This window comes from Pinus tabuliformis, chromosome 1_1 (genome assembly GCF_031772625.1).
Source record: "Pinus tabuliformis cultivar Carrire ecotype Pingquan chromosome 1_1, CPIR1, whole genome shotgun sequence".
Lineage (NCBI taxonomy): Eukaryota > Viridiplantae > Streptophyta > Pinopsida > Pinales > Pinaceae > Pinus > Pinus tabuliformis.
This window is the reverse complement of record NC_142297.1, coordinates 475,842,031-475,914,119: the sequence shown is the minus strand read 5'-3', so window position 1 is coordinate 475,914,119 and position 72,089 is coordinate 475,842,031.

The window sequence follows — 72,089 nt, the reverse complement described above, 5'->3', positions numbered from 1 at the left end:
AGAACCTAGTGTCCATCTTGGCAATGGAAGACAAAGGCTACAAGGTAACCTTCAGCGATGGCAAGGTACGTATATGGAAAAATAATGTTAAAAATTCCTTTACTCTTGGGTTTCATGTTGATTCATTATATCAGGTCGATGGAAGTCCACTAGGTGTCATGCCTTATGACACATCTCTTCAGTCCGAACGTTGGCATCGGAGGTTTTGCCCCCTTCGTTATAAATCTCTACTCAATGTAAGACAAATGGTGACAGGATTGCCTGAATTCTGAGTAGAGAAAGAAGGTGTATGTCTAGGATGTGCCGAAGGAAAGCTCAAAAGGGGACCATTCCTCTCAAGCCAAAGAAAGACCTTCGATATATTACAACTAGTTCACTCAGACATATTTGGTCTGATCCCTGTGAACTCCTTGGGAGGATACTCATATTATCTTACTTTTATAGATGACTATTCTTGAAACAGCTAGATATACTTCTTGAAAAAAAAATAAGGATGAAGTGTTCTCTTGGTTTCGAAACTTCAAAGCCTCGATCAAGAATCAAACCGAAAAGAAGATCAAGATCTTAAGAACTGATAATGGGACTAAATATGAATCTAATGAGTTCCATGATTTTTGTAAAGAGGTTGGCATCAAGAGGGAGACTACTACACCATATACTCCTGAACAGATTGGTGTGGCAGAAAGGAAGAACCACACGATTATGGAAGCTGTCCGGGCCATGCTACATAATCAAAGACTTCTGAAGTTTCTATGGGTTGAAGTTGAAAACACAGCCGTATATGTACAAAATCAATGCCCTCATCAAGCATTGGGTTCCAAGAATCCTGAAGAAAAGTTCACTCGTAAGAAACCTAATGTTTCTCATTTTAGAATTTTTGGAATCCCTCTATATTTTCATGTGCCGAAAGAGAAAAGAAATATATTGGGTGCATCTGGAAAGAAGGGAATTTTCGTGGGCTTTGGTGAAAATACTAAAGGCTATAGAATCTATGTAGCCAGTCAAAGGGAAGTCGTAATTAGTCATGATGTCACCTTTGACGAAGATATGGCTCTCAGCAAGGTGAACAATCTTCCGACTTTGAGGAGCTCTCAAGAAGCCGACACTAGGGAACTGAAAGAAAAGGATGATGAATCAATGCCTGATGTAGAAGAACCCATGGATTCGATTGATCCTCCTCCACATGAACCTTCCTATTCTAGGAAGATGCCTTCGTGGCTTAGGGTGCTACTTGATGATGCTGAAGGACATGCTTCACTCTGAGGAACCTTTCGTGAAAGTAAGAAACCTAACGGGTATCAGGGATACTTGACCATCATGAGCACAATCATACAAAATGAGCCTCCATCATTCTCAGATGCCGTCAAGCATCAAGTATGGAAGGATGATATGACAAATGAATATGAGTCTATTATGGAGAATGATGTCTAGAAAGTAGTTCCCAGACCCTAGGATAAGACAATTGTCACTTCTAAATGGCTTTATAGAATAAAGCATGCAACAGATGAAAGTACGAAAAAGTATAAGGCTCGTTCTGTTGCTCGTGGTTTCTCCTAGAATGAAGGTATAGACTATAATGTGATATTTGCACCTGTTTCCAGATATACGACCATCTGCTTGATCATAGCCCTTGCGGCTTCACAAGGATGGAACCTACATCAAATGGATGTCAAGACCGCGTTCTTGCATGGTTTGATCAAATAAGAGGTCTACGTGGAGCAACTCGAAGGATTTGAGATTTATGATCGAAAATATCATGTATGCAGGTTGAAGAAGGCTCTCTATGGGTTGAAGCAAGCACCCTGAGCATGGTACGAGAGGATCAATATCTACTTGATGAAGTTGGGATTCAGTAGGATTGAAGATGATCCTAACCTTTACTTTAAGGTTGAAGATGACAAGTCTCTCATATTGGTGCTGTATGTGGATGACCTCTTTCTAACATGTGCAGACCCTCTCATTCACAAATGTAAGAGGGAGTTTGCTTCTGAATTTGAAATGAAGGACCAAGGACTTGAAGTGTGGTAGAAGCCAAGGGAAATTTTCCTATCTCAAGGAAAATATGTGGTAAAGATATTGGAAAGATTCGGTATGATGGACAGCAAGCCTGTGACTACCTCGAGGATCTTAACTTTTAGAAGTTATATGGTAATGATTTCGGACCAGATTTGGGAAATGCCTTTGAGTTTCATAAACTCATTCACATTGATTTTCTTAGTGAACCTCCGTCCGAACATATGTTTTGCAGTTAGCATTGTGAGCTCATATTTGGTTGAGCCTCACTAGATTAATGCCAAGAATATTCCAAGATATCTTCATGGCACAATGACTAATGGGTTAAGATACATTGCCGGAGATGTGAGACTACTTGGATATACTAATGTTGACTGGGTAGGCAGTGTGGTGGGCCGTAAGAGCACTTCCAAGTGCTATTTCACCTTGGGATCTCCTTCAATATCTTGGATGAGCAGGATGCAGAAGTTGATGGCTTTAAGCACTGCCGAACTAGAATATATTGCTGCTAGCTTGGCCTCCTGTGAGGCAGTCTGGTTGTGAAAGCTCTTTAGTGAGCTATTTGGATTTACATTGGATACCATTGTGATTCTATATAACAACCCGAGGTGGGATTCGATTATTGAGGAATCCCATATTCGTCGATTGCTCCAGTAGATAGACATCATCTGGGATATGGTAAGTTGATGAGCAAGGTGTCTCCATCACATTAAGATGATGTACAGGTCGATACACCTTGTCAAAGCCCTGAGGAAACATCTAATCTGTGATTTTCCCAAATGACTTGGAGTCATCAAGAAACCCTTGTACAAGGGTCCTGCATGTTGCCTACATTGAGCTCTGGGAGCTTTGAGGGCTTGCGTTTCTTACTGGAGCAACATACGGCCATAGTGTGACTCACCCTCCCCTACTAGTGTGCACCGGAACAAGATGATTCACTCTCTTGTGGGACAAGATGATTCGCTCTCTTGTGGAACAGGAATATTCACTCTCCTGTGTAGCAGGATGACTAGTTCTCCTGTATTGATGTGCTCTCCTGTGAGGCCTAGATTGATGTGCTCTCCATGGCGATTGTAGCAGGATTGATGTGTTCTCCTGTGAGGCCTGGATTGATGTGTTCTCCATGGCAGCCTGGATTGATGTGTTCTCCATGGCAGCCTGGATTGATGTGTTCTCCATGGTGATTGTAGTAGGATTGATGTGTTCTACTCTGAGGACAGGATTGATTAGTTCTCATGTCGAGGCATCCTACCCATGCAGTCTGGCACTCATTGGAAGTACCTCTCATCTGATCAATGAGTAGGGAAATGAAGTTAGGTACCATAGTAGTACCGATGGACATATTGTTGTATCTACCGTACTCCCTACGCTAGGATGACCTCCATTGATCTGGGATCAATGATACTGGTCTGGGACCAGTGGTAGGAATTGTACCATACTATGACGCTGACTTCGGGTCGGTTGAGACTGGTCTAGGACACAGCGTGGGGGTCTAGGGAAGTTCATCGAGAAATTTTTTTTTGGACCCTATATTAGGTGGGAGTACCTACCTATGGTTTTTTTCATGGATTTCACACATTGTTTTGGGCATGATGGTTTTCTGCCTATGGTATTTGGTAGATCTGGTAAAGGGAACTATGGTTATGTTCTAATCCAGGGTTATGGATTGGGGTTTATGGATGCTTCGACATGTATATATATATATATATATATATATATATATATATATATATATATATATATATATATATATATATATATACATATACATATATATATATATGTATGTATGTATGTATGTATGTATGTATGCATGTATGTATGTATGTATGTATGTATGTATTGTAACATTGAAAGGAATATAATGAAAAATCAATCTAGTAGTCCTATTTTTTTGATCTAGGGAAATTTTTGTGTATTTGTTTTGTGCTTCTCCCCATTGTTTATTTTGTATTCTTTAGAATTTGTATGTAGGTAATTTATGTATAGGGTTAAAACCTATAGTCTAGAATTGGGTAAGACCTTGTTATAAACTTCTGTTAACAGTCCAAAAATAGGTGATAATTTTATTCGCAACCTTGTTGGGAGAGATCTGTTTTCATAGTATACATCTATTCGACGTGATTTATGTTGGTAATTGACTACACAACCTGTTATGTTAGGAGATACCTTATTGGAAACCTATGTTCACAGGCCAAAAATATGTGAGATCTCCATTCACAATATTTTTTGGGTGAGACCTATATTGGTAGTATACAGTGCACCTTTATTGGGAGATACCTTGTTCGCAACCTCTGTTCGCAGGCCAAAAATAGGCAAGTGCTCTATTTGTAACTCTATTGGGTAAGACTTGTGTTCCTAGTGTATATATATATATATATATATATATATATATATATATATATATATATATATATATATTTGGTGATACCTTTGTTGGTGATTGACAACAAAACCTATTATGTTGGGCGAGAACTCTATTGACGGGCACAAAACAAGAAGGATAATGGAAGGAGCATCCCATGTTTGTTTTTGTTATTAAGTGAGACAAGGCAAATTGTGTTAGTGGCTTTGCGAAGGAATGTTGAGAACGAAATGTGAAGGCTTTCTGAATATTTATTTTCTTGGACAAGAATTTCTATTGAATCTCTAGGCTAGTTACCAGAGTTTGGGAGTTAATAAGCCTATCACTTGAGCTCGGGTTCAAGATGAATTGCACTAGCAGCTACCATCACTGGGGAGTAGTTTAAAATCCATAGACTGTGATCATAGTGTTTCTCATTCATCTAGAATTATGGTTTATCTCAAGTATTTAGAGCTACTGAAGTAGTCAAGGTGAGCCTAGCATATAGTACATAAGGGTTTGTTTACCAGAGTCGAATGTGGACAAGCATCATAGGTATTTTACTAGTTTTCATTTTGGGGTTAAAGAAATTTATTCCTATGCTTTAGAGAATGATTAGGCTTTGTTGTTTTTGGTCGAGTATGGATTTTTTGATGACAATTATGGCATATGGTGGAGAAGGTTTTGTTTACTCTTTTCCTTTGTGAATTACTAGTAAGATTTTATGAATCCATCAATTGGTGTTTCACAAGTAGAAAAATGGGACCTTTCATTCCCTTCCCGGGATTGGATTCTAAATATAGAATTTCATTTGGCATCAAGCACTTGACTAGAGTGTCCTACCAAATATCCATGAATCTTATCTTTCGAGACGAACTACCGCTTACAAAATGGTTGAGCACCTCTTCCATCAGATCCAAAACTTGACCATTATTGTTAGCTTTAGCCATGGAAAATTCAACTAAGGTATGATCCACTAAGTTTCTTGTGTTAAGCATAATGTTATTTTCTTGTCAAACATATACTCTTTTAATATCAAGAATTCTCACCCTAAATTAGGGATCTTCTTTGTTCCATATCAAGAAAATGATCGAATTATCAGGTAAGTCACATTTGTAGAGTACACATAATCACCTTTAGAGAGAGCTCCCTAGCTCTTCCAAGAGGCATGGTGGCAACAAAAGGATCTTGTGGTCAAACAATCCCTAGGTTCATGTAATATCTACATCTACCAGTGTCATGAACCTTTCAATTGTTGATATTACATTAGTGTTTCTTTTGAGCCTGCCCGTCACCCCTTCCTTCTGGAAACCAATATTCTTCTAGCTTGGCTTTATGCCAATCATCATTAGTATTCTTCGACCAGCTTAATGGTGACAGGATTGGGAGGGGAAGTCTGTAGGGTGTTGTTTTCCTTCATTCTTTAAGGCAGGAAGGTGCATTTCCATTTATCTTGTTGTTTGGAAGCGATTTGAAACTGCTTCAAAGGTCATAGTAGTGGAACAAGATTTCAATGGTTCCAAGTGTCTAACTAAAGCCTCAAGGCGTACTAATCTAAAGAAGTTTTGTGAAACAAGTTGGGACTCAACAAGAGTGATTTTCTTCCTTAATGCCCATACTTCATAATTAAGACTATCAAAATTCGTTCATAAATGGTGTCTTCTCAGTGGGGAATTTGGATTTCAGGGGAATCACTATGAAGGATAATCGACCCTCCCTTCTAGCTATTTGAGGGTTTAGAAAATATTTGTGGGGAAGAAATATAACTAGTAATTACACCAGATATTGCAAAGGAAACACCCTAAGTCGATAACATATGGAGAAAGAGCATAGATGAAGATAGATGTTATATGTTACAATTTGAGTGAGAGAAATCTTAATATTATTCAATAAGGTATTCAAATTCGATGTTAAACAACAAAGATTGGATGCAATGTTTAAGTCATAATCTTATATAGAGACATTAAGTATGAGTAGTGTAACTACATTAAGTAAGTGTCATACTTCTTATGAGAAGTATGAATGGGATAATAAAACCTATATAACCAACATTTTCTACACAGATTGGAAAAACTCTTCTTAGACCATAGTTGCACAATTACATGGGATATTTCTTACAACTATACCTAATGACCTTTTAAAGTCATCTGAAAAATCCCTTTTTGAACGACAATTGTGCAATTCATTGATATGAACACTAGTGGATTATCTTATTTTAGGAAATATCTACTCCAAATACAAGAATAATTTCACGAGGAAATTTATACCGACAATTTATCTTCATTGAGTCCGAAGAAACAAAATATATTTTTAGGCATCAAATTTGTGTGGGCTCTGGTATGCCTATCTCTACATCAATTCCCACTATAATTGAATGCATAGTTTTATGCATGAAAGGATGTACATTATGTTGGTAGTTTATTTTAGTAAACATCAATTTTGATCACTATGATGCAGGAGGTGGATGTTGATAATGTTTATCAAGCATTTTAACTGTATTAATTGTTAGATAGTGTTAGTTCCTGGTGATGCAATTTTTAAAGCGATTAAATTTTATGATATGGTTTACAATTTTTTTCAAGTTGCGTTTATAGCTATGTGTATGGGAGATTTTTCCTTGTAAATTAGATGGAATTCTATGTTGAATATGTTCTTTGATTTTAGTTTTCCTAAATAAACTTTACAAAACATTTGTTTCATAGCAATGTTACTTGATTTGGAATCGGAAAAACAATGGTGAGTTAAAAAAACAAAGGGTTTGAATTGGATTGGGAAGAAATCAAGGAAAACATGGCAAGTACAAGAAAAAAACATATACACATAGATGTCCAACATAGTTGGTGGATTTCCTTGCTTCATTCTCCTGTAGCTTTGTTTGTTACTTCTAGTCAACAGGTTGAGAAGAAAGGATAAACAAGACTAAATATGAAAAGAAAGGAAAAAAGGATGAGAATGTTCCAAAGGGATAGATATCACAAACAAAGGGTAACATACCAAAGGCTAGCATTCCAAAAGGTCCCAAACTTGGGGGTGTAGGTGGAAAATAATGAAGACGAAGACACAATTTCTAGTTTTAATATACCTATAATGGAAGTTGTTATGGACATAATGGTTTTGAAATATGTTATAGGATTGGTGTTTTTAATGATGTTAAGGAATTTATTTCTATAGTATTATACTAGTCTGATTGATTTCTATGTTTGTGTTCTTCGTTGATTCATATAGTAAGAGGAATGTTAACTCTTAAAATCTAGTTTTATTTTCCTTTAAAACTAATATGAATTTAAGGATTCACATCTAAAGCAATGTTATTGTGAACCTAACATTTTATCTATTACTAGGCACTAGTAAGGGAAATTACAATACTACTTAGGAGGCACAGGTGGATGCATCTTTAATAATACCTAGGGACATTGGTAGCTATAATTACAATAGGATTGAGTAGCCCATTGTAGGTACCCTACTGCAAGAGAATCCTATGAAACAACAAGAAGTTCGAATCTTTGTTTACAAGTCCATAGGGGCACTTCACTTGCACTTCACTTTTCTTTCGAGGAAGTAAATCTAGAGCTTGGGTTTTGAATTCTATAAATTCCCAAGTTTTAATTGTGATCCCATATTCCATAAGGCATTTACTATAAGTAAACAGAAGTTCAAATCTTGTGAATATCTTGTCGACCTAAATAAACATTATCATTATATTCATTCAATTGATTCACTCCCTACTGCAAGGATGCAACACATACAATTTCATGTTATCTAATGAACACAACAATCATAGTCCAATTTGTTGTTTAAATTTTGTCGAGCACCTGGCTTACATGAGAGAAAGGATTCTATGGGAATAACTGACATAATGGAAATCAATATTATTGAAGAATGTAATAGAGGACACCATGTTGAGAGAAGGACTTCTCAAGTTATATGCCTAGACATACTTGATCCGAGTGAAGATATAAGCAATGCCTGTAGCGGCATAAAAATGGTCATATGGGTCGTGCCATGACAAATTTTCTATCATCTCAATTGTGTCCATAGGAAGAGCTATACTAAGACTGGACACTCGTGTTGATTTTTTCTTTCATTTCTTTAAAGTAATAAAATTGATTGATTTGGAGTCTATTCAAATAATGCCTACCTAGATACATGGAAGAATAGGAAAAATGGTGGGCTCCAGTATTGCAGCAATAATGTTGCAACTCTTGGGGCTTCCTTCTTTACTTTTATCAACCCGGTAGTTCGTAACAAACTTGGGAGCGACGATGCTCTATGCACAAGTATTAGCTCTTACTGCAGGTTGTCATTTGATTAGCTGGCGCAAGTTCGCTAGGATCTTAGGCCAACTTCTATGAGTTCTCAGAAGAAGCTTTTAACTATGATGGAAGAAAGCTAACTCTATAGAGGCTATTCTATGTGCAGAAAGAGAATGAAAACTGGAATGAAACGCAAACCCTAGCGAACCCTAGTTTACCCACTAACCCTACTTTTGAAAGAAAAGATATGGGGACTAATGAAATGAGTGCAATTTACTATTGAAAAGGTGAATTGCACTTATTTAAGCTACTTCTTAAAAGAAATGAGAAGAAATCATCTTTTTGTACTTTTAAGTGTTTTATGTGGAATTATAATGCTTGTGATTTATCTGGTTATGACTGTGTAGAGGTTTGGTGGCAGAGGAAGATGGAGTTGGCTTTTGTAGATGGTGAGGAAGGTTTGGAGGGGTTCTAAGAAGCCCCTAGTACCCTTCTGAAGACTTCCATTGTGATTATACTTTGAAAAATCACTCACAGGAAATTCTACAGGAGGCTGGTGGAGACCTACAGGAGATTCTACATGAGGATCTATAGGAGGAGGTCGAACTCTGTTTTTGGAGTTTTGAAGGTGGGAAAATGACGGAAAAATGGAAATGAAGGTTGGATGGAGGTGTTGAGGTGTCTAGAACTTTTCAACGAAGATCACGAACGAATGAGATGGTTGGATTTGTTCAAATGGAAAGAAAACAACTTTATGGAAAAAACGCAGAAATTAAGGTAGATTGGCAAAATATTGCGAATGAGCTGGGGAATCTATGAGAAGTGAGCTGGTGCTAGATGTTTTATGGAGGGATGGTGAGCTGAGATGTCCTGCAAGAGATCTGCACATTTACTTTAGCAAAACTGACCAAAGAAAGAACTAAAAATAGAATTTTGTCTAGCTTGACCTAATTTCTGACCTACAAACAGAAAATGTTGAACAATACCTTATGAACAAAAAAGCATGCAAGATAAATATGATAAATGAATAGGAAATGATATAAGCAAGTGAATCTCGACTAATATCAACCTTTCCAAATCAAGTTATCATAGCAGTTGCATGGAAGCGCAAAAACTGTGTTTTTGGTGGCAGCAGTAGTGCGTTGACCTCAAATCATAGTCCCAGGAAGGGAGAAAGGAGATCAAGGCCTGCTACAGACTTTTTGAATCTTATGTTGTCACTGCAGCAACCTACTTGAGCAACTAAAACAAAAACAACTATAATAACCATCAAAAGCAACCTAATCTATCAAAGCCAAATGAATCTATGCAACATAAATTAACTCATGAATGGAAGAAAAAACATATAAATACACAAAGGAGGTGTTTGGAAGCTTGGGTTGGGCCCTAAACAAATAGCTATATCCCTATGAAAGATATCAGTGCTGTCTCAAAAACTGTTTCATCTTCATTTATCAAAAATAGCAGTTACATCTCATAAACTATTCTAAAAAAGAACTCGAAAATGAGCTGTCAGGCGGAAAGAGTCGATAGTGCGGACACAACAAACCTCCCTAGGAGCCTAAGACTCTCTAGTGACAAACAAGACAAACAAGAGCAATCCTTCTCTAAACATGCATTTACTATACGAGAAATCAAGTGTTTAGATCCTACCTGTAGTCCCACGCTGTTGTAGCAGTCCAGCCTCGCTGATCCGGATGAGCTCCTCCTTCACTTTGAAACCTGCATCGACTAACAATCAAACGATTACATAGCACTTGATAATCTCATAGAATAAAACATATTTAACACATAGACCAAGGAGTACATGAAACAACTCATAAATAACAAGTTATTGAGAAGAATGGACTCATTTGCATTAATAGGAAACAAAAGGAACAATTACAACCTGAGCCTTGGTGTTGTGCAAGTCCCTCCCAAGGTCCATCAAGAGTTCTCCTTTACTTTGACAAAGCTCACCCACTTCCAAATAGAACAAGCAAAGATGGCAATCTCTCCTCACAAGCTTCTAAATGGGAGTCCTAATTCCTGCAGCATCTACCCTTAGAAATGTTTAGCTTCCAACCTCCTCTCCTTCTGGCCCAATGCCTGTATTTATAGTGGTCTAGAGGAAGTTATTCAGGTCCACCATCAATGGGATAATCCCCTCTTTGGATGGGATAACTCCCTTATTGATGGGATAAGTTCCTCTTTGATAGGGGTACATGAACCATCTGGAGGCGCTCAATACACGTCGAACAAGCTTCTAGAATACTCTAGAAATGACCACAAGTAACTTTTTGAAGATGAAACTTGCGCATTTTGACCTTTACAGGGGGACGCACCTGCCCCTTTTCATACAGAGCTTACAAGTACGCAGCTTTTGTGAACATTGGGTGCGTACCCGCAGGTAAGGTTGAGAGAACCTGCGTACCCAGAGATAAATACATTTATAAAGACTTTCTCTCTTTTTGGAGTTTGACATGGAGAGCAGAGGCATAAGACTTGCCTAAGAGGATAGTATGACTGTTGATAGAGCCATACTAACTGTAAATAGCCATGGTGACATTTTTTAGTGTAACAGATTGCCCCCTAAAGTGCGAAGCCTGTAATAGATTAGGGTTTTGTATTATCTAGGAAGGGTGAAGCACTTTATCATTTCAAGGATTATCTCGTGGAGAGCCTAGTCAGAACCTGCAATTTTCAACACAAAATACATGTATAATATTATATCATCACTGAGGTAGGCATTCCCATACTCAGATCAAAACTTTAACTAACTGACTAACTACTCTGATACAAGAATTATCTTGGAGTACATCATAATCATAGACTTTTGTAGACACAGTATGGGCGCAGCCATCTGTTTATGATTAGTCTACTTAGATAATGAATACAAAACTCCTCGCAGCCTGGATGGTGGAAACTAGATCCAGGGTCTTCATTTCTGCTTCCCGAATTGGTATGATTCTAGCCATGCGAATAAATGAGTTGATGTCGAACATGGTAGAAACCACTTGATTACTAGTCGATGATGTAAACTGTTAACAAGTGTGAGAGAGACCACCAGTAATGTCAATGGTTCTCAAAGTACCCAGTACAATCCATGAGATGTGAATGAATGAATTGATGTCGAACATTTCACGGAATCCTTCGATCGAGAGTCAATGATGTAAACTGACGTCAAAGGCGAGAAACCTGCCATTGATGCATGCAGACTTCAAGGTACTGACGATTTCTAAGTCATCTCTCTAGATAATGTGTTGATGTCGATAGAAAGCGACCCGTTGCAGGCAAGCCCACAACACGAAATCATTGTTCAAGTTGAAGAAATGTTGCTGTAAGGACTGACTCAGGGATGGTCAAAATGGATGACAAGGTATTTTGCAGATGAAAGTTTTGTTTGCAGACCTCTTGAACACATAACGACACAATAGATGGCTTGGTGATAAATGACTCAAATTTAATCCCCGGAACCCGGCTGAAGACTTTCAAAATGGTTTGATCAACTGTGAGGTAAAGGATTTCCCAACCCAGGTGAATGAAAAGTGTCATGTCCAAGAGTGGTAATAAAGTTTCTTCTGAGACAAAAGATAACAAATAGGCTCATTCTTCTCTCTTTTCCCCCACCATTTCTGGCAAGTACCTCTTTATTTTTAACAAGCTTGAGGAGGATAACATATGCTTGATTATAAGCTCATCCTTCGGATGAGTCCAACCTAGTTTTGATTTGAACCCTAGGAAGGAGTGGTTCGTTCTTGTTTGTAATTGAACAGGTCCTTTACTGTGAAATTTTAACGAGTCCAGTATAGGAGAAACTCGGCGTTTTTCAATTTTAGAGAGTCTGAAAAACTTAAGAAGACTCCAAGTTGAACTTTTTCGTAGATTTGTGTCCCTCAAGCCCGAAAAAGTATAAAATAATACCTGGGGGAACCGCTTGATCTTGCGACCAAGGAGTACTTTCATAATTAGTGTCACTGACCTGAAAAGTATAAAGTGATCAAGGACACGTCGTTTTATTTCCAGTATCGAGTTTGAAACGACAAAAACCCGGCAACCTTTTCCTGTTTTTACGGTCAGAAAAGGGCTATAAGGGGACCGTCTTTTGATTCCGTTTTAACGAGTGTAAAAGAAATGCTCGGCAATATTTTCATATTTTAGGAGTCAGAAAAGGGCTTAAAAGATGACTCTGATATTTTGGTTTGTGAAAAATGACAATTTTCCCTCTAAATCCCTTTGTCCTGCACAAAAACGACACATTACTCATACCTGTTTAAGATAGGAAAAAATACATTGAAAAATATCCTTCCATGGTTAAAAATGAACAAACCTAGCATTCATTCATCCAGAAAACCTATAAAAAGACTTTTTACCATGTTATTTTTACCATTTTGCTGTTGAGGTTGAAAAAAGAGCTTTTGGCAAGAAACTTCCCGTGGTCGTTGCGGAGAATCCGACCGTCAGAATCGAACGCCGTCTCTTCCAGGTATTTCACAACATCCTCCTTTTCAATTTCATCCGATTAAAATTTTGTTTTAGGTTTTAGTTTTGGTTTTTGGGGGGTTTTAGGATTTAAAATCCACTCTACAGGGTACGCAGGTGCCCTAAGGGTGACCTGCGTCCCCCGACCTTTTCCCACACAGGAAAAAGGTCAGGGTACGCAGCCCACCTTCAGGCCAGCTCCGTCCCGGTGCTCTGTGTCCTAAACGTGGGGTGCGTCCCCCACGAAGGGCAGAATTTGAAACCCCAAACCCCAAAAATAACCATTTGAATTTTCCCAAACTAATTCTAATCTTTATTTCTTGGTGTGTAGGGCACTCACCATGTTGGATTGGAGAGAAAGAGAGTAGGAAGACATTGATTTAGCCGCAATTAATCACCAACCTTCCATTGATGCCCTAAAAGCATGCGGACTATATAAATACTGGGCCATACCTGGCATGAGGGCTCAGGTGAGATTCTTGGAGTGGCTGGTTGAGAGATGGAACATTCATGAGCAATGCTTTTACATCAGAGGGCACCAGCTCGAGATAGAGCCCTCTGACATATACTTTCTCACTGGCTTGCCAAATAGGGGCGAGCAACTCAATCTAGCCGGGACTAGGCCGGGTGGCCAATCCCTTGCTAGTCTCCGGGCAGACTGGTGCATACCCAATCAAAACCATGCGAAAGGCGTAGAAATCAAATACATCTCTCGGCGTGAACTCAAGGTTATAGCTTTCACGGTTACCAAAATTTGTGGTGCAGCCGCTTTACATATTGCCACCGGGTCCCAAATGCGGATGGTGATTGACTGTTTCTGAGGCACCATCTTCAACTGGTGCGATGCTGTGTCGGCCAATATGAAGGGCCAACTGACTAGGGCAAAGAACGGACAACTAAAAACCTTTGGATATGGGCCTCTAGTTGTAAGCTTTGACTTAGAGAGAGTTCTGATGCTGATCCATCAGCAACTCACTGTTGATATCTTGGGTCCTCGGGAGCCAAAGCTGATATGATGGGTTACGGTGACGGCCCGGCATCCTGACGAGGGCGCGGCAGTTGTTCGATTCCCTGATGGTTATTTTCACTGGTTAGAGGACCAAGTTTTTGCGATCCAAGACTTTCCGTATGCCGGAGTAGATTTTCGAGGTGATCCGGACATGGTTCTTCCACAGGGAGAACAATGGGACGACAGAGGTACTTTATTTTTCACAAGTTTTCAAATTATATATATATTTTTTGTTTTTTATATATATATCGTCTCAAAACTGACAGTAAAAATTTTCAAAATGCAGATGTTGGTCCATAGTTCTCAGCCAACCTCCGGCCTTTTGAGAGGAGAGTACCAGCTGTACCAGCACCACCCCCACAGGATGCGGCCGCAGAGACCTTAGCCGAGCTGGAACAGGATCTAGAGCGTCTGACGGTGGATATACTAGAGACCACCATAGATGACATTCCCATTCCACTTCAGCGCTATGTGGTCGCAGTCCCAGGACCTTTTAGGAGGTTCTTGTGTAGGGTAGCGCGGGCAGTGGTTTCGTATAGAGAGCACCACCAGTGATTGGCTAGTCACTTTTGTAGACACATATGACATTTTTGGCTTTTTGTACTTATCTTTTTTGCCGATCATAAGGTGTTTTTCAACCTATGATCGAAGACGATGTATATTTTTTGACACACTCCTATTTATATATATATATATATCACTATTACCGGCTTATCTTGTTTAACATATGTGATGAAATGTTTTTAAATTTACTTGCATGATTATCGTAAATGTTTGTCCAACATTCAAGAAGCAATTGCATCTGCTAATGTATTTAAAGACCTTGGAATATGCTGATATTCAATGTAATCAAATTCACGTTCCAAGAGACGCACTCTCAAAAACAACCTTAATAACACAGGATTTCTAATGGCATATACTCTATTAAGCTGTAATACAACAAGTTCAGAATCTAACCTCACTATCAAACGTCGAATTCTAAATGAAATAGATTCAGATAATAATTCAACCACTACACTTTATTCTGCAATGTTGTTCGTCGTTTGACCGAGGCTTACCCCATGCATAGAAACTAACTCGTCAGAGGGCGAATAGATAACCCAAGCTGCGGAAGAGATATTCCGTGTACTACGAGAAGAACCATCAGCAAATCCAATGTATGTTTGGAGAGGCGTCGACATCTGCAATATCAAGAGTAAAACCAAGATAAGCCAGAATAACGACGAAAAACACACCTTCTAAGCTAAGCACACTAACTAAACTAACAAACATACTAGCTAGAAAGAAAACCTAACCTAACTAAAAATTCTCCATACCCAGCATTTAAGCATAATACCTCTTTAGGTAAAGTCCATTTCTGGGTTTACCCAAAGAGTCCCCATCAAAATCTACCAGCTCATAAGCCCCTTTTGCTAGCTTTCGCTTACAATGTAGGGTCCATGCCACATAGGAACGAATTTTCCAGCACCTAGCTTATCGTTAGCTTGATCATATAATAGCACTAGGTCTCCCTCCGAAAAACTTCGAGGGGTCACATTTCTATCATACTGAGCTTTCATTCACTTCGCGTGAGTCTCGATTGCCAATGCAGCGTCACGTCGAGTCTCATCTAATTTAGCTAAGTATAATAAACGCTTCTCCTCTTCGGAAGTAGCTGGAAGTAATTCGACAGCCATTTGAAGTGATGGGATTTTGCATTCAATGGGTAACACAGCTTCCAAGCCATAAACTAGCTGGAAAGGAGTGAACCCTATTGAAGTTTTCACTGAGGTTCAGTATGCCCATAGCGCTAAAAATAACATGTTGTGGCAATTCGACCGATGAATACCAATGGTTCGTCGGATCATGATAACCAGAACTTTTTTGATAGACTCAACCAAACCGTTGGCTTGCGGATAATAAGGAGTAGAGCTATTGTGGCGCAAACCAAGCTGGCTTGTAAGCTCAGTGATCATGATGTTTCGAAAATGGCTCCCATGGTCAGTGATGATTGCTTGTGGCACACCAAACCTAGTTATAATATGATTGAATATGAAAACTGCAGCTGTTTTGTCGCTTGCGTCGAATGTAGGCATCGCCTCGGCCCATTTAGTAAAATAATCAACCGCGAGGATGATATACGCATGCCCCCCGACTGAGTGAGGGTTACAAGTAATAAAATCGATACCCCATTTGGCGAAGGGACCAACGGCAATTATGGGATGGAGGGGAGCAGGTGGTGCGCGCATCTTGCGATCAAACACTTGACAGTTGTGGCACTTCCGGACTGCAATGATACAATCTTTAAACATAGACGGCCAGAAATAGCTAGCGCGCAACACCTTCTGAGCTGTGGCATACCCAGACATATGACCGCCACATGCTCCAGAGTGACAATCATTCAAAACCCTCTCAGCCTCTTCGTGAGTTAAACAACGTCGAAAAACTAAGTCTGCCCCCCGGCGATAAAGTGTATCTCCAATAATCTTGTATTGCTGGGATTGAAACCGAATTTTTCGACGTTCCGACTTTGAAGCTTCAGGCCGAAAGGTTTGGGTTTGGAGATAGATGATTATATCCCCATACCACGGATCTAAAGTACTGATAAGAAACAAAGATTCATCCGCAATGGACTCCTCTGCCACAGTTTCTGTGTCAGCATGCGGGAAATCACACATCAATTCCGCAAAAACTAAGGATTTCTTAGACTTGGACTTCTCAAACTCCAAGTCGAACTCTTGTAGGATAACGATCCATTTAGAGTACTTGCCCCCTAGCAGTTGTTTTGTCAAAATATAAATCATAGGGTTGCAATCCGAAATAACTGTAGTTTTACGGAGAAGAATGTAGTGATGAAAACGCTGGACAACTTGAACGGCTGCCAGGGCCAATTTCTCCACATGCGAATATTTTAGCTCAGTGGGGTTTAATGTCCTACTAAGATAATATATCACATGTTCCGCTCCGAATTCATCTTCTTGAACTAACACCATTCCAATGGTGGAATGCGAAGCTGCGAGGTATAAGAAGTAGTCCTGGTTGTAGTTGGGAGGATGCAACAACGGTGCATGGGTCAACGTGTGTTTAAGTGCATCAAAAGATTGTTGGGCAATCTCGTCCCAAAAGAATTGAGCATTCTGTTTCAACAACCGTGTAAAATATTTAGTGACCTCGGCGTAGTTTGGAATGAATCGGCGTAAAAAGTTCGCTTTCCTTTGCAAACTTTGGAGTTGGCGCAAACTCGAAGGAGGAGGCAATTTGATGATAGCTTCGACCTTCGAGGGATCGACGCGAATGTCGTCTTTTGAAACAACAAATCCCAGCAATCGACCCGACTCTATACAGAACACACACTTGTGGGGATTCAACCGAATTCGATAATGCCGACACGTCATAAAGATTTCTCGTAAGTGGACAAGGTGATCAGCTCGATGTAAAGAATGAGCAGGAAAATCATCAAGGTACAGTTGCACAATGTGCTTGATGTCATGAAATGCATAAGACATCGCCCGTTGAAAAGTGGCCCCGGCATTCTTAAGCCCAAAAGGTAATTTGCAATAAGCAAATGTCCCCCATGGACAAATGAATGCCGTTTTTGGTTGGTCGGCAAGTAGAATATTGATTTGATTATAGCCCGAAAAACCATCCATGAAGGAAAACATTTCACTTCCGGCACAATCATCAATAATTTGATCGATATAATGCGTAGAATAGTTGTCTTTTGGACAAGCTCGATTTATATCCCTATAGTCGATACAGATTCTTATTGTTCCTTGTTTCTTGTTGACCGGAACAATATTCGATACCCAATCCGTTAACGGGATTGGATAAATGAAACCTGCTTTCAACAGCTTCTCAACTTCTGCTTTAATCGCAGCCGCTTTCCGAGGGTGAATGTGACGCAACCGTTGCCGGACGGGTTTAGCATCCGGATAGGTCTTTATTTCATGAACAACAATGGCAGGGTCGATTCCTGGCATTTCCTCGTAAGACCAGGCAAACACATCGCGGAATTCTTGGAATAGGGCCTTGTAAGTTTGGATTTCATCTTCTGTACATAAGGCACCTATATGAATGTTTTCCTCAATTCCGGGCTTCACTGAAATATCAATGGGAATAGTGCGAGAAATATTCCCTAAATTCAACTCTGAATCAGAATGTTTCGTTGGATTCTGAGCGTCTTTGACATATTCAGCGGTAAAGATAGATGAAAATTCATTTTCAAAAGCATCATCCTTAGGTAAAAACGAAGATCTGTGATGGAGATCTTCCCATGGTAGATCGTCTACACTTAGGATTTCGCGAAGTTGTTCGTCAGATGACACGACTTCGGGAAACACTATCCGTTCAAAGGTTGATGTGAAAAGTGATTCTTCATAGACCACATTCATTTGGTCGATCTCGGTTGAACGCGAGTTAGTAAAAGACATGACGGCTTCATAAGCAATTTCATATGGACTCAAAGGCATAGCATCACCGAATGAGTCTATCTCAGATTCAGATGGGACGATCCAAGGATCATCATAAATAATGTTTTCTGATGTAATCATATGAATTGATGCAAATGAAGGGTCTGCGTTGATTGGAGGGAAAGGAAAAGTTCCCAGTAAACTGGAATCTTTAACTAAACCTACGCCAACGTCCCTATAAGGGATTGTCGTCTTACCGACATGCTGGATACTCTCTGAAGAGGCTGGGTCGGATGAAAAGTATGTCAGCTGATCAATCGTCACGATCTTACCGTTATGTGGAAACTTAATTACTCTGAAGACCGATGAAACGACCGCTGTCATAGCATATGACCAACTTCGACCCAAAAGAAGGTTGTAGTCTAGAGGGGCATCAACCACCTCCACATCCAGACTAACGGTTTTACCTTCTACCCCTATAGGTAATTCCTGTAGAATACCAAACGGACGGAACCCACGACCATCAAAGGCCTTAAGGATGGTCGGGGATTGGTTCAACGAAGGAGAACCAAGCGATCTCCAACATTGAATCGACATAATACACGTAGAAGCTCCCTCATCAATCACAGTCCGATGAATAGGCCTGTTTTTTACTATCACTGGAATTTGGAAAGCCATTTGATGGGGTAGACGCGGTGTACTATTTTCTAGATCGAAGATTATCAGGTTCGGGTCCTGAACATCAACAGCTCCGATAGCCGACAAAAGTAATTTTCGTTGTGCTGGGCATGATTGCAGCACTTCTAACGCCGACATGGCTGAGGGTGAAACAGCTAAGTCCTCAACAATGTTGTAATTCTGGGCTGCTCTCGCATGTGGATTGAAAGCAGACCTTCGAAGTACACCCTTGGCGGGCGGTTTAATTACTATGTCTGGGTTAGGTTTTTCGATCTGTAGTGGATCAGAACCAGGAGCTGAGGTTGATGGATTAGAATGAGAAGATTCTGTTTCTTTACCATCAACAGGATTCTTACTACCATAATCTTGCGATCGAGTCGCAATCCTCACATGAGACATCATCAAAATGGGTTCTTCACTGGCAGTCGAGGAAGAACCTATCATCTTATTCTCCTGCTCTGGAAATGGATTTTTCAACACAACAGGAGTGGGAGAACCTTTGACTATTTTCACAACCTCGGCCCGATGAGGGCAATCTCTTGTAAAATGATCCTCTTCACAAATAAGACAAGGATATCGAGTTTTGCGCTTTTTGTCATTGGTTTCCGACTTTTCTGTTTTCTCCTTCGGAGCCTTGTTTGCTTTAGCCTTCTTCTTTCCTTTCTTCTTCCCACCATTTTTTGATTTGACCGTAGATGACTCTACAGCGTGAATATCGGCGGAAAGTTCAGGAGAAGACTCTCCTGTCGGGGAATCAGGCAAAGTGATTATAGGAGTAGTAGAAGTCTTGGAGGATTTCTTCTTACTCTTTGTATTCACGATACCAATCATACCATCAGCGGCATGAGATCCCGAAGGAGCAGCAGCGATTTGATTCGATTTTGGAAGATCTGGAATCTTCTCGTGTAACGTACCCGACTGAGTGTAAACTAAGTCAAGGTACTACGCCTGAGCAATGACTTGCTCCTCAGTAACTACTCCGGCCTTAGCTACATCTTCAGTAATCTTCGGTAATAATGATTTAACAAACCATTCAGCTAAGATTTGGTCCGGAATAAAAACTTTCACTAGCCTTCTTCGACATCTCCACTCATGAATGTGATCAGAAATATACGTGGACGTCGATTGTTTTAGTGAAGTTAATAACTCCGTGCCGTTATCGTATCTGACCGGCAACTGAAAGTGAGTTAGGAACGAGGTAGCTAACTGGCTGAAATTGTAAAAAGAGGCCCGTGGTAACTCGATGTACCACTTGGCCGCGAGACCAATGAGTGTACGCTGGAAAAGACGTAAGCGGATCGAATCATCCGAGATAGAATTTGAAGCACACCAGAGGTGGTAAGTCATCACATGATTGGACGGATCCTCTCCAGACTTACCTTCGAACTTGGGTATATCACTGGGCAACTTATTTGGCATTGGCGGCCAGAACGGAAGATATTGAATTGGATCGTTCGTTAGGCGCGTCAAGTCTGGTAAATCCAAAGTTGCGATAAACGGTAACTGCCGGTTAGGATCTCTAAAACTCTGGGTCACAAGACCAGTCCCAGGCGGAGGATATCCAGGATAACTAGGAACAGGAGTCGCATTAGGTATATTATATCCTCCTGGAAAACCAGGATTAACCGGACCGTACTAGGGTTGTTGAGGTTGTTGATAAGTGTACCCAGGATACGGTTGATACTGGTAAACCGGCTGTTGGACAGCTTGCCCATGTTGGTACTGTCCCTGGTACGGTTGATGAACAAATTGAGGTTGAGTAGTAACAACCGTACTTATACCAGGCTGACCTGTAGGCATCTGGGCCATGGTTTGAATCGTAGATCCAGACAACGGTAAGGACGTCTGAGGAGTGGTTGCAGAGACAGTAGAAACCGGAGCTGTCGATACTCCAGAAGTAAGTGTGGCAGATGTAGCGGTAGTTGCAGCAGCCATTTGAGATGGAGTACTAGGTGCAATTGGCGGCTGAGTAACTATTGAAGTTACAGAAGTTTGAACATTTGACTGGACAGGTTGCGGTTGCTGGGGTGGACCAGAAACTATGGGTTGTCCAGCTTGAGGTACCAACTGTATACTTGGCTGCAACACCTGTTGACCCTGTGATGGATCCCATACTAACATTCTGGGGTATTGACCCGTAACAGGTTGAGGATACTGAGATCCATAACCGGATTGAGGATAGGATTGATAATTGAAAGGTGTAGTTCCCATACCTTGAACATATGACTGACCTTGAGGTGGTTGATAACCTTGACTTGAGTATTGACCTTAAGGTTGATAACCTTGAGGTTGATACCCTTGGGGTTGATACCCTTGAGGTTGCCATCCTTGGGGTTGATACCCTTGAGGTTGATACTAAGGTTGACCCTGGGGTACATATTGAGGCTGGGGTTGACCTTGAGGCATGTATTGCACCATAGGTACATACTGACCTTGAGGTTGCCCCCCAGACACGATTTGTGTACCTTGAGGTTGTCCCCCAGGCGTTAACTGAGGCTGCCCCCCAGGCGATAATTGGCCACCTTGAGGTTGGGAAACGGGAACTGAACCTGACATCATGTAAATGTCTCCTACACCCAATGGTATATTACCATTGTTTCTAGCTAATAACCCATGATCAATGGGTTGAGGAGATGCTCCCACAAAGGTACCAGAAAGTGATTGATACCCGGTGGGAACAGAAGGACCGCCGTGTAAGAAAGATTCAGGAGTTTGAGTAAACACGGACGACTGACCAGACATATTTACAGGAGTATAAATACCTCTAGGTGGGAAAGGAGTACGAGGTGTAGAAAAACCTACCTCTGAGTTGTCTAAATAATTGGTTAACGAAAGGTACCAAGTAGTACTTCTAGGAGGACTGTAAAAGATAGATTCACGCTCCCTGAGCTCAATAGTAAGTTGATCTTCAAGGTTAGAGACGCCTATTTCTTCCTCTGGAACAAGTTCTTCGATAGCAATCAGACCAGTAGGAAGATCTTCGGTGATAACTCGTTCTACTCTTGGTGAATCTGGAACACTAGAAGTTGGAGTAACAGGTTCAGATATTTCAGGTTCTTCGCCAGTATCACTAGTAGACGAAAAACTACCAACAAGCTCAGAAACTGTAACAGCTTCGGGATTATAACCTGTCTCTAGACCTTGGTAATCTGAATGGACTACCAAGGAAGATTCTCCTTCTTCAGGTGAACCTACTCTACTGCCACTAGGAGGAGTTATAAGGACCTTCAAACCTTCTAGATTACTAGGGTCGTCTCGAGGAGGTTCACCCCTAAGTCTACGGGATCTTCTCAACAATTCGGCCACAGAAACAACTTCAAGAGACTGGCCCCGAAGTCTACGGGACTGTCTCGGTAATTCCGCCACAGCTAAAAACTTTTAACTACTACACACGAAAATAAAGTAAAATCTCAAATCAAACCACCTAAAGTCTCTAAAGAACCAAACAAATTTGAATCACACGCCTAAAGAATCTAGGGTGTCAAACCAAGCACAAACAGTAGCCTTCCAGACCAAAAACGCTAGTTGGAGATGAAACCCAACATCGCCGGATTCAGTACAAAAGTGGCGGGTGGAACAGTTACCCTGGCAACCTGCTTCATGAATAGACTGGCACAAGTTCCTCCACTTTAACCGTCTCGAGTGAAGTGAACCCCCCGGAAAATCCAAGTGAGTCTAGCCGACGTCTGCTCCAGGTACAGTGGGATCTTCCCTCCACCGTCACCTCTGTAGAATCCTAAAGATAATGGTCACTAAGGTTACCAACCGCAACAAATGAACCTGGGGGAACAGTCTACACTCCGACAACACACAAGGGCAGAGTATCAAGCTCAATCCCCTTGCCGGTTCCTTGACAATAATCCAAGGTTTACCGACAAGTGACCCCTGGCTCCTCGACAATGGTTAATCCGAGGTTTACAGTTTGTAATACGTGCGTGTCTGACGTCGTTCCCAACAAGGGGGGATTGATCCCCTCACTGGTTCGGACACGAGCTCGTGCTTATCCTTTAAGAGGAGCTTTCCCAGAGTACAAATGAGATAATTGGATTTATTCTATCACAAGATAAGCTACTTGTTTGGTTTTGTTGTCTTGGAGAGTTAATTACTCTCCTACTCCAAGACACTAGCCTGATCTAAATTGGTGTTTCAGAGCCCTAGTAAATAAAAGTTACTACGTTGATTTTACTTTAAGCGTTAATTTTATGGTTTTTCTTAAAGACAAAGGGTAGCGGAAGTGAAACCAATGGTGTGTAGACTCGACTTAAACCACTACAAAGATGCACCTAGGATGATTTACGCTACTTTTCTCTTTCAATGAAATTCCTAACTAAGAGAGTTGAGAAATGCAAATTTTATAGAAAACAACTTTCTTAGTAAAGACAATCAAAGAAACAATTCTCTTTATCTTTCCAAGCATACAAACATGACCACTCCCTACGTGCACGAAAAACTCTTTTTCTTTCAAAATTCTTCAAAGCTACTTGAAACAAAACTTTTCAAAGGAGATGTTTTTGTATTTTCTCTTATTTAATAAAGCATATAAAATCTATTTTAACGAAAATCAATCTTCTATGAAAACTTGACTCACAAGCAAATCAAAAAGAAATGTACTCTAAGCAAACCTAACGAGGCAAAAGCCTACAAGGATGATTCTAGGTTGTTTTACTTGACCACAATCAAGTCAAGGACCAGCTAATGCAAAAGCAAAATACCAGTCAAAAAAAAACTCAAATCTTTTTGTTCTTTTTGTAAAATGGAATTCAATACTCAATCAACAAGCACTTCGAAATTTGCCAAAGAGATAACTCAAAGGTAAGTTACTCTCACAGGTAGACTTTATGACATGTCTGACTTCTAAGAAGGCTGACAAAACCAGAGAGATCTAAGGCTTGACAACTTCTACCGCCAAAGTCACTACAAGACCTACTCAAAAATCAAACACTAGGGCTTAAACTTCTATGAAATCTACTAAAACACTCAATGCTATCGAAACAAGTTCAGGTGAAAATCTTTGACAAGAGACTAATGGATCTGGGCAGTAAAAACTAATAAAAAGAAAAATCCAAGAGAAAAAATGAAAAAAATGGAAATTTCTTAATTTTTAGCAGGGGACGCAGGCAACCAGTTAAGCCAGGTGCGGGCCCGCTCTGTGCACACAGCAACAGTGCGTACAAGTATGCACTGTGCAATACTCAGAGGGTGCGTCCTACTGAAAAAACCAAGAAAAGCTAAATTCAAACTAATCCTAAGCTAACCCACCCAAAAAAAAGTCACAGAGCCAAAAACCAAAAAATAAATGACTTTTCTCAGATCAAAGTTGCATACAAAGGAAAAGACTTTCACATCAATGGATTCCCCAGCGGAGTCGCCATTTTGTCAGGCGGAAAGAGTCGATAGTGCGGACACAACCAACCTCCCTAGGAGCCTAAGACTCTCTAGTGACAAACAAGACAAACAAGAGCAATCCTTCTCTAAACATGCATTTACTATACGAGAAATCAAGTGTTTAGATCCTACCTATAGTCCCACGTTGTTGTAGCAGTCCAGCCTCGCTGATCCGGATGAGCTCCTCCTTCACTTTGAAACCTGCATCCACTAACAATCAAACGATTACATAGCACTTGATAATCTCATAGAATAAAACATATTTAACACATAGACCAAGGAGTACATGAAACAACTCATAAATAACAAGTTATTGAGAAGAATGGACTCATTTGCATTAATAGGAAACAAAAGGAACAATTACAACCTGAGCCTTGGTGTTGTGTAAGTCCCTCCTAGGGTCCATCAAGAGTTCTCCTTTACTTTGACAAAGCTCACCCACTTCCAAATAGAACAAGCAAAGATGGCAATCTCTCCTCACAAGCTTCTAAATGGGAGTCCTAATTCCTGCAGCATCTACCCTTAGAAATGTTTAGCTTCCAACCTCCTCTCCTTCTGGCCCAATGCCTGTATTTATAGTGGTCTAGAGGAATTTATTCAGGTCCACCATCAATGGGATAATCCCCTCTTTGGATGGCTTAGCTCCCTTATTGATGGGATAAGTTCCTCTTTGATAGGGGTACATGAACCATCTGGAGGCGCTCAATACACGTCGAACAAGCTTCTAGAATGCTCTAGAAATGACCACAAGTAACTTTATAAAGATGAAACTTGTGCATTTTGACCTTTACAGGGGGACACACCTGCCCCTTTTCATACAGAGCGTATAAGTACGCAACTTTTGTGAACATTGGGTGCGTACCCGCAAGTAAGGCTGAGAGAACCTGCATACCCAGAGATAAATACATTTATAAAGACTTTCTCTCTTTTTGGAGTTTGACATGGAGAGCAGAGGCATAAGACTTGCCTAAGAGGATAGTATGACTGTTGATAGAGCCATACTAACTGTAAATAGCCATGGTGACATTTTTTAGTGTAACATGAGCTGAACACAATGTTGCACAAAAGTGAAAAAATCTACTAATAACTGGCTAACCTACTGAGAATCGAAGCCTTCTTATTTATACAAATGGTGACTTCCAAAAGTCCTCCTAAAATCAAGGAACTCAGCTTCTTAGAACTGAAGATAAACAGTAGTCCTACTTGACTTGCTCGGCTGCCCCTTGGAATCATAAATGTGGGCCTTTGTTCTCCGAGTTGCTGATGGAGGATTTGAGGAAAGGTGTCATTAATGAAGGAGACATCCCCCCTACAAGTCCTCCTTCTTGTTTCCCTCGATTTCTAGCTGCCATTTTCTCATAAATTCCTTGTCTTTGTCCAAAATTGTCCAAAAAAACTGCATAAAACACTCATTAGATTACATGGCAAAGTGACTAACCCAATTCACTCTATTAGCATAAATATATTCAAAAAAATGCAACAAACCAATGAGAATGGTGTATTAAGTCAAAATAAGAGGCAGAATGAGCCCATATAGTTACCCATTTATGGGGCTCATTATCACCCCCCTGCTGAATGGGTTGCTCATCCTCTGAGAAACTAATCTAACTCTTCATCTTTAATGGCTCTGACAGATTCCTTGACATCCCAAGCCTTTGATGTGATGTCTTCCTCTATATCATGGAAACCTGCTTTCCTATCCACTTCTTCCCATTGTTTCTGTTCTTCCTCCTCCTTAACTCCTTCCAACAGTCCTAGCAATAGTGAAGGACTAAATTTAAGACTAATCCAGTTGGCTTTCAAGTTTTTCATTGAGTGCTTATATAGGGACACTCTCCTCATGGCTTCTCTCATCCTGTTTTGGGAGTGATACTCCATTATCCTTAGGCTATGTGGCAATGTATTCCACCTTCTCATGTAGGCATGAAGGTAGTCATCACCAAACAATCTCTCCATATCCTCAAAATGAGCAATAGCCTGTGCTTGCTTGCCAACATAGTCAGGGAGAACTTGAGGATTGGCTACAAGGTGTTGGTGGGAATTGATGAGAGCCAAGGGTTCTGCTGGTTCTGCTCTAATCATCAGGGGCTCACTTAGCTCTTTTTCCATTATTTCCTAAATTTCCACTGCTCTCTTTTCTTCATGGCTCATTCACGATGCCCTAGCCATTAGCTCCAAGTCTCCCAATGTAGCATTTGGATCCCATAAATTCATGTCAGTAAGTGCCATGTTGTGTAGGTAAAATTCTGCTAGCTTTGCTTTATCCTCAGCTGAGCTATGATCACATAAATGCATAAATTCGCAATAATCTTGAAATGGTATTCTACCCCTCAGGGCCAGTGTCTTAATCTAGAATTGGAGCCACTAATATTTGAGGTATAGTGCATATGATTTGGTTGGATTTTTTCACTGCGATGCCTCGATTGTCCATCTGGAAATGCAGGCTAATTGGGCTTCCTTTTTCTGTAGCTGTCTTTTCAAAATCAACACTTCAGTTTCTGCGTGGGATTCTTTTCCTTGCTGTTGTTTTATAAGTGTCTCATTATTTGTCTGTGGTTCCTCTTCTTATTGTTGTCTCTATGCTGCCTCACTATCTACTTGGGGTCCCTCTTTTTGTTGCTGTCCTTCCAAGATTGACAACTTATTTCCTCCTTGAGGTTCCCTTTCTTGTAGCTTCATTTTCAACAATTCATTTCCTTCCTGCAGTTGAGCTCTTCTGATGCTCTCTGTATGCCTTACCATGCTTAATTCTCTACTCATATCTCACAACTTGTTTTCCATGTGCCCTATATCCTCAACCCCTTTGGATTTTGCAATCTGCATCCAGGTGTGGGTCCTGACTCTTTCATTTTCCAGTTCGAAGAAAATAGGCATTGCAAATTTTTGTGGGATGATCTTCCTACCTTCCAGAAGGTTGTACTAGGAGCCTAAGATAGGCTTAGGTCTAGGCTCTAGTATCTCTTTTGCCTTACCTTCCTCTTGGGACTGTTCTCCTGTCTTCTTTTCTAGTTTTTTAGTTTCTTTGAGCATAGCCAATGTCTCGTGTAGAGAGGTTTGTGCCTCCTGTAGGACTGCTTTAGAGTCCATTAATTTTATCCTTTCCTTCTAGGTGGAGGTCTTAGGACTCCCTCTCTCGTAGGTGATGGAGATTTTGGAGGGAGATTCCTCCTTTGTTACAGTAGGTGCATCCTCAATGATAATGGGTTATTTCGAAGGTGGCTGGGGCTTGCTCACCTTGATTCTAGAGCTCCTCCGAGCTTTGAAATACACATATGTCTTTCTTTTTCTTTTCCCTTTTTGCTTAGCTGGAGTGCTAAGTGCATCAAGAACAACTGCTGCTTTTCTTGCTAATGTCTTAGGAGACACTTCTTCTTGTTGTTTTTCTTCTTCATCCTCTGAAGTTTTCCCTATTCTCAACCGGATGAGTCGTTCTTGCGGACAAGACTGACCTCCCTAGTATCTAATGATATCTAGCGACAAACAAACCAATCAACTTCTATCTTTCTCTAAATATGAAATTTATAAATAAAGGCAAACAAGTGTTTTAGGCCTACCTTGGGTCCAATGCAAGTTTGTGGAAGCCTTGCTCCGTTGATCCAAATGAGCTCCCTTGTAGAGAATCTGCAAACAGAAACAAGCACACAAATTAAATAGCACCTGAAAAGCCAATATAATAAAGCATACTTATCATGATGATCAAGGAATTCATGAAACAAATCACATAAGACAATTTGTTGAGAAAAATGAATCTCATTGTATTAACTTAAATCAAAGAAGAACTTTACAACCTGTGCCTTGATGTTGTACAAGCTCCTCCCAGGGTCCAGCAAGAAGTCTCCTCTACTTTGACAAGTTTCACTCTCTTCGCAATGAAGCCAAAAGGTATGTGATCTCTCCTCTCAAGCTTAACTAGGAAGTCTCAATTCCAACATCATTTACCCTAAAAAATGTTCAAGTTCTAACCTCCCTAGCAACCAGCACAATGCCTTAATTTATAGTGCAATGGAGGGAAGTTACTAGGTCCTCCTTCAAAGGGATAAAACCCTCCTTCAAAGGGATTAGCTCCTTCACTTTTGGGATGCATGAACCACCTAGGAGCGAAACATCCACGTCAAGATTCCTTCTAGAATCATCTAGAATTAACCCAAAGTGAGTTTTTAAGAATAAACTTGCACCATTTTGACTTTCAGAGGGGTCCACACCCACTCCTTTAGAGGCAGAGTGGGCAGGTCCGCAGGTAACATGAAGAGGGGGTACGGGACCGCAGGCAATAGTGAGAGAAAGTGCAGAACCAGAGCTTTATTGATTTTTAAGGTATTTCTCTCATTTTCAAAGCTTGACATGAAGAGCTAAGGTTTGATACTTGCTTAGGAGGATAGTATGAATGATGATAGATCCATACTGACTGCAAATAGTCATGGTGACAATATTTTTTGTAACAGATTGCCCCCTAAAGTACAAAGTCTATAGTAGATGAGGATTTCATTTATCATCTAAGAAGAGTGAAGTACTTTATCATTTCGAGGATCATCTTGTGGAGAGCCCGGTTGGAACCTGTAAAAAACATTCAATGCAAAATATATATATGAGATCATATCATCAATGAGGTAGGCATTCCCATACTCAGACCAAAACTGACTAGAAAACTAACTACTGCTCTGATATAGGAATGATATTGTAATACATCACAAGTATAGACACATGTAGACACAGTATGGACGCAGCCATATGTTTACGAATAGTCCATTGTATAATGAATACAAAATTCCTCACAGCCTGGATGGTGGAAACTAGATCCAAGGTCTTGATTTCTACTTCCCGGAATAGTACGATTCTAACCATGTGAATGAATGTGTCGAAGTCGAACATGGTAGAAACCACTTGATTACCAGTCAATGATGTAAACTGTTAACAAGGGTGAGAGAAACCACCAGTAATGTCAATGGCTCTCAAAGTACTCAGTGTAGTCCATGAAATGTGAATAGATGTGTTGATGTCGAACATGTCACGGAATCCTTTGATCGAAGGTCAATGATGCAACCTATTGTCGAAGGCGAGAAACGTGCCATTGAGGCATGCAGATCCCAAGGTACTAACGATTTCTAGATCATCTTTATAGATAATGAGCTGAAGTCGATAGAAAGCGATTCGTCATAGGCAAGCCCACAACACGAAATCATAGATCAAGTTTGAAGAAATTTAGTTGCAAGGACTAACTCAGGGATGGTCAAGATGGATGATAGATATTTCATAGATGAATGGCTTATTTTCACTGACCTCTTGAACACATAACAACACAGCAGATGGTTTGGTGACAATTGACCCAAAGTTAATACCCAAAAACCAGCTAAAGACTTTCAATATGGTTTGATCAACTGTTAGGCAAAGTATTTCCCAACCTAGGTGAATAAAAGTTTCATGTTCAAGAGTGGTTACAAAGTATGACAAACAGGCTCATTTTTCGCTTTTTTCCCCCACCATTTCTGGCAAGTACCTCTTTATTTTTTGACAAGCTTGAGGAGGATAACATTTGCTTGATTATAAGCTCATCCTTCGGATGAGTCCAACTTAGTTTAAATTCGAACCCTAAGAAGGAGTGGTCCATTCTTGTTTGTAATTGAACAGGTCCTTTACTGTTAGATTTTAATGAGTCCAATATGGGAGAAACTCGGCGTTTTTCAGTTTTAGAGAGTCTAAAAAAACTTAAGAAAACTCCATGGTTGTCCTTTTTCGTAAATTTGTGTCTCCCATGCCTGAAAAAGTATAAAATAATACTTGAGAGAACCTCTTGACCATTACGACCAAGGAGTAATTTTCATAATTAGTGCCTCTGATCCAAAAAAGTAAAAAAGTGATCAATGACACATCGTTTTATAACCAATATCGAATTTGAAACGACAAAAATCCGGCAATCTTTTCATGTTTTTACGGTCAGAAAAGGGCTGTAAGTGGACCATCTTCTTAGTTCCATTTTAATGAGTTTAAAAAGAAAAACTCGGCGATCTTTTCATGTTTTAGGAGTCAGAAAAGAGCTTAAAGGTGACTCTAATGTTTTTCGTCGAAAATGACCAATTTTGCCTGAAAAATATGTTATCCTACACAAAAACTCAAACATTACTCATACCTGTTTAAAATAGATAAAAATTCTTCAATATTTACCTCTTTAAAGTGAAACATAAACAAATTAAAAACTCATTAATTCAAAAAACTTATAAAAAGGGCTTTTGTAAATTCATTTTTACCGTTTGACTTCAAAGTGAGAAAAGAGAGATTTTGGTCAGAAACATCCTGTGAAGATTGCGGAAAATCCGTCTGTTGGAATCAAATGCCGTCTCCTCCAGGTAATCTACATCATCCTACTCTTTCATTTCATCCATTTCAAATTTTTTTTAGGCTTTTATTTCATCTTTTAAGGAATTTTTAGGTTAGAAACCTGCGTGCGGGGGTCCGCAGGCATAGCACAGGTAACCTGCGGACCCTGAATTTTTCGTAAAAGGAAAAAGGTCAGGGGTCCACACCTGCCGTGCAGCAAAAGTGCAGACCCATGCACTCTCTCTAACAGAGAGGGTGCGGTCCCTGCAGCAAAGGTTTTTAAACCTAAATTTCTCAAATTCCACCCAAAAATTTTGCTTTTAGATATTCTAATTCGCCTTTTTATTGAATGTAGGGTATACATCATGCTTTATTGGCGAGAACGGGAGCACGACAATGTAGATCTCACTGTGATAAATCATCAACCTTCGATTGATGTATTGAAGGCATGCAGCTTATACAAATTCTGGGCCATACCTGGCATGAGGGCCAGGTGGAATTTTTGGAGTGGCTGGTAGACAGGTGGAACATACAGGACCAGTGCTTCTTCATTGGTGGTCACCAACTCGAAATAGAGCCGGAAGACATTTACTTCTTGACTGGTTTGCCTAAGAGAGGTGAACACTTGACTCTATTTGGGACTAGGCCAGGTGGCCAGTCTAGCGATAGCCTCCAGCTAGAGTTTTGCAACGACCAAACTAGAGACAAAGGGATAGATATCAAAACCATATCCCTTCCTGAGCTCAAATTGATTTCGTTTACTATTAACAGGCTCTGCGGAAGCACAACACTACATATAGCCACTGGATCCCAAATGCGGATGGCAGTAGACTGCTTTCAAGGCACCATCTTCAACTGGTGCGATGCTGTGTTGGCTAATATAAAAGGCCAACTGACTAGAGCAAAGAATGGACAACCGAAGACCTTCAGATATGGTGCTTTAGTCGTGAGCTTTGGTCTGGATAGGGTCCCAATGTTGGTCCCACAACATCTCACTGTTGGCACTAGACTTCCTCGAGAGCCAAAACTGATGCGTTGGGTTACAGTTATGGCCCGTCATCCTGAGGAGGGGATAGAGGTCGTTCGATTCACTCTTGAGTATTTCCATTGGTTGGAGAACCAAGTTTTTGCTATTCAGGACTTTCCTTACGCTGGGGTAGATTATCGTGGTGACCCAGACATGGCTCTTCCACCAGGAGAGCAATGGGATGACTGAGGTAAAATTATTTTCAACATTTTCTAATTTAATAATTTTTTTTGTTTTTATCTCATCCCAAAATTGATAGTAAAAGTTTCAAATGCAGATGTAGGTCCACGACGACCAACCACTCTCCGGCCCTATGAGAGGAAACAACTAGCTGCAGCAGCACCAGCCCCACAAGATGAATCCACAAAGACCTTGGCTGAATTGGAGAGCCATCTAGAGCGTTTGATAGTAGACATTCGGGAGACCAACATAGATGACATTCCTCTTAGGCTACAGCGCTATGTGATTGGGGTCCTAGGACCTTTTAGGAGGTTCCTTTGTAAGGTGGCCCGTACAATGGTTTCTTATCGTGATTATCACCAATGATAGGATGATCGCCTGTTCTAGACACATATGACATTTTTTCTTTTGGTACTATCATTTTTGCCGATCATAAGGTGTTTTTCAACCTATGATCGAAGATGATGTATATTTGACACACTTCTATGCTATACTATATCACTATTACCGGCTTATCTTGTAAAACATGCTATGGAATGTTTTTAAATTTACTTGTATGATTATTGCAAATGTCTACTTAACATTCGAGAAGAAATTGTGTCTGCTGATGTATTTAAATATCTTGGAATATGTTAATATTCCATATAGTCAAATTCACGTTCCAAGAGACGAAATCTCAAAAATAATCTCAATAAAAGTGGATTTCTAATGGCATATACTCTATTAAGTTGTAATACAACGAGTTCAGAATCTAACCTCACTATCAAACTCTGAATCCCAAATGAAATAGATTCATATAATAACTCAATCACTGCACTATACTCGGCAATGTTGTTCGCTGTTTAACCGAGGCTTACCCCATGCATAGATACCAACTCGCCAGAGGGCGAATAGATAACCCAAGATGCGGAAGAAATGTTCCATTTATTATGACAAGCACCATCAGCAAAACCAATATATGTTTGGAGAGGCGTCGACATCTGCAATATCAAGAGTAAAATCAAGATAAGCAGGAATAATGACAAAAAACACTCTCTAAGCTAAGCACACTTTTTAAACTAAAACACACCAGCTAGAAAGAAAACTAACCTAACTAAAAATCTCCACACCCATATTTAAGCATTATTAATAACTCTTCAGGTAAAGACCATTTCTGGGTTTACTTAAAGAGATCCCATCAAAGTCTACCAATTCATAGGCCCCTTTTGCTAGCTTTCGCTTAAAAACATAAGGACCATGCCACATGGGTATGAATTTTCCAGCGCCTAATTTATCATTTTCTTGATCGTACAATAAGACTAGGTCTCCTTCCGAAAATTTCGAGGGGCAACATTTCAATCATCCTGAGATTTAATACGTTTGGCATGAGTTTTGATTGCTAATGCAGCATCACGTCGATTATCATCTAGCTGAGCCAAGTATAACAAACGTTTTTCCTCTTTGGAAGTGGCTTGAAGTAATTCGATGGCCATTTGCAATGACGGGATTTCGCATTCAATGGGTAACACAGCTTCCAGACCATAAACTAGTTGGAAAGGAGTGAAACCGATTGACGTTTTTACGGAGGTTCGATACGCCCAAAGCACTGAAAATAGCATGTTATGCCAATTTGACCTATGAATCCCAATGATTCGTCAGATCATGATGACTAGAACTTTGTTGATGGCTTCAACCAGACCATTAGCCTGTGGATAATATGGAGTTGAACTATCGTCACGCAAGCCAAGTTGGTCTGTAAGTTCAGTCATCATAATGTTTTGAAAATGATGCCCATGATCAGTGATAATCTCTTGTGGAACACCAAACCTAGCAATTATATGATTGAACACAAAAATTGCAGCAGTTTTTCTGTTTGCCTCAAATGTAGGCATCGCCTCGGCCCACTTGGTAAAATAATCTGCTGCAAGGATGATATACGCATGCCCCCCGGCCGAGTGAGGGTTACATGTAATAAAATCGATACCCCATTTTGCAAAAGGACTGACCACAATTACAGGGTGGAGAGGAGCAGGTGGAGCACGCATCTTTTGATCAAAAATTTGGCAATTGTGGCATTTTCGGATCGCGTTAATTCAATCTTTAAACAAAGACGGCCAGAAATAGCCAGTGTGCAATATTTTTTGGGCTATGGGAAACCTAGACATATGATCGCCACACGCTCCAGAGTGACAGTCATTTAGAATCCTTTCATCTTCCTCATGATTTAAACAATGTCGAAAAACAAAGTCCGCCCCACGACGATAAAGTGTATCTCCAATAATTTTGAATTGTTGGGATTGGAATCGTATTTTTCGACGTTCTGACCTTGAAATTTCTGGCCGAAACGATTGGGTCTAGAGATAAACTATGATATCCCCATACCATGCATCTAAAGTGCTGATTAGAAACAAGGATTCGTCCGCAATGGGCTCCTCCGCCACAGTTTCCGTGTCAGCACGCGGGAAGTCACACATTAACTCCGCAAAAGCTAAAGATTTCTTCGACTTAAACTTTTCAAATTCCAAGTCGAACTCCTGCAGGATCACAATCCATTTGGAATACTTACCCCCTAGCAATTGTTTGTTCAAAATATAGATCATAGGGTTGCAATTAGAAATTACTATAGTTTTGCATAGTAAAATGTAATGAAGAAAACGTTGGACAGCTTGAACAGCTGCCAATGCCAATTTCTCCACATGTGAGTATTTTAGCTCAGTTGGATCTAAAGTTTGACTAAGGTAATATATCACATGTTCACTACCGAATTCATCTTCCTGAACTAACACCATTCCAATGGTGGAATGCGAGGCGGCGAGATACAAGAACTAGTCCTGATTGTAGTTGGGAGGATGCAATAAGCGTGTTTTAGTGCATCAAAAGATTTATCAACTATCTCATCCCAAAAGAATGGAGTATTCTATTTCAACAACCGGGTAAGACCCTTTGTGATCTCAGTGTAGTTAGGAATGAATCGTCGTAAAAAGTTTTCTTTCCCTTGCAAACTTTGGAGTTGGCGAAGATTCAAAGGAGGAGGAAATTTGACAATAGCTTCAACCTTTGAGGGATCGATGCAGATGTCAACTTTCGAAACAACAAACCCTAGTAACTAACCCATTTCTATACAGAAAACACACTTGTGTGGATTCAACCTAATTCGATAATGCCTACACCTCATAAAGATTGCTCGTAAATGGATGAGATGATCAGCTCGATGTAATGAATGAGCAGGTAAATCGTCGAGATAGGGTTTCACAATGTGCTTGATGTCATGAAACACGTAAGACATGGCTCTTTGAAAAGTTTCCCCGACATTCTTGAACCCAAAAGGTAATTTTCAATAAGCAAATGTCCCCCGTGGACAAATGAAAGTCGTTTCTGGTTGATCAGCAGGTAGAATATTTATTTGATTGTATCCGGAAAAACCATCCATGAAGGAGAATATTTCACTACTGGAACAATCATCAATGATTTTATCGATATAGGGAGTTGAGTAATTGTATTTTGGACAGGCTCGATTGATATCCCTATAATCGATACATATTCTTATTGTTCCTTGCTTTTTGTTAACAGGAACAATATTCGATACCCAATCCGTTAACGGAATCAGATAAATGAAACCTGCTTCGAGTAATTTTTCAACTTCCGCTTTAATAGCAGCAGCTTTTCGCGGGTGGATCTGACGCAAACATTGCCGGACGGGTTTCGCATCCGGGTAAGTTTTGATTTCATGAACAACAATTGCTGGGTCAATTCCTAGCATTTCCTCATATGACCAGGCAAACACGTCGCAGAATTCTTGAAATAGAGCCTTATATGTTTGAATTTCATTTTTCGTACAAGAGGCACCTATATGAATGTTTTCAACAATTCCAAGTTTAACAGAAATGTCAATAGGAACAGTTCGAGAAATGTTTCCCAAATTTAACTCAGAATCAGGATTTTTCATTGGATTCTGAGGTTCCTTGACATATTCGGTCATAAAAATAGATGAAAAATCATTTTCAAAACGATCAATCTCAGGTAAAAATGAAGACCTATGATGAAGATCTTCCGATGGTAAATCATCGTCACATAATATTTGACGAATTTTCTCATCAGTGTGAACAAGTTCAGAAAATTTCGTTGAATCTGAGTTTGATGTTGAAAGTGATTCCTCATGGACCACATTCATTAAGTCAATTTCGGTTGAAGAAGGGTTGGAAAACGACTGCACGGCCTGATACGCAATTCCATATGGACTCAAAGGCATAACATAACCAAATGAATCTATCTCAGATTCGGAAGGTACGATCCAAGGATCATCATAAACAATAGTGTCTGACGAAATCATATGAATGGTTTCATAGAAGACGATGCGTTGATAGGAGGAAAATGAAAAGTTCCTAGTAAACCAGAATCTTTAACTAGTCCTACTCCAACATCTTTATACGGGGTAGTGGTTTTTCCGACATGCTGAATACTTTCAAAAGAGGCTGGGTCGGATGAAAAGTAAGTCAGCTAGTCTATAGTTATGATCTTTCCATTATGAGGGAACTTTATAAGCCGAAAGGCTGATGAAACAATAGCTGTCATAGCATAAGACCAACTACGACCCAAGAGAAGGTTGTAATCTAGAGGAGCATCAACCACCTCCACATCTACATTAACAGTTTTGCCTTCTATCCCTATAGGTAAATCCTGTAGAATGCCAAAAGGATGAAACCCACGGCCATCAAAGGCCTTTAGAATCATCGGGGATTGATTAAGCGTAGGAGAACGAAGCGATCTCCAACACTGGATTGACATAATACATGTTGAGGCTCCCTCATCAATCACAGTCCTATAACAAGGTTTGTTTTTTACTAACACTAGAATCTGGAAAGCCATTTGATGAGGCAAGCGCGGTGTACTATTTTCTAGATCGAAAATTATTAGGTTCGAGTACTGAACGTCAACAGCTCCTATAGCCGACAATAGAAATTTATGTTGTGCTGGACATGATTGCAGCACTTCCAAAGCTGACATTGTTGAAGGTAAAATAGCCAAATCTTCAACAATGTTATAGTTCTGAGCCACTCTCGCATGTGGATTGAAAGCTGACTTTCAAAGTATATCCTTGGCATGCGGTTTGATTACTAAGTCTGGGTTAGGTTTCTCGATCTGTAGTGGATCGGAACCGAGAGTTGAAGTTGATGGGTTTGAATGAGAAGATTCTGCTTCCTTACCATCAACAGGACTTTTACTTCCATAATCATGCGATCGAGTCGCAATCCTAACATGGAACATCATCATTATGGGTTCTTCAAATGCATTTGAGGAAGAAACTATCATCTTACTGTCTTGACTAGGAAAATGATCCTTCAAAACAATAGGCATTTGGGAACCTTTGACGATTTTCGCAACCTCTGCACGATGAGGGCAGTCTCTTGTAAAATGTTCTTTGTCACAAATGAGACAAGGATAATGAGGTTTGCGTTTCTCATCAGTTGATTCCGTTTTTTCTTGTTTCTCTTTCGAATTTTTATCTGTTTTATTTTTCTTCTTCCCTTTCTTCTTACCGCCGGATTTTGATTTGGTTGTAGATGACTCTACAACATGAATATCGCTGGAAATATCCGCAGAAGAACCTCCTGTCGGGGAATTTGGTAAAGTTATGATAGGAGAAGAATTCTTAGAAGATTTCTTCTTACTTTTGGTATTAACCATACCAATCATACCATCAGCGGCATGAGACCCTGAAGGAGCTGCAGTTATTTGATTTTGTTTAGGAAGGTCAGGGATTTTCTCCTGTAACATACCTGACTGCATATAAACTAAGTCAAGGTACTGAGCTTGAGCAATTACTTGCTCTTCAGTAACGACTCCTGCCTTAGCTACATCCTCAGTGATCTACGATAATAAAGATTTTACAAACCATTCAGCTAAGATCTGATCTGGAATAAAAACCTTCACTAAACGCTGTCAACGTCTCCATTCATGAATGCGATCTAAAATGTAAGTGGACATTGACTGTTTTAATGAAGTTAATAATTCCGTTCCATTGTCATATCTGACTGGCAACTGAAAATGAGTTAAAAACGAAGTAGCTAACTGACTAAAGTTATAAAAAGTTGCTCGCATTAACTCAATGTACCACTTGGCCGCAAGACCAATTAGAGTGCACTGGAAAAGCCTTAAACGGATTGAATCATCTGAAATGGAATTAGACGCACACTAGAGGTGATAAGTCATCACATGGTTTGACGGGTCCTCTCCTGATTTGCCTTCAAACTTAGGAATATCACTAGGCAACTTATTCGGCATTGGCAGCCAAAACATAAGATAGTTAATTGGATCGTTTGTAAGGCACGACAAGTCAGGCAAGTCCAAAGTTGCAATAAACGGTAATTGACGATTAGGGTCCCTAAAACCCTGGGTCATGAGACAAGCCCGAGGAGGAGGATATCCAGGATAACTAGGAATTGGAATTGCATTTGGGATATTATATCCTCCCGGAAAACTAGGATTAACTGGACCGTATTGGGGTTGTTGAGGTTGTTGATATGTATATCCAGGGTACGGGTGATACTGATAGACTGGCTGCTGCACAGCACGACTGAATTGGTACTGTCCCTGGTATGGTTGATAACTAAATTGAGGTTGACTTGTGACAACCGTACTTGGACTAGGTTGTCCTATAGGCATTTGAACCGAAGTCTGAATTGTGGATCCAGATTGAGGTAAAGATGTCTGAGGAGTTGATACAGGAACAGTAGAAACCGAAGTTGTCGATACTCCAGAAGTAGGTGGGGTAGATTGAATAGATGTCGTAGCAGTTGCAGTAGTCGTTTGAGGCAGAGTACGAGGCGTACAAGGCCCAGGCTGAGAAACTACAGAAGGTGCAGAAGTTTGAATAGTAGACTGGACAGGTTGCTGGGGTGAACCAGAAACCAAGGGTTGTCCAGTTTGAGATGACAATTGCACATTCAGTTGCAAGATCTGTTGAGATTGAGATGGATCCCACACTAAATTCATTCTGGGGTACGGACCCATAACAGGTTGAGAATATTAAGGACCATAACCGAGTTGAGGGTAGGGTTGATAATTCAAAGGTACATTTCCAGCTCCTTGGACAAATGATTGACCGGAAGGTGGTTGGAAACTTTGGGTTGGGTACTGACCTTGAGGTTGGTAACCTTGAGGCACGTACTGATACTGGGGTTGACCTTGAGGTACATACTAAGTCTGGGGTTGACCTTGAGGAACGTACTGTCCCGTAGGTATGTACTGTCCTTGAGGTTGCCCCCCAGGCGAAAATTGGGTACCTTGACGTTGCCCCCCAGGCGATACTTGAGGACTTTGAGGCTGCCCCCCAGGCGGTAACTGGCCACCTGTAGGTTGAGGATTAGGAATAGTACCTGAAATCATAAGAATATCTTCTACACTCAATGGCTTAGTTCCATTATTTCCAGTTAATAACCCTTGTTCAATAGGTTGAGGAGATGATCCCAAAAAGGTACTAGTAAGTGACTGATACCCAGAGGGAACATAAGGACCGCCATATAAAAAGGTTTCTATAGATTGAGAAAACATGGACGACTGTCTTGAAATATTTAACAGAGGATAATAACCCCTAGGTGTTGGGTGAAAAGGAATGCGAGGTGGTGAAAAACTTAGTCCCGGGTTCTCCAAAAAACTAGTCAATGAAATATACCAAGTGTTACTCCTAGGTGGACTATAAAAGATCGATTCACGCTCCCTAAGTTCTATAGCTGGTTGATTTTCAGGGATAGGGATACCTTCTTCCGAGGTAGCAAGTTCTTCAATAGCTATAAGTCCAGAAGGAAGATTTTGGGTAATTACTCTTTCTACCCTCGGTGAACCAGGACCATTAGAAGTTGGAGAGGCAATCTTGATGTTGGAGTAGCAGCAAATTCAGTTTCAGGTTCAGATATTCTAGGTTCCTCACCTAAATCACTAGTAGATGAAAAACTACCAGTAATTTCGGAAAATGAAATAGATTGAGGATTATAATATGTTACTAGAGCTTGATAATCGGGATGTACAACCAATGAAAACTCTCCTTCTTTAGGTGACCCAACTCTACTGTCTCTAGGAGTTACAAGGGCTCGTAGCCCTTCAGGCTGACTCAGTGAAAACTCAGGAGGTTGGCCCCGAAGTCTACGGGACTTCCTCAGTAATTCAGCCACGATTAAATATTTTAACTACTTCACACACAAACAAAGAAAAATATCAATGAAAACCACATAAAGCCTATAAAGAACCAAACAATTTTGAATCGCACACCTAAAGAATCTAGGAGATCAAACCACACACAAACAGTAACTTTCCATACTGAAAACACTAGTTGGTGATGAAATCCAACGTCGCAGAGTTCAATACAGAAATGGCTATTAGAACAGTTACCCCGACAACCTGCTTAATGAATAGACTAGCACAAGTTTCTCCACTAAACCGTCTCGAGTGAAGAGAACCCCCTAGAAAATCCAAGTGAGTCTAGCTAACGTCTTCTCCAGGTATAGTGGGATCTTCCCTCCACCGTCACCTTAGGAAACAATCCTATAGAATATGGTCACTATGGTTACCAACGGAAACAAATATACCTGGGGGAACAGTCTACGATCTGATACACACGCAAGGGCAGAGTAACAAGCTCAATCCGCTTGAAGGCTCCTTGACATAATCCAAGGTTTACCAACAAGTGACCCCGGGCTCCTTGAAAATGGTTAATCCGAGGTTTACTCTTTTTAATAAGTGAATATCTTCTATCATTCCCAATGAGGAAGGATTGATTCCCACACTAGTTCAGATATGATCTCGTGCTTCTCCTTAAAGAGGAGCTTTCCCAGAGCATAGATGTAACAGTTGGATTTTATCTCCTACCGCAAGATACCGCTACTTGTTTGTTTTACTATCTTGGAGAGTTAATTACTCCCTACTCCAAGATACTAGCCTAAGCTATGTTGGTGATCTAGAGCCCTAGAAATAAAAAGATTACTAGATAGATTTTACTTTAAGCATTATTTTTATTGGTTTTTTCTTAAGTGAAAAGGTGCGGAGATGAAACTTATGGTATGAAGACTCAACTCCAAATCACTAAAAAATGCACTTAAGATGACAAGCAATCTTTTCCCCTCAATGAATTTCTAGCTAGGAAAGAGTTTAGAATGCAAATGCTTGTAAAAACAAATCTTTTCTTAACAAACAAATCAAAAGAAGAGCTTTTTTTCCTTTCCAATACACTAAAAAATGAGACAACTAGTTATGCTCACGAAAATTTCTCTTTTCTTTCAAACACTCAAATACTACAAAAACAAACTTTCAAAAGAGATTTTTTTATTTTTATTTTTATAAAACACTCAAAACTATGGAAAAATCTAATCTTGAGATCTATGAATTCCAAAAATTATTTGAAGTAAAAGCTTACAAGATTTCTTTTCGAGGATGTTTAACTTAGTTATAAGCAAACTAAGGACTAATTTGTCCAGAATCACAAATCAGTCAAAAAACAACCAATTTTTGTTTTCTTTTCTAAAAATGAAATCTAAAACTTTTAACACAAGTCCTTTTGAAGTTTCGCAAAGAGGAAAAACAAGATGGATTCCTTAACAAAGGCAGATTTTGGAAATGGTCAGACTCATAAGAAGGCCAGTAAAAACAAAGGTGATCTGAGGCTTCTAAGGCTTCTAAGCTCTGAGCTACTACAAGACCAAAATGAAAATCAAGCCTGGTAACCAAAACTTCTAGGAATTTGACGTAAAACCCTAATGCCAATGGAATTAACCTAAGAAAAGTTCCTGACAAGTCACGTGCAGATCTGGGCAGAGGATAAAAACACCTAAACAAATCCTAAGCTGACTGAAAGAGAAAATCTTAAGTTTTTCAAAATTTTGACAGGGTCTGCAAGCTCACAGTTCACACAGGTGCGGTACCGCTCTGTGTGTAAAGCAAAAGTGCAGATAGGTCCGCACTGTGTTGCAAGCAGAGGGTGCGGTCCTCTCCCAAAAGTATGAAAAACAAAAAATAATTCAAGATTAACTAAACCTACCCAATCCCACACACATCAAGCCAAAAACAGAAACAAAAACACAGTTTCTCAAGTCAAAGTAAAAGCAAATCAAAAAATCAAGTCCCCAGTGGAGTCGCCATTTTGTCAACCGGATGAGTCATTCTTGCGGACAAGACCGACCTCCCTAGTATCTAATGATATCTAGCGACAAACAAACCAATCAACTTCTATCTTTCTCTAAATATGCAATTTATAAATAAAGGCAAACAAGTGTTTTAGGCCTACCTTGGGTCCAATGCAAGTTTGTGGAAGCCTCGCTCCGTTGATCCAAATGAGCTCCCTTGTAGAGAATCTGCAAACACAAACAAGCACACAAATTAAATAGCACCTGAAGAGCCAGTATAATAAAGCATACTTATCATGATGATCAAGGAATTCATGAAACAAATCACATAAGACAATTTGTTGAGAAAAATGAATCTGATTGTATTAACTTAAATCAAAGAAGAACTTTACAACCTATGCCTTGATGTTGTAGAAGCTCCTCCAAGGGTCTAGCAAGAAGTCTCCTCTACATTGACAAGTTTCATTCTCTTCCCAATGAAGCCAAAAGGTATGTGATCTCTCCTCTCAAGCTTAACTAGGAGGTCTCAATTCCAACAACATTTACCCTAAAAAATGTTCATCTTCTAACCTCCCTAGCAACCAGCGCAGTGCCTTAATTTATAGTGCAATGGAGGGAAGTTACTAGGTCCTCCTTCAAAGGGATAAAGCCCTCCTTCAAAGGGATAAGCTCCTCTCATCAAGGGATTAGCTCCTTCACTTTTGGGATGCATGAACCACCTAGGAGCGAACCATCCATGTCAAGATTCCTTCTAGAATCATCTAGAATTAACCCAAAGTGAGTTTTTAAGAATAAACTTTTGCCTTTTTGACTTTCACAGGGGTCCGCACCCACTCCTTTAGAGACAGAGCGGGCAAGTCCATAGGTAACATGAACAGGGGGTGCAGGACTGCAGGCAATAGTGAGAGAAAGTGCGGAACCAGAGCTTTATTTATTTTTAAGGTCTTTCTCTCATTTTCAAAGCTTGACATGAAGAGCTAAGGTTTGAGACTTGCTTAGGAGGACAATATGAATGATGATAGACGCATACTGACTACAAATAGTCATGGTGACAATATTTTGTGTAACACCTGTGTCTGCTGTGTCTATCTTTTTTTCTGTTGTCTTTGGTGTTGTTTTCTCCTTCTCTTGTTGAGTTTATGCCTTTCTTATGGTAGTCTTATTCTGAGTTGTCTTGGACTTCTTCTTCTCATTTCTTGTCCTCTCCCTTTTCTCTACTTTTGATGTTATTTTCTTCTCTGCTTTAGGTTCAACTGTGGTTGTATCATGTTTCTCCTCTTCTCTCTATTTTTCTTCTTTTCCTTCTTTTAATTGAATATTTTTTGATTCCTCATGGATTTCCTTCTCAAGTTCCTCTTTCTTCCCCTCCTCTTCACTGCCAGATGAAATAAGGTCATCAATGAGAGTTTTTATGTCATCTTCCCTAGTCATGTTCCTTAAACTTTCCTAGGCTATAGGGATTGTGTGTGTGGAGGGCATCCTCTACTAGCAAATTAATGAGCCCATGGTGGTCCAGTTGGTTTGGAACCCCTGCATTCAATCTGGTGCCACACTCTATCAAATATTGGAGGAGAAAATATGGCAGACTGAGTTTTCTAGATGCAGGTAGGTCCATTTCATATCTTATTTCATGCAATAATCTTAAATGATAACACTAGACTATACTCTATCTTCCTTCAGAAGAGATATATTTCATGATCTGGTAATTGACCTCACCCCATGGATAAGGTATACTTGTCCTTCTGATCCCATTCTTATCCTCTACAAGATGTTCATCAGGTTGGAAAAGGGTCTTTTTAGCAACCTGTCCTAGTGGTTTTTCTTCTTTGCTCTAGGGGAGCCCAAGTGGAAGACTTGTGATTCTGCTGATGAATTCTGGTGTAAGCTCTATGGTTAGACCCCTAAAACTAACTGTAGCATGGGTTTTTGAATGGGGTCTTAAAGACATTAAAAATTCCTCTGTCACTTCCTCATCATACCCATGAATTCTCTCAAAGAAAGGCATCCAATTTTCCCTGGTAAAGAGGGCTACCACTTCTGGGTGTTCATGCAATTTGGTGGAATTCAGAGGCTCTTTTCTCATAAAACCCCCTGTCATGATGTTTAGTGACTGCTGGAAATTCTCAGGTGAGGAGGAAGGCAACAAATTTTCAAGACCGAAAATAGAGGAACAACTGAGATTTTTCTTTAGAACCAGAGAGAGTTGTTCGTGTTTCTTCTTTTTAATCAAAAAAACAAATTGTAATTTTCCTGCCCTTCAAACCCTATTCTCAACCTGAATTTACTTCTCGGGCTTTTTGAGGAAATCAATATTTTGACAAAACAGAGAGTATATAAAACAATGTTTTTTTCTTTCTCACAAAATAAACAGACTTCCCAATGCAAATTCACCCTTTTTTTTTACAGGCTTGGTTTTCTATGGTTGCATCCTTTCTTTACAGGAGAATATGGGGAAGAAAAAGATAGACTTTTAGTGCAGAAAGTAAAATGGAGAGACTGTATATATTTCAAAAAAACATAGGTAGACTTTTGTTTTCACTTTCCCTTCCTTCTTCAACCCAATACTTTGCTTCAAATCCCACCACCTTTTGTAGATATATGACATGCAGAGTGGGTTTATAAGCCTACCTTTTTTCAAGCTCAAATTTGGAAAAAATTTAGAATTTTCCCTCTGCAGAAATATTCTTTGGCCTTCCTGTAGAAAGGCTCCTGTAGACTGTGTTTCTACTCCTGTAGAGTGTGATAATGCTCATGTAGAGCTCGATAAGCATGAGGATTTTCAAAACTGGCAGAGAGCGATTGTTTCGATGTTTTGAAGGTAGTAGGTGATTTGTTGTAGCCGAGAACTCATCAATGCCAATGAAAACAAAAGGTGGTGGAGGCTTCTACCGTAGTGTACTTATGTTGATGGTGTGTTCTACAGTGACGAGGTGAGGTGGCAGGAAGGGTACGTTATCCCCATCTGGACCGTTGGTCCCTACTCCAGTGCCATTATGATATTCCAGGTTGACTACCCACAATTACTTCCATCACTCCCGTTATACGCCGCCACCGCTACTTATTTTGAGTTATTCTTCACGAGTTGACAGAGCACACGTGCTGATTTCACCTTCTGAACATTGTTTGAACTGGACGAGGCTTGTTTGAACTGGATGAGGGTGGCCAGTTAGCTAGCCACTAATTTCATTTAGTCATGACCATCTCAATGGTTCATGTAGTTTCTAAATAATATTCATGCAATAGAGGAATGGGTTTAGCCACTTACCTGTTAGTCGCTACTGTGCTCTGCATGCTCAGACTTTGGCACTTTGTTTTTATTTATTGATGCTACTGTTGGTTCTCGTGGCCTCTGAACTGGTGGCTTGGCTACCTTATGCTGGTGATTTTTGATCAGGAATGGCTTCTTTCACATTGTATACATCTTGGTTGTATTGACCCTGCCTCTGGAGCTTGTTTTTTAAAGGGATTAGCTGTTATAGGAATCCTGCACGATTTCCTATCGCTGCTTCTCCCTCTAAAATTTCTGGTTGATGCTTGAGAAGGGACTGAAGAGACAGTTGAGGAAGGTTCTGAAGGAAAGAAAAAAACAACTGGAATGCATCATGTAAGAAACAAGTTAAGCATATTGCTATTTTATTCATCATTTTCTTAAAAAACAAAAGAGACATATTTTTTTTGTTTTCTGTGTAGGGAAGAAATAAGAGAGTGGAAATGTAGTGGTGCAGGGATGGAATGGAGAGTTAGGAGGATTAATGGTGGCAGGGAGGTCCACAAACATTCTGGACAAAATTTCTAGCCCTCAGATTCTTTTCTAAACATGATTTCGAGCTCTCTATGGCTTCTACAGGAGCCTCCTATAGAATGCATAGAGCTTCCTGTAGAATGCGTAGTTTCTAGAACGAATGAGACCAGGGCCTTAGAAAAGAAAATGGTGAAGGAAGAATGATCTCTCAGGGGTGTATTTCGCCTGGCCATGTCCTTTTTTCCCTTCTGTGACCCTCCTGCAATCTGCAATGCATTCAAATGAAGTTAGTTTTTCTGTTTTTTCTCTGTTTTTTCCTTTTTTTCCCTTTCTTTTTTATGAGATAGTTGGGGTGCCTCCCAGAGGTTTTCACCCTCACTACCTACCCTGGGTGCCTCCAAGAGGATTTCACCCAAGGATCTTTTATTCTCTTTTTTCTGTTTTTTTCTTTCTGTTTTTTTTTTAAGGTGTGGGTGGAGTGGAGGCAGAGACCTGCTCCACTACCAACACTATTTTACTCAAATTCTCAATGAATTCCTACTTGGAGAGGGGAGTCCTGTAGAGATTCAACCTATGCCCATTGACAAGCATGGGGATGGCTTCTTCATCGATGGTTTGGATCAGAACTGAACCATTGTCATTGCATTTTTCTATTGTGTATGGTCCCAGCCATCTTGTCCTTGGGTTGCCTTTGAAATCCTTATATCTTGAATCATACAATAGCACCAAATCTCCTTCCTGGAATTGTTTTTCTTTGAGGTTTCTGTCATGCCATATTTTTCTTTGAAGTTGGACTACCTCTGAGTGGATAAGGGCATGCAATCTCTATTCATCCAATCCATTTAGCTGAAGTAACCTTTCCTTTTGTGCATGGCTGAGATCTAGGTCTAGCTGAGCTACCATCCTTAATGTGTTATATTCAAATTCTATTAATAGCAAAGCCTTCTTCCCATAGACTATCTCATAGGGTGTGAACCCTGTTGTGGTTTTCCAAGTGGTGTTATAGGCCCAGGTGGCCTCAACTAATCGATCTACCCAGTCTTTTTTGTTGTTGCTCACTACCTTCGTCAAAATCCCTTCTAAAGCTTTGTTAGTGACTTCCACCTGTCCATTTTCCTTTGGATGATAAGGGGTGGAAGTTCTATGCTTAATCTTGTGATGTGTGAGTAGGTCTTCAATCAAGTTTTAGGTAAACTGACTCCCTTGATCTGTGACTAATTATCTTGGATAACCAAACTTGTAGAAGATATTTTCCCTCAGAAACTAAACTACTTTTTCTTTTGTTGTTGCCTTGATCACCTTTGTTTCTTCCCATTTTTTTAGATAATCAGTACACATAATGATGTAAGATTTTTGGTTTTAAGGAGGGTTGATAGGACCCACAAATTCTGTTATCACTTAAGAATTCTAATGCGAAAATTTCTCATACTAGCTTGATGATAAAGGTCAGTGTTAGTCTAAGTTTGATTTTGTTTTTCCTTAGAGTCTGAGTCTTAGGAGGTCTTGAGTCAAGCATGCATTCTCATCTATCACTGGTCACCCTTATTCATCACCGATCTCATAGCCATGTGTCAGTTTGGTTTAAAAATCATTATGTACCACAAAGCCTTTTTAGGTGATTGCGTAGCGCATGTAACCATTCTGAAGTGTTTTCGTAGCGCATTAACCCTGTTTAGCAGTTTCACAGCGAAAAAGTTCATTAGGTGATTACACAGTGCAAAAGTTCATTAGGTGATTATGCAGTGCAATATTCCTTTAGGTGTTTTCGCAGCGCAATAGGTTTTAGGTGATTTCGCATCGCATCATTCAAAATTTACACTGATCGTGCTATGAAATCGGAGATTCGTGCATTTCTTAGCGAATCTTTCCCAACTGTCAAATTTGTCAAGTTAATCTATGGCTACGTCATTCATTTTCAGTTTATGCACTCCATATATCCTCTCCAACCGCTTATATCCATTATTACAATCACTAAGTACCTTGGTACACATGAAATACAAGTTCAAAGAAAGGCCAGAGATTCTCAGTTTTAATGATGATTGTAGGCCTTGCATGAGAAACAAATCTACTAGATTTCAATTTGAAAACATCATCATCAAGTGAGGCAGCTATCAAGCGAGGTAGCCATTCAAGCGAGGCAGAGTTGGGAGTTTGAGTAGCGCTAGCATATCCAGCCTACAGGTCACTGAATCTTCATGGAGGGATCAGCAGAAAGGAAAGACCATAGATCGGGCAAATGTATGAGAAACGAGCCTGAAGGTTTGGATATAACCTTGAAGAACAGAGAGGTTGAACAAGCATTTAAACAAGTTGGATGTTGGAATTTTTGCAAGAAGCTCCAGGGAGGACATGCACAGGTGACTAAGGAATTTGCATTGAATTTCACAGGGCTAAACTCAAAGGTTGGCATGTTGGAATTGCAGGTCTCACCAGACATGATATCCACAGTTATAGAAATACCAAGAGGGCAAGAAAATTGGTTCAAGAATTTCAAATTTGACATGAATCCATGCAAAGAATTTCTAAAGCAGGAGTTCATTAACTCATATTTGAGCAAGTCTGTTCCTAGAAGTTATGTTAAAGAATCATATGCCCAATTGCTTACTTGTATACAGAAGTATCTGACCTGTGAAGGGAGATATAACAAAGTGTATTCATACCATTTTAAACTGTTGTTGCATTTCCTAGGCAAGACATCTATTGATATACCTTTTTATTTATTCTTTAGTTTAAGTAAAATGTGTGACAAGGTGCAACTAAGGAAAGAAACCTGTGAGACTTCACTTTTACCATGGCTTGGTTAAGTTAATGGTTTTCATCAACTCTAGAGGGTAGGCCGAGACTGTGACACATTCATATTCATGTCCGGTTTCAAAAGCAAGACCCGTCTCAGCCCTCAAGCGGCAAAATAACCTTCAACAACAACCAGTCCTCAAACTGAAACAAGAGCCAAGAGGGTTTCAAAGTTAAAAGCAAGGAAACAAGTTGGAGATTCTACCAAGCCACTGACTATTCAGGATACACCCCAGCAGTCAGTTAAAGAAAAAACTCAGGTCAAAGAAACTGCACATGAATCAAGCACAGGTGGAGGAGTTCAAAGAAGAAGAACTAGGAGCCAGGTGGCCAAAGAAAAAGGTAAGTCAGTGAGTGTTGAAGAAAGCCATGTTTCAAAGGGAGACTTAAATTATTTATTGCAAGCAATTGACATTGAAGAGTCCCCACTAGTTCAAGCTGATTTGATGCAGTCAGGAAAAGAGAAGGCTAAGAGGGTCAAAGCCTCAAAGAAACTCAAGTTCGATGATCAAGTTGATCAATTTGTTTTTAAACCCAGGAGACCCATAACAAGGAAGTTCAAACAAGTACAGGACATACCACCAAGAGCTGATGAAACAGGGGAAGTGACACGACCACATGAAAGAAAGGATAAAGGAAAAACAGTTGCCACTCAAGAAGAAGGTGGTGTGGCAGACTTGAAAAGGAGATTGGAATCTGCCAACTTTGAGATCGCTAGATTGAAGAAAGCTACTAGGAAATTTGCAGTTAAGGAGGCGTATTTCAACCAAATGCAAGCTCGGTGGGAGGACCAAACTTTTCGAATTCTTGAAGTGGTTGACTTTAGTGTTCAATTCAAAAGCTGGACTCCTCCTGCAATAAAAGAAGCTCAATTTATCAGAAAAGTCAATACAAATCTCAAGTCTGGGATCACAGTAATGAAGAAACAAATTGAAGACTTAAAGATACAATTGAACCAGCAAAAAGAATCTCCATAAAGAAATCTCACTTCAGGTAAGGTTATGTCTCAAAGTTTTGATAGTTTTGCTTGGTATAATCTTTTCAAACATTCCCATTCAGTTTTGAGAGGTCTTGAAACAGTTGAAAGAATGTTTAAGAGAAAAGTGCTCAAATAACGAAGTTTTGGGTTGAAACTGTGATTTTTGAAACAACTCAGCAGTTTCGTAGCGCGCTACAAAACTACTGAAGATGATGACTAGAGCTCAACAGTTTTGCACCGTGCTATGAAACTGCTGAAGCTAAATAATCTAATATCAATCAACCGGTTTTGAAACATAAGCGGGAAATTTAAAAGTGGAATATATACAAGGCATCATCTGAAGCTTCAACATTCAACCAGGTCAAGACAGGTGGAGAAAATATGGATTTGAATCCAACTTTAAATTTTTGTCATAAAGTGAGCACATTTAACACATTGCAAGGTATGTCAAAGCAGCTTGAAAGAGTTTTTTCCTTTACACATGAAGGAAGTGGACAACACATAAAAGACGTGGCCATCTGTTACATTTTAGATAATCAAAGATAAAGGACATGCTTCTTTGGATTTGAAAATTGTAAAGCAAACTAAAGACCGATGAGCAAGGGTAGTTTCCAATGTTTCAGGACAATGGAGAAGATGTGGCATCAAAGACCAGCATGGAGTTTTGAACATTCATCACAGCCAAACTAAAAAGGAACCAAATGTCAAAGAATGAGAACCATTGTAACCAAGGCTATTATTGACATAACATGGTGTTAGAATCCTACTTGATTTAGACCTCTAGAAAGTCTAGTTGAAGTTTGTTACATTAAATAGACAGTTAAAACTTAAATAGGTGTCATTAGTAGTTTTCGAGTTCCCTTAATGTTTAAGGAGGAACTCTATATATAGAAGAATGGGAAATGTAATAGGGGTTGGAAGTTTATGTAAAAAAGCTCTGTTGCCAAGCTTATGTAAAGACTCTGTTTACTTGGTAATACAGTAAATGGCTTCTGCTGCTCGAGAATCATAGTAACTTCAATGTATGAATTCCTCTTGTTGTCTTTCATGTTGTATACAGTATTATGAGTATTTGATTACTTAGAAATCACTTGCAGTGTTCTAATTTCCTTCATATGCTCAAGTACTGTCCCTTTGTCTCTGCTGTACTTTATTTATGTTGAAGTCTGAATGCCTTGATTTTATTGCAAAGCCAATTCATTGTTGATGTTGAATGACATATGACTCCATGAGCCCAATGGATGCTTATTGATTTAGATTTTACCAGCCTCATTCCTATTTGTTTTATAAAGAGTTAGCCATCTCAATTATAATCACAAACCTTAAATCCTTTGAGAGAGCCCTCTAGGCTAAGGAGGCTAAGCCTTAGCTAAAAGATTGGTCTAAAACAGTTACTTGAAGTCTTCCTGGTTTGCAGCCTTCCAGGGCTTGATTTTGAGATAACAAATTCCATGCCCCACTTCTCAAATGGCTCGAAAGTCACTTGAGGTTGCAGGGGCATCTCATCTCTTGGAGTAGGTTTCCCCATCCTTTGACATCGGTCACATTCGCTGACATATCTCCTGACATCTTGATGAAGAGTGGGCCAATAGTAACTTGCTTGTAGAATTTTGAAGGCAGTCCTCTTTGCTGCAAAATGGCCCCCACAGGGCCCATCATGACAGGTTAGGAGAATGTCAAAAATTTCCTCCTCCCTGATGCATCGCCTCAAAATCTAATTTGGGCCAAGTTTAAAAAGGTTTCCCCCAATCCAGGTGAATGGGGCACTTTTCCTCACGATCTTGCTCTTCTCTTTTGAGGATAGGTGTGGAGGAAACTGTGCTGAAACCAAGTAATTTGCTATATTAGAAAACCGTGGAGAGAGTACTGAAATAGAAAATAGGTGTTCATCTGGCATTTGATCACCCACTATTACTTCTTCACCTGTAGGCAGATCTAGTCTAGACAGAAAATTAGAGACAACATTTTCCTTACTCAGCTTATCAACAATGGTCAAATAAAATTGCTGCAATAAAAGTAACCATCTAATAATACAAGAATTTACATCTGGTTTATTCATCAAATACCTAATTACAGCATGATCAATGTGTACGAATGTTTGGTAGCCGGTGATGTAGTGTCTAAACTTATTTAGGGAATGGACTATAGCTAGAATCTCCTTTTTGGTTACAATGTAGTTTAATTATGCCTTGGACATTTTTACTTACAAAATATATGGCATAAGGCAGCTTCTCATCAACTTGCCCTAAGGCTGCTCCTATCTCTTTGTTCGAGGCAAGGATTTGGCAAGGGATTTTCCTTAGAGGAATTATTAAGCTTCTTATCATGTTTATCCTCATTGATGGTCTGATCTAAATATGAACCTTCAAAATTTAAAAAACTTATAATATGATTACCATCATTGAATACTCGCCAATTTGTAATGTTATCAGGAATGGAGGGGTAGAAAATCAAATTTATTGAAAATATATCAGGACTGAAGTATTCTAGAGGAATGAGCTTTGAAGCAATGTTATATAAGAGATCAATGCTAGAATTCTCTAATCTGGGAACTGGAGTTATATTGAATGTTGAGAAATGGGTAGTTAAATCCTGAATCAAGCATTGATAATGCTTTAGATGATTGGAAACAAAATGAATACTATTCCTTACTTGTTTAATAATAATTTTTGAATCACCATAAACTTTAAGATACTTGACATCAAGACTGATAGCTTTTTGCAAACCTTGAACCAATGCTTCATACTCAACAATGTTATTAGTACAATCAAATTCTAGCCTTCATGCAAGCATGATTTTCTCTCCATTTGTATCAATTAAAATGCATCCAGCTCCTGCACCATCACTAGACTTTGATCCATCAAAATAAAGAATCTAAAACAATTCATTACACTTATTTACATTATTATCTACAATATTAATACATATTAATAAATATGTTTGTAAGAAATTTTCTATTTGTGAAAAGCCAGAATCAAGAGGAAAAGAGGAAATCAGAGCAAGGAAACTACCAAAGAAGGATTCTGAAAAATAATTTCCCAAAATATTATTTATGAAAACTATTGGTTCATTCTCTTCATCTAAATCAGTCACAAAGTATTTCATGTGCTTTTCCCTATCAACACAAATTTGATTAGGTTTTCCATTGTAAGGGAGCCAAAGATGTGACCAATCTGTTGGGAAATAACCATGTAGTTTTTGAGACCAATCCTTTCTAAAGACGAGGCTAAAAAACTAAGGGATCTCAACAACCAATATACAATTATTTGATAAAATTTTGAGTTTGAAGATAGTCTGATGAAAACAACATTCATTTCTCCTAACACTTTAACTTTTTTTCTGCTTGATTGAACAATTTTCACAACAAACTTTTGAGGTGTAACATTCAATTTAATACATACCGAATATGGCATGATATTGGGGGATGCACCTAAATCTACAAAACATTTGTGAACATTTTTGTTGAAGATTTCAAATGTCAAAATAAATTGAGGAGTGTGAGAATTAGGTATATCTCCAATCAATATAGCATCGGAAAAATTAATTTTATCTATAGGAACATTTGGGGGTTTACGTATTCCTTTTGAGGATTTTGAGGTGACAACAGTTGAAGTTAATGGGGATGTAGGAAAATGATTCAACTCCTTAAGTAGCAATTTTTGTTATTGTATCAATTTACGAACCTCATATAAAGAAATATTAGCTATAGTATTTTTAATGTCCTCTACAATATTATATTCGATGTTATATGAAACTATCAAAGTTTTAGATGATGAAGGATATGGAGAAGTAGACTTAGAAGTACTCAGAGAAGAATTAGAAGACTGAATAGGAGTCCTTTTAGTTGTACCTTTCCCTTTAGTTGAAGGAGTAGAAGTTTTTTTTATTTTTTCTTGATGAAGAGGTATGAACAGATCCTTTTCTTCTAGTACTTACTTGCAAAGCTTCTTCTTCTCCTTCATTATCCAAAGTGGCCAGGATAAAGTCCCATAAGCCATGAGATTTGACTATTTCTTCTTCTTGTGCTTCATCAATATATGCATATGCTTCTTCCTCTTCTTCATTGTCATTAGACTCTGCATTTGATATTTCAGTAGGTGGTTGAGATTGTGAAGGATGATTCCTTTTAAAAGGTTTATAGGATTTCCTTGAGGATTCAACAACTTGTTTTTTCAATTTCAACCATCTCATTTGACATTGTTTTTAGCACTTTTTGTAATCCTTCCAAATCAAAAAGATCTTTAGAAACCTTTTTCTTGGACTCATATTTGAAGGTTACTTTCTTGGCCTATTTTTTTTCTTCGATGGCATAATTATTTTCAAGAGATAAAACTCTTTTCTCAACATATAAAGCTTCTTTCGTGTTATCTACAAATACTATTTTCTAAGATTTATCTACAAACATTGCAATATTTGAAGGAAGGACACAGATATACCATTCAATTTGTACATCAATGCCAGGTCTGGAGACACTTGGGATATTATTTAATAATTTTTGAATCTTGAATTAAAGTCTTTGATTTTCCCATTTTGATTAGAGTTATGATTTGATAAATCATTGATAAGGGTAGCTATTTTTCAATCATCCCCTATTTTTTTCAAGAAATGTTCTTCAAATTTATCCTAGTTTGTGATGATCCAGTTGGTAAAGAGAAATACTAGTACCCTGCAGATCCTTCAAATGTATAAGGGAATAGTCAAACTACATCTTCTTCGGAAACATCATTGAGATTGATTGCCAAAACAAAATTATGAAGATGTTTCTCTGTAGGTAAACCATCATTGGATTATATTTATGTAAACATATTTCTGGGTGCTTAAGAAGAGGATGTAAAGGTGTTGTCATTGCAACTGCTCCTAGGTTATTCCATGGTATGTTAGGTTCATTTTTCATTCTAGGATTATTAGGACCAGAAGAAGTTGTACTTGATGAAGAGGTTGTGGTTTACTTGACATTTGAAGAGGTTTCCCTTATAGTACTACTAATTACAATAACATTATTTTACTATGGAAGAGGAATGTGAATGGAATAAGGGGATACAAGATGATAGGAAGAAGGAAAAGGAGAATCAGAAGAAGCAGAATTGATAAAAGGAGTATGAGGTGGAGAATATGATATAATCCCACTAGTTGAAGGTTCAGTATATGGAATATGTTTATATTTTGATGAGTAGGAAATGGAAATTCAAAAGGCTTAATTACGATATTCTCAGACTGAGACCTAGTTAAAACTCCAGAAGATTGAAGAGATGAAGTGACACTGACTTCATATAGATCGGTTTAAGCAACTTGTTCTTTGGAAATTTAAATTCCTTCCAATCTCTAAATTAAATTCTTCACTCTAGGAGATTCTATAGGTGGTTCTATATGATTAAAAGTTTGACCGATTAGTTTTGGAAGTGAGCTAGGATATTTAGTGACTCGTTCAACAACTTCAGATCTAAAACTAGGATATTTAGAATGAGATATTAAAGTTGGTGGAGACTTTGAGGTGGATTGACTCTTAGAATTACCTATAATTTTAGGATTATACTTTGTTTCCATTCATAGTTTGATGGACCTCCTTCTAGCACCAAAAATGTTGATGGTCCTAAATGACTACATCAACATTAGGGGAAACCACTCTGTTGGGACCTTAGGACATATCCTTTTATGTTTGGAATGATGGCTTCAACTCAAATTATGGGACCAATTCCCCTTTCTATAAAATAATATTAAATGGAGTAATAAATATATAATTCTCTAATATGACTACAAATTTAAATAGAAACTAATATACTAATATTTATCTCGGGTAAGATGACGATATATGTGATTATAAATATTTCACAATTATCATAACAATATAGATCATCATGTAATTACGAAGTTAACTCAAAGAATGAAAACTATTTATTAAATAGTTAATTAAATTAGTTGGTTAAATTTCCACATATATTAAGATCTCATTGTTCACATATAATTTGAAATTTCAATCGAACACATCAATAGTGATAATGAGATATTTCTTTAACACATATATTGTGAACAAAAACAAAATTTAATTCTATTTTAAGCAAATAAACAGATAAAGGATAATAATACTTGATACACCATGGGTATGCTCATCATAAAAAGGCAATGGTTTAGCTTGAAATTAAGAAACATTTAATTACAGTAGTGCAACTTAAGCTTCCTCTTACCAAAAATTTAGGAGCTCTATCTCCATTTCAGAGAGGGAATTTATAGTTTCTTACCAAAAGATAAAGACAAAAAATCTAACAAAAACTTCAAGCATTATTAAAAAAATTAACTACAAGGAAAACATTTGGAATTAGTTACAACAAATTTATTGATCTTCGGAGGAAGACTGTCCTCTGATGAGTTGTTGCAACTCAAAGATATCAATCATATTTTTTAGTTTGGGTGGATATTTTGGCTGAATCCACATCATAATTGTGAAGAGGACATATCTCAATGTTGGTAGCATCTGTATGGTGGTGTTCGATAAGCATCAAAGCATTAGGCATTGACTGTGTGGTTTTACCAAGATCTGTGAATGATGCTCTAAGTTAATCTTGGTCAATTAATCAATCATCTCAGACCTTTTATTGGAACATTCCTGCCACGTCTTAGTGAAAAGTTTGATATCAGGTAAAGTGCCCTCGAGACAACTCGGAATGAGATTATATTAGAGTAAAGTATCACTGGTTGCCTCAATGAAAATTCTTGAAGTGTCTTGATCCTGATAAATTATTGTTATGCTTGCTTTATGCGAATCTCTCATTCTCTGAAAATAATTCCTTTATGGACCTCTTCAATTTTACAAAGATTGGTTGATCTTCCTTCCTTAGTTTCCTGTCAGGTTATGAAACTATAAATCTTCTTCTCCACCTATTAAAAGTATTTTATAATATCTTATAGATTATCCATTAGAGAGCCTTATGTTTTGCATTGATCATGAACAATTTCCAATTTTTGGAAAAAAAAAACTATCTATTGTTGGGCAAGAAGAGTGTTTAACTCTTTAGCCTCCTTCTTGAATTTTTCCAATTTTGGATTGATATTCATATGTTCAATTATTTTCTGTAGCTCTTGAATCTGTGTATCTCTAGCCTATGCATCTATATCATACTAAATTTTGAGAGAATCAAATCTTCGTTGAATCTCTCTCGCCTGTGACTGCTAGTGCTTTTTTATCTTCTACTTTTCTGCTTCAATACTTTGTTCCAATAGTGAAATTTTCTCCTCTTTCTCCTTGAGAACTTGTTGTACCTCTATCACTTTATCAATGGTGGATGAGGCATAAGAACCTATAAATTGAGTAAGTCTACCCAATTCCTATGATGGATTTGTTATATAGCCTTTCTATAATACTTCAAAAGATGAATTACCATGGAGTAATGCCTGGGATAGGTTGAGCTTCCTCTCCTTTCTCTCCCTCTTTACTACAGCTTTGTGCTGAGGGTTATTAAAAATATCTAATGGAGGAATCTTCCCAGTCTTTAAAATAACTTCAGAAGAAGGAAATGCTAGTATAATTTGTATATCCTTGTTATCCAAAAGCTTCTCGAGAAACTTCATTATTTTAGTAGTATTTTTAGGATCCTTTAAGGTGTCTTGAACCTTAGTCTGTTCAGAAGTATTAGCAACTTAATATTCATCAGTATTTTAATTTAGAGCTTGATTATATTCATTCTAAATCTCTTCTAACCTGGTATCAGGTAGAAATCCTTCTACCTGGGAAGTAAAAGAGGAAACTGCTACTTTTGTTTGAGAAGAATCAACTGACTGTGTAGAACCAGTAACTTTAAAATCATCATTAAAAAATTTCTAGTGAGGATCCTAGAATGAATCCATGGGAATTTTTTCTAGCATGGAGACTTTGTACTATGTAAACTGATTCATTTATTCAAAGTTCATTTTTTCCTTTGCTCTTTATGCCACCAACGAATAAGAAGAAGCCTTTTCAAATAAATCATCAAATATATCAGTCTCATGATTAAACTATTTGATACTTTGTGAAACTGTGAAATTTTTAACCATGAGATGGGGATCATACTTCCTATTAGATGTACTAGGAAAACCAAGAGCTTGAATAGCATGTAGTTCAATTTGTGCATGCTTATAATTGTCTAAAAAAAATATACCAAATTGAGATGGGAAAGAATGCCACATCCTTTTTTTGGATTCCTTCAGGAATTTGGAAATGCTATTACCAATAGTTTGATAATATATCTCCCTACTCGAAAGTTTATATGGGATGAACAATGGTTAAACTTGAGTATTTTCTAAACTTCCATATACCCTGATATAGGTAAATGGTTCTTCACCAAACCAATTTCCTACTTGTAGAAGACCATATTTGGCTTCTGGAGACATTTGAGGTGTGTTGATATCAAAGATACCCTGATAGGTTGGTAATATAACCTTGTGGAAGATGTGATATTAATGTTGATGATATTTTGAGTCCCATAAAATGTCATCATAAAAATGAATGGGAGTTGTGGCTTGCAGTGTCCACTTCTACCCCATAGATGAAAAATCCATAGAAAAACATAAGGAATCCATAATATAGGAACTCATATAGAAATGAGGGATTATATTTTCAGAAACTCTGCATTTACTTCTAAAGGCAAAAATATGGGCAGCTAATTATCTAAAAACATAGTGTCCCAATCAAATATAAACCCTTCTAAATCTCCATCTATTAGAGGTACCCATTGATCAGGAAATTTATGTACATTTGGTAAGTCATGAAGCCTACAAATCAGAGCAAAAATTTGGGAATAAGGACAAGTGAGAGAGTCTACAACATACTTACCACTATCTTCTCTTTTGTGTTTGTTTGAGTCCTTTCTCCAACCTCTAATTCGCTCACATGCATATCCATTCTCTTTAAGAAATGCCTTAACATATCCCTTGTCATAATTGCAATGCGGTTCAAGAAGATGAAAGATGATATATTTTCAAAAAATCCTCACTTGTAAAAGAACCAATGACTTTTTTCTTTCTTGTAACAATTCACCTATCAGAAATAATTAGATTATCCAAAACCCACTGAACCATATTGGTATAGGAAAGAAGTCTCAGTCTAGCTACAATTTTGTGTAGAAAAGAATTTTCCACATCGCTAAATATTGTATTTGAAACTAGGGTGGTAACATTAGTGGTCATTGTTCTCTAAGTAACCCTGAGTTCTTCATCTTCAAAGAATTTGTACATTGCTTCCCATGAAGAATGCCTAGAATCTTTGGTAAACATTGTATCATAAAACAGTCCCGACGTAGTAATATTTTCTTCAATATCTTCTATTGAACGAGCAATGGATTTTTGTTGTGTTGTTGCTTTCTTCTTACCATTTCCTACCTTCGACATTTCTTTTATTCTGGTAATCAATGATTTCCTATATAGAAAACACAAATATTGGTGGAATATTATCTTTAGACAAGACTTAGCACAAAGAATGCAATTTACAATAGTAAATATTTTCCTTTTAAGCAAATCTTCACAATATCAAGGTGAAATGAATGAAGGAATTTAGAATTTCTAGAACCATAAATCCAAATTATCAATCGTTAAGAGCATGAGTGAGGAATAACATGGGGTTACCGTGTTAGTTCATCGTAGGAATTATATCGGAGGATTATTTTGAAGAGTTACGATAAATTAAAATTCCAATGTGAAAATAGTTTCGAGAAAACAACGGTTATGAGGGATTCTTGAGTGAAAAAATTATGATGAAAGAGGCGTGAGGCCTATCAAGAGAATTATATCAGAAGATTTAATAAAAGAGTTCCAATATAAGAGTTCCGCTGGAGATATTAAAGGCTTTAAAAGGATATCAGAGGAAGAGGATATCGAAGTTGCAATTAAAATAGAACTTTGATATCAAAAATGTTGATAGAATAAATAATAAGGTTTCGGGCCAAAGGAAGGTTCATAATATTACTTTATGGAAAATCACGCAAGCCTTTTATATATATTAACAAAGCCTTTTATAAAGATTAACAAAGCCTTTTATATGATTCTTTCAATAAAGAAAGCATCCATGAGCAGCTTTATTGGGGAGGATCTTTGTTGTAACAAACTTTAAAAGAACATTATGATATAATAGAACTCCGATATCAAATTTTCTGATATAGCTTCAATGTCAAGAGTAGGGCCCATCGAATTTTTGGGTTCTCGTAATATGTTTTAAATTGTAACTAAGATATGAGATGCTCCCATAAGTAAAAAGCCTCATGTTTCTTAAACTTTGTAACTAATTCGAATACACTCCAAATTTATTAAAACCAAAAACTTTACTGAAAGCAAACACAAATAAAAATTAAAGGGTCCCCATTATTTATTCACAACTAAGTATAAAAATTGGGGGATTGTTGAATGCTACAATAGTGTTGTGGGGAAAAGTATCCGACTCGGATGACCCTATCCCTACTCTAAAGGTGACAGTCTTTAGCAACAACTGAAAACAAAGCTTTGATATTTTCCTTTATGAAAGTACAGAGAGAAGGAAGAAAAGATTAACCAACCGGTGTCTTTCGCTTTTGTCGATCCTTATCCTCCCTCTTTGTCTCTTGTTCCCAGCTCCTTGCTCTCTTTGCCGGTCCAGCTACACACAGATCCTGCACAAAACAAGAGAGGAAACTACAAGAAACATGTACTCATAACTGATGCATGGATTAGAGTGAATCAAATATACAAGTAAATACAATACATCAATGCAATACAAGTATATAGGAGAACATTCAAACCTTTATTGATAAAAGTAACAGGGTTCTGAGAAGGTTACAACCATCAATGGCTCCAATCCAGCAGCACCTCCCCAGCAGCAAGAAATCTCCTCTTCACCTCTAGAAAGCAATCACCCAATAGCTCTAACTGTAAACCAACAACACCTCCTTGCTTTGCACAAAATTCCAGCCTCCTTAGACCTCATAGAAGAGCTCTATATATAGGAGAGAAGAAGAGAGGATGAGTCAGCTTGAGGCTGGCATGAAGCTGACTAGTGTCCTCTCCCTCTTCAGTTAAACTTCAGTTCTTGAGTCCACTTGGAGATCCTTGCTTACACATGGAGATCAAGTACCTCTTACTCATCACAGGGCGAATCTCTTGAACCAAGTGTCAATTTGGAAGCTTCCTGGGCAATTGACACCTTGCAGAATGACTGTGCCACTTGGCCAATCTCGCCCAGCGCAGGTAGCCTTCATTAGATTTGACTTCCAGCGCAGGTACAAGGAGGAACAGTTGCAATACAGTGCAGATGCTCAGTGGAGCAGCTGACATGATCCAAAAATTGCCTGTTTCTGAGTGTTTTCAGGTGGAGAACTGATGGGAAGTGCTGTGGTTTGCTGACCTTGTTCTTCTAGGGGTAATAACAACATGTTTAGGGACTGAGGATCCCTGTAATTATCGACATTTCATGCTCCATGCTGCGAGGCACAAAAATGTCTATAACAGTTGCCCCCTAAAGTATGAGGCCGTTTATCAGGTGAAATGCTTTATCTAGAGGGTCCGAAGTTCATTCCAGTGCTGAGGGGGGCGCCCTGTAATACAATACAATAGAATACATTATTTTTCATTTTGTTTTCATGATCTAGCTGAGGCGGGCATTCCCATGCTCAGCTTTATAAATACATTCTGGTACATAGAACAGACGATCGTCTGATAGTAGACTGACAATTTTCTGCTGAAATTATCATCCTTTGAATAGGATGATCATCTGCTGCAATGATGTACATGACAAATGCTTTTATATTTCCTGAATATATATCGCAGCCCGGATGGATGAAACTAGATCCGGGGTCTTCAAACTCGTTCGATCTTCACTCTAAGTACAAGTCGATCCATGTGAGAATTGCGCTGAAGTCGAACATGGAAAGACATCGCTTGATTACCGGCCAATAATGAAAACCGTTAACAAGCGCGAGAGGAATCACCGATAATGATAATGACCCTCAAGGTACCGCAGTACAATTCACGTGGCGTGAATAAAGGACTTGGCGTCGAACGCCACGCAAAATCTTCTGGTCGAAGGTCATTGATGTATACCTATCGCCGGAAGTGAGAAACTTGCCATTGAGGCATGCAAGCTTCAAAGTACTGATGGGGTTGTTCCTAGATCAACTTCTTGGACAATGAGCTGAAGTCGACAAGAAGCGATCCGTCAAAGGAGGGCCTTAATGAATCCCACATCAATGACACGGAACGGAGCTAATGATTTTAGTGGAGGTGAAAACAAACTGTGACATATGATTCAGGGTGGCGATCATGAATGGATGAAGGATAATGTATGGTAGTGGATGGGACACGGTTGACACTTTCAGAATGACCCCTCTTGAACATATAACGACACTGATGCGATGGATCGGTAGCATTACCCCAAATGTGGATGGTTTGGCGAGGACCATGGTGATGAGACCGGTGAATGAAACAACCCAACCCGATGTGGTACGGAGGAAAAGTGTCATGTTCAAGAGTGACTTGCTACCATTAAACTTTGATGTTCTCCCAATTTTTCCCCAGTCATTTCTGACCAGTACCTCTTTATTTTTGTCAAGCTTGAGGAGGATAACATATGCTTGTTCTATAACCTGCCCTTCGGGCAAGCCCATCGCTATGATTTAACGAGCTTAGCGATAGGGAAACTCGTTCTCGTCTAAAGACAAGTTTGTCGCTATTTAATCATTTTAACGAGTCTAACGACAAGGAAAACTCGGTCCTTTTCATTTTTAGAGAGTCTGAAAAGGTACAGAAAGTTAACTCCATAATTCCTTTTTCGTCATCTAATCCCTTAAGTCCGAAAAAGTATAAAACAATACAGAAGGGATGAATTTTTGATTGCTTTAACGAGCCGAACAAGACAAGCGCTCGATCTTTTTGTGCAATAATCCCTCAGGTCCAAAAAGATTAAAATCTAGAGGAGGGATAGCGTTCCGGTCGTTTAACGAGCTGGAAGGCCAAAACTCGGCAAACTTTTCATATTTTACGAGTCAGTGAAAAGAGCTCAAAGAAGACTCGTCTTTTGAGGAACGAGTGATAAACAGGGATAGCAGCAGATTCCAGGTACAGGTTGGAATTTTCCAATCACGGCAGCGTCACAAGGATGGCTAAGTGAAATCACTCTTCGCAGCTGTTCCTCAAAATGGGTAAACAAACATATGGAGGTGAACGATTGGCCAAATGAACGGATGGAGGTGATGGCATATAAACACGACCAAGGGCTTTTAATATGGCTTTCAAAGGTTACATTTCTCGAGGTTGTTTACCGGTTCATTTTTTCTGGATGAGCTTGAACTGCTAGGGAAAGATTGCTCACAATTTACGTTTATTTTTTAACGAGCATGAACTTCTGCACAAAAACTGCTCGATTCTTTTGCATGCCCCCAGCATCATAATGACGCATGTCAAAGGAGGGTGCCCCCCAAGCTTCATTGCATTCATCTTGGTGGGTGGAATGAAGGTTTACCTCGGGGATTTGTTTCATTTTTTAATGAGGTTGACACAAGATTAGAACCGTCCTCAGGACTCCTTATTTCATTTTTTAACGAGGTTGACATGAGTTAGGAACTATCCTCGAAGCCGACAAAATATTTAGGAATCTTCCGAATCCAACCAGAAGATTGGATTAGATTTCATTTTGTAGGTTTCCACCGTGGCCACTCCCGCCAGATTACTTGGAGGCGGTAGGGCGAAAGTACCCATTAAGGCAGGGTCTTTTAGGAGACCTATTCCGATATTTTGAAGCAAATGATTCCTTCCATGGATCATTGGAATGCTTCCTGTAACTTGTGAACTGTTGGGGAGAAAAGTTTGTTGGTCAACGATTGTAATTCCTTCTTGGAAGGGAAATGCAATCTTCCTGAAGTAGGTCGACACAACCGCGGCCATGGCATAGATCCAGGGCCTTCCTAGTAGGATGTTGTAATCGAGGTTTCCATCAATTAATTCAACATCAATTCCTACTGTTTTGCCCCCCAGTTCAACTTGCAAGTTACTTAAAATCCCGTATGGAGTGTATGATCGTCCATCAAATGCTTTTAACGTCGTTGACGATTTCGACAAGGGTGGTGAGCCTAAATCTTTCCAGCAACTCATCGACATAAGACATGTAGATGCCCCCTCATCAATAATTGTTCGATGAACAGTTTTGTTGAGGGCTTTCACTTGAATAAGGAAAGCTAGTTGAGCTGGTAACTGAGGGTCATATCCTTTATGATCAAAGGCCACAAGATTGGAATCCATTGGGCCAATCCCACCTATTGCTGATAATAAAGCTTGCTCTTGGGAGGGGCAATTTTGTGGTACTTCAAGTGTCGACATAGTGGACGGCGATTGGGCCAGGTCCTTTACTATATTATAATTCTGTGCTCCTTTGGCATGAGGATTAAATGTCGATTTGTGTACTACTCCCTTTGGCGACTTTATCATTGGCTCAGGAACGATGGGTGGCACAACTTCGGTCAAAGTTGTTGTTGAACTACTAGGTCGTTCATTAACCTTGTTGTTCGACAGCTTTGGATTCCCGTAATCTTTACTCCTTGTCAAAGCATTATTCTGTTGCTTCGAGGTAGACAACATAAGCACTTGGGATCCGGAAGCATTTTGATTAGCAACCAGATTTTGACTTGGATTAGGAAACGGATCAGTCAATACTGCTGGGGTTTTTGAACTCTTGAAGAGTTTCTTAACTTCAGCTATATGTGGACAATATTTCGTCCAATGATCCTCATCGCATATATGACACCCTGCCGGGGGTTTCCTTTTTCTTCCTGTCTTTTTCTTCTTGCCCCCTAGTTGCTTCAGTTTTTTGCCCTTGTCAGTCGACATGGCATTTACTTCTGAGGCAAGAAGTTTTTCATTTGCATTTTGACTGTAAATTTTGTGCTTGCCAATCACGTCATCGCCGGCGTGAGAGTCATTGTTTGATTTAGGAGGAGGAGGAATTGAGAATTCCGGTCTAGGGGCGTCAGGTATTTTGTCGTAGAGCGTTCCAGACTGAGTATAAACCAAGTCTAGATATTGCGCACGAGCTATAACTTGCTCTTCTGTTACGACTCCCCCCTTGGCCACATCTTTCGTTATGGCCGGAAGTAATGACTTTATAAACCATTCAGCTAATAGCTGATCGGGAACATATGTTTTTACCATCCTACGACGACGTCGCCATTCATGTATATGATCAGATATATGAGTGGCCGTTGTCTGTTTGAAGTTGGTAAGGAGTTCTGTTCCCGTTTCATACCTTATCGGTAATTGAAAATGGGTTAAAAAGGTTGTAGCTAAGGTACTGAAGTTGTCGAACGAAGCTCTAGGCAATTCAATATACCATTTTGCCGCTGGACCCGTTAACGTCCTCTGAAAAAGGCGAAGTCTTATCGAATCATCATTCAGGGTGTTTGATGAACACCATAGATGGAATGTCATCACGTGATTCGACGGGTCTTCACCAGGATTTCCATTAAATTTAGGAATGTCTGATGGAAGTTTGTGTGGAATCGCTGGCCACCAAGGGGCATAAGCAATTGGATCATTCGTCAGCCGGTTTAGATCTGGTAATTCTAGAGTTGCTACAAAGGGCAACTGTTGATTCAGGTTAGGCGAAGCATATCCAGGATAAGATGGAATCGCCTGAGCAGTGGGTATTTGCATACCAGCATAATGTTGGCAACTTTGACAAGGTTGATGGGTATAACCATTATAGTATGGTTGCCCATTACTTACAAAGACTTGTTGCTCAGGTCCTTGATATGATTGCTGGAATTGCAGTTGTTGAGTTCTAACTAGCTCTGGTTGTTGGACCATTTGCTGATGCCCAATACTAGATGATTGACCAAGATGAGGAGTCACAGTACTTGTTTGAGCCTGAGTCACTCCAGATAAGGAGGCACTGACCTGAGGTTGCGATTGAGATGTCGAGACAAGAGGCTGTTGTATGGCAACCTGAGAAACTTGGGGTTGACATACAGTAGGCAGCGCTTGTACTTGCGACGCAATCACCATACCAGGTATAGTGGCAACATTCGACACAGGGCGGACTGGTTGCATAGAATATACAACTCCTGGTTGTTGAGGCAGTATTGGTACCCAACCGCTGGATGTAATTCCAGTTTGACCTGAACTTTGTTCTGAACTCACGGATGGGCATCCTCCCGGAGGAGGTAATGAAAGGGCATACTTCCCCCCATATGGTATCAATCCGGAACTCAAGGGGATCGATTGCCCAGATTGACCTCCAAATGGATCAATTTGGCGAGTTTCAACATAAGAAATACCAGATGATAATCCGGATGAAGAAATAGGAACTAACCATGTCGTTGTCCCTGATTGGACTCCGGCTTGTTGTTGACAATTTGTCGGGACAGATGGTATACCAGCGAACATCGTTGGAGTAGCAGCAGGAGGCTCTGCTGCAGCTGTGTCGGACGACACAGTCCTAGATGTCGACGGTTGTTCAGACATATCTAGTCTATCCAAAAGATTTCTTAGCGATTCTACAGGAACTTCCACTTGTGGTGGACTAACTTCGAAGATCAACGAGGGAAGGGTGATGATTATTCCGCTTAAAATAAATTTTATTAACGACGCTTTTAGACACAAACTTGCTTTTTCATGTTTTAAGAGTCGAGAAAAAGCTAAAGATGACTCTAGTCGCCTTCGATGTATTAACGAGCCCGAAGTGACAAATGCTCGGTTGGACTTTTTCAGTTATAGAGTTTGAAAAAGGCCAAAAGAAACTGCTCTGGAGTTCTAGGCAGAGGGTGTGCCAAACTTTTCGCGAAACCACAGAATACGTTTTACGGTACGGGTGGTCGATCTTCGTGAATGCTGTGTTCACTGCATCGCGATCAGTAGGGCGGTCGACACGGCTTCCTATGGATAAAGGATGATTGCCTATAGGGGTCTCCCAATATATACTCGACGGTACGTGGGAGCACAAGTCCGTATTAGTGCCACCGACTCTCAGGAGGAATCACCCACCTTCGTAGAGATCGACAGTCACTATGTTTAACGACGCCGGAACACGTCTCTACCTAGACCTCTAGATGTTTGCGTTATGTTACAAAGCGTTGTTATGTAAATTGGATTTATTTTAATGTTGATCTTGTTTAGAAGTTTGTCTTTCAGGATCACCACGAGATGTATTGGTACAAATTCCTAAATGCAGCTAAAATGATAAGCAAACATTACAATCTTTTTAGCTTTGAAAATCCTAACTACTGAGGGGAGAGAAAAACATTATCTTTCCACACAGAGCACAAAGCACAAACTAATGCACTTTCTCCTAGATCAATCACGCAAACTTATCAAAATACAAATGCAAGATGAATGTATTTCTTTTCTTTTCCTTTAATGTTGATGTAAGACAAAAGGAAATTGTCGTATAATTTTCGAATTCAATTTGAAGCGTAAACAAACAAGTTTTGTCTAAAATCAAAAGACGCCTTACAGGTACTTGTTTTTACACTAAAAATGTATGAATTCAAACCATAAAATGAAAAACAAACAAACTCAAACAGCCATGAACAGTAACAAAACTAGCTCTTAAGATCACAAAGACACTTTTACAGTTCAGGATCTAAGAGGCCACAGCTATACTGGTTTGCTTTTCACAAAGGGAAACTGTAACTGAAACAAGAAATACTGAAAGAACAATCACAGTTTCATCACACAACTGAGGCGGAATAATGTCAAGGAAAGTTGGTTTACAGCAAGTACAATGACCAGCAATCAGCAGCAAAAAATCAGTGAAAACAGGGCTAAGACACAGTGGAAAACCTCTGGAAGACACTGGCTAACAGGTCTAGCGCAGGCTCTGGTCTGTCAAATTGACTTCCAGAGCAGTTCCCGAAGGGAGTACCTGCGCTGTAATGCAGACTGCCTGTGGACAGCCTGCTCTGGGACACGAGAGTTGCGTTTACAAGGATTTCCGGGTCATAAAAAGCTCAAAAATGCATTGTTTTTGCTGAAATAAAAAGCTATAGGTCAAGTACAAGCTAAGGGATGATCAAGAGGATGAAAAGCTATCACAAAGAGTACAAGAGTCTTTTGTAGATCAGCTCTTCAAATCATGAATCTGCTCAAAAATGAGCAAGAGTAGCAGCCCCTCTACTTCGCTTTTGATATAGTCAAAAGCTTTTCGATTCGGTACTCTTTGGTTCAAGAAATGAATAGCAAAGATACTACAAACACCAACAAGATACTAGGTTCCCCAGTGGAGTCGCCAGTTTGTTGTGGGGAAAAGTATCCGACTCAGATGACCCTATCCCTACTCTAAAGGTGACAGTCTTTAGCAACAACTGAAAACAAAGCTTTGATATTTTCCTTTATGAAAGTACAGAGAGAAGGAAGAAAAGATTAACCAACCGGTGTCTTTCGCTTTTGTCGATCCTTATCCTCCCTCTTTGTCTCTTGTTCCCAGCTCCTTGCTCTCTTTGCCGGTCCAGCTACACACAGATCCTGCCCAAAACAAGAGAGGAAACTACAAGAAACATGTACTCATAACTGATGCATGGATTAGAGTGAATCAAATATACAAGTAAATACAATACATCAATGCAATACAAGTATATAGGAGAACATTCAAAGCTTTATTGATAAAAGTAACAGGGTTCTGAGAAGGTTACAACCATCAATGGCTCCAATCCAGCAGCACCTCCCCAGCAGCAAGAAATCTCCTCTTCACCTCTAGAAAGCAATCACCCAATAGCTCTAACTGTAAACCAACAGCACCTCCTTGCTTTGCACAAAATTCCAGCCTCCTTAGACCTCATAGAAGAGCTCTATATATAGGAGAGAAGAAGAGAGGATGAGTCAGCTTGAGGCTGGCATGAAGCTGACTAGTGTCCTCTCTCTCTTCAGTTAAACTTCAGTTCTTGAGTCCACTTGGAGATCCTTGCTTACACATGGAGATCAAGTACCTCTTACTCATCACAGGGCGAATCTCTTGAACCAAGTGTCAATTTGGAAGCTTCCTGGGCAATTGACACCTTGCAGAATGACTGTGCCACTTGGCCAATCTCGCCCAGCGCAGGTAGCCTTCATTAGATTTGACTTCCAGCGCAGGTACAAGGAGGAACAGTTGCAATACAACGCAGATGCTCAGTGGAGCAGCTGACATGATCCAAAAATAGCCTGTTTCTGAGTGTTTTCAGGTGGAGAACTGATGGGAAGTGCTGTGGTTTGCTGACCTTGTTCTTCTAGGGGTAAGAACAACATGTTTAGGGACTGAGGATCCCTGTAATTATCGACATTTCATGCTCCATGCTGCGAGGCACAAAAATGTCTATAACAAATAGGTTGCTGAATTTTAGTCAGAGCAACATCAATCATTGTGAAAGTCTTTGATTTAATGTGATTTAAGACACTAAACCATTTATGTCAAAATTCCTTTTAAATATCTTCTTCAAGAATTCCCTTTTCCTGCTCCATTGCTAATAAATTGATTAATTTTTGATGTTGTCTAGTTTACTTCCATTCGATATTTAGTTATAATAATAGCTACTAAAGCTTTAAACTTTTCTCAAAAAACAAAGAATTTTGTATTACAACTTAGAGCTATTCATATTAAAGAAAGTTATGAATTGTTTATTCTCTACACTGACCTAAAATTTGTCATTTACAATATAAAGTGAACTCCAAAATGTTAGAGAACATTGGGACACATAATTATGCTCTCCACATTAAAGAAAGGTGAAACCTAGAAAATAAGGTGCGCCTATTTAAAATGTCTCCTTGCAAAGAAAGAGACAGAGCTTATTGTAGTGGACTTTAACTTTTTGATTTATTTTGTGCTAACTTCACATATATTATCATCCTACGTGAAACTAAAAAATGATAGTAGGCCTTTTGGAGAAAACATCACACCTTTGAACCCACTAACAAAATATGGACAACTAAAGTTTTTGAAAGCATAGTGGCCCAATTGAATAGAAAACCTTCCGAAGCTCCATATAGTAGAGGTACATGTTGATTAGGAAATTTATGTACATTTGGTAATGCATGAAGCCTACACATCATAGAAAAATTTTGGGAATAAGGACCAACAAGAGAGTTTACAACATACTTACCACTCTCTTCTCTTTTGTGTTTGTTTGAGTCCTTTCTCCATCCTCTAATTCACTCATATGCATTTCCATGCTCTTTAAGAAATGCCTCAACATATTCCTAGTCATATTTGCATTGTGGTCCAAGGAGATGATATATTTTTGCAAATCCTCACTTGTAAAAGACCCAATGATTGTTTTCTTTCTTGCAATAATTATCCTATCAGAAATACTTAGATTATCCACAACCTACCGAACCATGTCAGTATAGGGAAGAAGTCTTGACCTAGTTGTAATTTTTTATAGAAAAGAACTTTCCACATCGCTGAAAGTTGTATTTGAAACTAGGGTGGTATCATCAGTGGTCATTGTTCTATAAGTAACCCTAGGTTCTTCATCTTCGAAGAATTTGTACATTTCTTCCCATGAAGAATTCCTAGAATCTTTGGTGCACATTGTATAAGAAAATGGTCCTGGCATAGCTATCTTTTCTTCAATATCTTCTATTGAAGGAGCAGTGGGTTGTTGCTGTGTTGTATCTTTCTTCTTACTGTTTCCTGCCTTCGACATTTCTTTTTTATTGTAGGAATCAGAGCTTGCTTGTATAGAAAACATAGGTATCAGTGGAATACTCTCTTTAGCCAAGACTTAGCTCAAAGAGTACAATTTACAGTACTAGTATTTTCATTTGAAGAAATATTCACAATATTGAGGTTAAATGAATGAAGAAATTTAGAATTGAAAGAACCATAAATCCAAATTATCAATCGTTAAGTGTGCGAATGAGGAATCATGTCGGGTTACCATGTCAGCTCATCGAAGGAATTATATCGGAGGATTATGTTGAAGAGTTACAATAAATTAAAATTTCGATGTGAAAAAGTTTTGAGAAAAAAGCAGTCATGAGGGATTCTCGAGTGAAACAATTATGATGAACGAGGTGCGAGGTCTATCGGGAGAATTATATCGGAAGGTTTAATAAAATAATTTCAATGGAATATTTCTGGCATAAGAGTTCCGATGGAAATATTAAAGGCTTTAAAAAGAAAATCGGAGGAAGGTTTATAATATTACTTTATGGAAAAGTGATTGATCCTTTTCTAAATTAACAAATCCTTTTATATGACTCTTTCAATAAAGCAAGCATCAAGGAGTAGATTTATTGGGGAGGATATTTATCGTCACAAACTATAAAAGAATGTCACGATATAATAGAACTCTGATATGAAATTTTTTGATATAACTTGAATTTCGAGAGTAGGGTCCATTGGAGTTTTCGATTCTCGTAGTATGTTTTAAATTGTAACATGGATATGAGAAACTATGATAAGTAAAAATCCTCATGTTTCTTAAATTTCGTAACTAATTCGAATATGCTCCAAATTTATGAAAACCAAAAACTTTATTCAAAGAAAATAAAATATAAAAAAGTAAATTGTCCCCATTATTTATTGACAACCAAGTATAAAAAATGGGTGGTTTTTGAACGCTACAACAGGGTGCTAAATTTTAGTCAGAGTAACTTCATGCATTATGGAAGTCTTTGATTTAATGTGATTTAAGACACTAAAACATTGATGTCAAAATTCATTTTAAAAATCTTCTTCAAGAATTCCGTTTTCCTACTCCATTGCTAAAAATTTGATTAATTTAAGATGTTTTAAAGTTTACTTCCATTCAATATTCAGTTATAACGATAGTTACTAAAGCTTTAAAATTTTCTCAAAAAATAAAGCAGTTTGTATTACAACTTTAAATTATTCATATTCAAGAAAGTTATGAATTGTTTATTCTCTACATTGACCTGAAATTTTTCATTTACAATAGAAAGTGAAGTCCAACATGTCAAAGAACATTGGGACAAGAAATTATGCTCTCCACATGAAAGAAAGGTGAAACCTAGAAAACAAGGTGCACCTATTTAGAATGTCTCCTTGCAAAGAAAGATACATACATTTTTGCAGTGGACTTTCACTTTTTGATTTCTTTTGTGCTAACTTCACATAGGTTATCTTCCTAGGTGAAGCTAAAAAATGATAGTAGACCTTTTGGAGAAAACATCACACCTTTGAACCCACTAATAGAAAGGTCAACTTTAACAATAATCTCAAATATACCAAGTGTTTCTAAGTGCAATGCATCAATGTGTATAGAATTCTTCTCGACATGCACATGCATAAATGCATTCCTATTTAAACAAAATACTTTCCCTTACAATTGGTAGCGTCGCTTATATTCAGGCTTGACCAATACTTGTAATAAAGGAATATTGAGGAATGAAAATGTTGATTGAAAGGTCATCTCTGCAGATGTTTGTAAATAAATAATTATTAATGCTGCTAGATAATTGATAAAATTTGTGTTTCCATTCTCTCAAGATACTTAATATGTGATTCACAATTCCTCT